Genomic DNA, 72089 nt, shown 5'->3' on the forward strand with positions numbered 1-72089 from the left:
GAATGCCCGTGGAGAAGGATGAAGGAGGCCACCTGTCTCCACGTTCAGGATTTCCTAGAACTGCAGGAGACAGAGAGCCCTTGGCGCCACAGCAGAAAGCAAACGAGACCCTTGGGCATTCGAACGCAGGAGGAAGGCACCGTTAGACTTGCTCGCTCCGTCAACCACCCAGAAGCTCAACCAGCAATTGCAAAACTGAATTTAATGAAACCAAGTGAAGGGTCCGTATTTCCAAGGCCTAACCCACCAAAACCAGTGTCCGTGCTTTCGGAAAATAACGGGTTTAAAATGCCAAGAGGACCCTTTCTCATGCAAGTGCATCTCCCGCAGGGGTGGGTGAGCAGCGAGACGGGGCCGCCCCTGCTGGGGACCGGAGCGACCATGAGAAGAAACAGACGCAAGGCGTGTCCAGCGTGGGCCGACTCGTAAGGCACAGTCGCCAAGTGGGGCAGCAGGGAGAGGAGACAGAAGGGCATCCCTAGCACCATGCCCATGTCCGCGGCGTTACAGTCATCCTCGTACAACACAAATACTCGGCAGGGATCCAACCGTGTGCGAAGACACACACTGCATCTGTCGTCTCGTGCTAATGAGGCTCAGAGCCAGAATGACGCTGGAGACAGAGAAGGACCAGGAAGCACGGGAACAACACAAGAAGGAAAATGCAATTATAACTATAAAAAGTGAACAACCTTCTCCTAACAACGGAACATGCCCAGTAAAATATTGCCCTAAAAATCGCTTTTGAAATGCCTCGCTGAGTGGGCAAGGACGACCCCTCAGAGCCCAATCAACACATGGAGCAGAATTGCTGGAGCCGCTCTAAGCCCAGCGACACCTGCGGCCACGAAGGCCACGACCTCCCAGTCTAACAGCTGCCCTGGCCGGTGCTCCAGGGACGACGCAAGGCCAGCCCACCAACGCCGGGGCGGGGTGTCGCATAAAAGAGCCCCGCAGGAAGCTGGACCTCCAAGGGCCACTCTTCCATATGACACTAACCTAGAAAGACCTCAGAAAAACATAATTTGAAAAAAAAAAAAAACCACCTTAGCTCAAATTTGGTGCTGAATGGGTAGAAAAATAAAAATCCGCTCTCATAATCTGGCACCCCAAGCAAGTTCCCATGTGGTTTTGCAGCCTGAATTCACACCAACTCTGTAAAAAAGGAAAAAACACAAAATATCTCTTATCCAAACTCCCAAAGAGAATTGAATGCAAATTCTCTGCAACTGAACATACCTTCAGCTCAGGCCTCAAATAATTCCCATGTAAAAAGTCATGAGAAAAACGAGCCATGGTCCAAAATCACAAAATAAAGGAGGAGGCAGGTGGCATGGGTGAGAGCTAGCAGAAACACAGGGTCGCGTCACTACAAGGGTGGCTCTCGTATTTACGTCAGCTGCCGTGAAAAAGTAGGCATTTGGGGACGCCTGGGTGGCTCAGTTGGTTAAGCAGCTGCCTTCGGCTCAGGTCATGATCCCAGCGTCCTGGGATCGAGTCCCACATTAGGCTTCTTGCTCTGCGGGGAGCCTGCTTCTCCTTCTGACTCTGCCTGCCACTCTGTCTGCTTGTCCTCGTGCTCGCTCTACCTCTCTCTCTGACAAATAAATAAAAAAAAAAAAAAAGTAGGCATTTGACATGTGCTTTAAGTAGTGACGTTTCTAAAGACGCACACAGTTCCAGAGACTAGGGCAAAGAATGCTACGGATCTGGAAAGAAGTAGAAGTCCTAGAAATAGAGAAACCACAGACATGATAATTGAGATCAAAACCTCCGTGGACAGGGTGTAGCACGTTCAACACAGATGCCGAAGCAGTTCCTGAGCTGGGAGATCGGGCATAGCAGAGGTGACGATGCAAAACACGGGTGAAGAAGGGAAAAGCGTGGAGGGGACCCAGCTGACCGGAATTCTGGAAGGAGCCAACACAGGGGCTGCTGGGTGAGAATCCCCAGAAACAGAAGACAGGCGCCAGTCCTCAGAGTCGGGCAACCTAATAGAACATAATAAGAATATCTATATCTATATTTATATATTTTTTTAAGAAATCCACATTCAAATACATCACCTTTGAACTACAAAAGCGGCAAGGTGAATACCAGACTGAGAGAAAACATTAAAAGCAGCAAGAAGGAAAACCAACACTGCCGACAACGTGGGAACAATCGGGCTGAGGGCTGGTTTCTCCATCAACAGAGGACACCCCCCCACAAAGAAAAGGGTAATAATATCTTCCAAGTGTTTCAGGGGAAAAAAAGAACTGAGTATTCAGAAAATCCTCGTTTAACCGTGAAGGCAGAAGGAGGCATTTTCAGGTATAAAATGCCTCAGATGATTTGCTGTCGTTGACCTTACAGCAGAACAGAAGTGGAAACCACGTCCAGGAAGGGCCGGGCGAGGGCGGGAGCCACGGCAGAAGCAGGCCGGTAAACACGCCAACAAACCCGGACAAACCCGGACGGCGTAACATCCAGATGACAGTAAAGACGCCAAGAGAACCCCACTTGGGGCTTTCGAAACACGCAGCGTTTAAAGATTGTTGAAATGGACCAAATAACCCTGAAGTAGAGCAGGGGATTCTGGGAGTTCCAGGATTCCAAGACCCCGTGTGGCAGGAGGGCAAGCGTGTGACCTCGGTTGTCCTTCGTCGGGTGCACCAGGAAAGGTTTCCAGGGCAACAGCCCAGACTGATCAACCAGACGGCAGGCAAGTCCGAAGCAGCGTCGGGAAGCGCGGAGTGAGCACGACCAGCGTCGTCGACCCACAGAAGAGAGGCCAGAGAAGCGGACGGGAACAAAGGGAGAAGAACCCGGGTCCGGGAGAAGTCACGGTACATAAGAGTCCAAGCTCATTATCTGGATAGCGAAGGTGGCCGAGCCGGGTTCTGAACCGGAGCACCTGACGTGCTGATTACAGGCAACATTGTAACCCTCGGGATTGATTACAGGCAACATTGTAACCCTCGGGATTGATTACAGGCAACATTGTAACCCTCGGGATGCAGAAGAGACCAGAGACAAGACCATGGCCCAAGGTGCATGGGCCGAATGTCAATCAAAAGGAAACCAGCATACACGATGCGTGTGAGTACACACGGGAGACCCACGCGCACACGCATCGCACGCACACACGCACCACACATGCGTGTGTCCCGCGCAGATAGAGGTAGCACACACGTGCTTCGGGCAGCACGTCTTACACGAGTACTAGCCACAAATGCAGAATCTGAGTCCAAACGCATACAGAGAAAGACGACTGTAAACGTAAAATGACAAACGTTAAATACAGCGGGATATGTAACAATTCGGATAGGGTCAGCCTAATGACGTGCGCCCCGCATTGACAGACGGTATTCTGTCACGAAGGAAGGAAATTCTACTGTATCTCACGCAGCTACTGACAGATGAAACAGATAAAAACCCATAAATATACTAAGCATTTGGATCACACGACTGACACCCTTGTTCTAATGTAAAAATAGAACCAACTGAAGAGTACACATTGTTTTCGAGCACACACGGACACTTCCAGAAACCAGCAGGGGCTCGGCCCTAAAGCAGCCGCAGCAGACTTCAGAGGTTTGGGATAAAGCAGACCCGTCTTCCAGACAAAAACTTAATTATATTAGAAATAACAAAAATATTAGAGAGATAGCATACATTTGGGGAAAGAAAACCTACTGAAAGCATACTTTTAAATTAACCACAGGTAAAAGAACAAGACTATAACGGACATTTTAAATTTTTAAAAATGCAATTTCAAGACTGGTAGGACACATCTGAACTGGTTCATAAAAGGGAACGTGCCTCCCCAGTCACTCTTGTTAGGAAAGAAGATAGGTTGGAAATTCAGGAGGCGACCATCCAACATCAAGAAGTTAGAAAAAGCAGCACAGAGTACATCAAAGAACAGAGAAGAAAGATAATAACTCTCGAGACGACAGTCCGTTAGTGGAGGGAAGGTAACAAACAAGGGATGAGGCGAGCTCCAAGAAAACTCACTAACCGACAGGACTTGAGCAAGAGGAGAGAGAACAGAACGGCGGCTGTGAGGACGTGACCCTGTGCGAGCGTGAGCCGACCAGGCAGGGGGACACCCGCGGTTGGGCAGCGGGGACAACCACACCTGGGCGGGGGGAGAACCCCCAGCTGGACAGGAGGACACCTGCAGCTGGGCAAGGGGGCCACCTGCGGCCGGGCAGAAGGGCCACCTGCTCCCATGCCTCATCTTCTCGCCAAGGCTTCCTGGACAGCAGTACCAGAAACCACCACCGGCCTGCGTCTGTCCCTCTGTTGTTCTCGATGACACTTGCAATATAATTAGGAGGCACGCACATAAGGAATTACAACACTTGTGATACAATTACAACACTTGGTTTCCTCCTTTCCAGGGTATTTGAACTGTTGTCTCCAACGTTCTGTCTCTCCAGCAGAACGTTAGCGCCGAAGGGGCTCCCCCGGTTACGGTCACCTGCGCTCACAGCCACATCTCCCAGACCTGGCGCAAGACTTGACGCCCCCCAGACGGCGCTCAGTACAGAGCTGGGGATAAACGGGTCGGTGCGTTCGCCCGCGAAGACCAGAACAGATAGGACCGCGGGCCACGGCCCAGTGGGCACCATGCAGAGGAGAAAGCACGTGTGGCCCGTGACCACGGCGAGAGTCTCGCCTATTGAGGAGCCACAGCTGTGAGCGGAAGCCTCTGTGGGCGCCACTTCACATCCAGTGGCTCACGAAGGCCACGCTTCGGATGGCACGACCACACCGAGGGACCGTCTGGCTCTGTCACCTCAAGGGGCCGACGTGTGTGCTGGAATTCCAGGGCCCATCTCTAGTCTTCGCTGCCCTGCTCTGTGGAGCTGAGGGTCACCGCCACGAGAGCCAGGGTGGGTCAGCCCAGCCCATGCCCTCAGGACTCCAGGTGGGCTCCGCCAGTGGGGGCCCCGGCCGGAGGTCAGAGAGCAGGAGAGAGACGCACTGTGCTCCCCCGCTTCCTCCCTGCCCTGGGTCCAGGTTTCGGAAACGGCTGCTGCTTTTACAACCCCACCTCCTTCGACGTCCAGTGGGAAAAACACAAGCCACTTAGGACGTCCCACAACGTACCTCCATCCTATCCCACCCCAAAGCAGGCACAACCAGAAAGTACATTATTTACACCGTAACGAACCAACAAAGGGATGACTCACACGAATTCAGAATGAGGGTCCTACCTGCCACGGAGAGAGGAAGAGGGAGCAGGTGCGACAGACCCCAGTGCCCCCCGTCAGCTACGCAAGCTGCGCGCCGCCCGCAGCTTCCCGTCCTTATTCAGTCCCCACGGGCTCCCTGGGTCTCTCGTACACACTTACTATTTGATAAAAACTAACCCTAAAACGATACGCAGTGTTTTCCCAGGACAAACATTCTATTCTATTATTTAAATGGCCATCGTCCTCAAGTGAAAAAAATACCCGAAGTTATGTTTGGGCAGCAATTACAAAGAGCAAACAGGGAAAAAAAAAAAAGCATCCAGGTTAAGACGTTTCTTAATGATATGTTCGGTGGAGTTTCATTTATTAAGAAAAACTAATCCTGTGTGCTACAAAATTCTAAATAATGTCTCATGAACGAGTGTCTATTTACCCGATAACAAGATTAAATCTTTTTATTGATTTTTTTTATGAAAAGAATCTTCCTATTTCATGTCAGGAAGTGGAAAATGTGATGAACTCACTCTGCACCTGACGTCAGAAAGGAAACAGGAAGAAAAGAATCAGGAAGGAGAAGAGGGAAAGGACGGGGCAGGGGGTGTCAAGGAGGAGCTGAGCCCTCCCCCGCCTGGTGGGCTTAACTGAGACGCGAAGGTGAGCAGGTGGGCAGCACCGACGGGGGACCCGGGGGCTGAGAGGCTCCAGGAAGACCTGGGGAAGCACTGCCCGCGGCAGGAAGGACAAAGGGTCGGTACTGGGAGACGTTAGGGTTGCCGAGGTCGACTTCTAAGGAGCGAGAGGGAAGAGGACGTGCGCCCGGGCTTGCATCTGGATTCTTTGAGTTCCAAGCCAGCTGTGTGTCCTGCACAAGTTTCACTTTCGTTGAGCACACGCTACGTAAAAGCTCATTAAACCCTCCGTGTGCATTTCCTCCTGCGGGTGGGCGCCAGCACGCACCTGCCGAGTTGGTTGCGAGGGTGAACAAGAGCAAGCGCGCAGTGCACGGCGCCTGGGGCTTGCTCCAGGGTCCGGCAGGCGGGTGCCGTCCTTACAAAACCAAGCGCTCGGTGGATCAGCCGGAAAACAGTCTGTGCAGAGCCCCTGCGTGTCATTGAAGGGGTCTGGGTATTCGGGATAAAGCTCCTTGGGAATTCTGAGTAGCTCAAATGTGCATTCTAGACAAGTGCTTCTGGGACAGCCCACGTGGAAGGTTCTGGCCGCCGTGCAGATAGGGCAAAGGAAGGAAGAGGAAGTGGAGGACCCCGGGGGATCCTGGCCGCACTGAGGGGCCGTGGGCGACCAGTGTAGTACGCATGGGCTGACTCCCCGGTTTCCCCCTACAAATGCTCAGAGACCTCTTGTTCCTCTGTCCTGGGTTCAACACTGTCCCTCTCAAAAGGTATGCTCCAGTCCTAGCCCCCGGGACCTCAGAGGGTGACCTGATCTGGAAATATGGTCTTTGCCGGGGGTTCAGCTAGGATGGGGCCCTACTGGAACAGGGTGTCCTCTTCGTCCTGCACAACGAGCGGGGAGGGAGACACAGGAAGCCGGAGACGGATGGCACTGCCCTGCAGACGTGGGAGCCGGCCGGCGGCAGAGGCACAGAGCGACCAGGGTGGACCCTGCTCCCCCCAACTCAGGTGCTGCCCCTTTTGAGAATTCGAGTGAGGCCTCCCCTGCAGCCTGTCCCAGGATGGATTCCCACCGCGCTCTCCACCTCCCGTACTCCTCGCTGGACAGCAGACCCCACGAGGAGAGGCATGAGGTCCTGAACGTCGCGGAAACCCCACCACACAGGACCCCATCTGGGCCCCACCAGGCAGCCCCTCGGCACAGATGGTGGCCCTCCGTGCCCCCCCCTCCTGTCCCTGCCCCATATCTGTCACCCGACCTGAAATGAACAGGGCCGTCAGCATCACTGTGCAATGTACCAGGAATTCGGGTGATTCAAAATGAGAAACAAGCTTGCAGGGCTCCCCCACGTGCCACAATGAATGATTTTCCAAGCTCTTCCGACAAATTGAGGACGGCCTTTCCCAGCCTCCTCAACGGGGGACACCCTGTGTGTGTCCTGTGTGCTCTGTCCGACCTTGCTCCGCTCCCTGCCGCCTGGAGGAGCTTCCGTCCTCGCCTGCCGCCGTCCCCGTCCTGAGCCGCAGCGTCCCCTTCGCTTTGGAAAGGCAAACGGCTCCCGTCAGCCGCTCCGGCTCCCCAACAGTGAGCCCGTCTCCCCTGCTCTTCATCAGCACAACCAGACGCTGCTGCAGTTCCCTGTTTCTGCTTAATTTTGAAATGCAGTCCGTGTCAGAGTCTGTGTGCATATAAATGAATCCGTGTTGCTGCAATCTGGTGCTGTGGGTTGTGGTGTAATATAGCAACATCTGGAAATAGCTCCCCGAGCTCCCAGTGCCCAGATCCTACAGATGCAGAATCTCCCACTCACCAGGAGGAGAGGAGGGCCAAGCAGCTGCTCCAACTTCCTTCTCTCGTCTCCCTGCTCCGTCCTCGGCCACGGCTGGGGACTCGGAGCTACCGAGAGTGCCTCCGACCCACTTTCCCTGCGTTCCCACCCCGGCGAGGATCTCCCCGCAGCCCTGGGCTGCACCTCCCTCACACTGTGGCAAGGAGCCCGCCGCCCCTCTGCAGAAGCCTCCTTTATGGTGGCACACATCGTGGGACTCCCCTGCTGGGTCCTCCTGGACCGTCTGGGGCAGAGCCCCTCAGCAGAGCGCCTTCGGGGGGGGGGGACGTCCTGCTTCTGCGCGCTCCAGCACGGTAGCCCCGTCACACGTGCGGCCATCGGGCACCTGGTGTGAGGCCAGGGCCGCCGAGACACTGGATTTCTCCTTGTTTTGTTCTAATTTAAATTTGAGCGCACGTGACCTCCTGCAGCTCCTGGCTTCCGTGTCGGACAGAGCAGCCCAGACGATTTCCGCTAGGAACCTGGGCCCAATAGAGATAAACTGAGCTAAAGGCTCTCTCCCTGCTCCAAACATATAAACAGAATAAATCCTCACAAGAAAAAAATATATTAGAAGGAAAACTCAAGACAAGAAAGAAAACTGTCGCATGCCACCCACGAAGGAATCGTGGCATAAACACAGTGCTGGGATTTCTGAGACAGCCACGCTCGAGGACATATGAGGGGCGGGGATTGTGGCAGAGCCCGTGTCCCCCGATGTCCCCAGATGTCCCCTGGTGTCCCCTCTGAGCTGCCTCCTGAGTCTCTGTGCTCACGGGAATATCCATTGACGGATTTTTTTCAAGGTTGGTACGTGGCTAGACTTCCCAATGCCACGATTCCCCTTTCTTCTATCTTTAGTGATGTCTTTTTGTTTTAATAATGCCCTTTGGTCTCAATATGAATTCCGCTTCTTTATCTCTTTAACCACTTTTGAACTGTGCTTACTGGAAAGCCCCAAGAGGACGTTTTAGCATCTGAGCTCCTCCGGGGTTCCCGGCGCTTGCCGCCGGCTGCCCCTCTCTGTGGAGGTTTCTCTGTGCTTTGTACCTGGATATGCCCGCGCGTCCCCCCGCGGTTCTCGTCCATCGTAGTTCTGCTTTCCGGAACCTGAAGACGCTTCCATGGATGATGGTGTTTTAGACTCGTGAGCTCATGGTGCCCGCGGTGTTTCAGTCGGGACCAAGAGTCCCCCTCGCAGGGATTTGTGCCGTGACGCTGTGTGGATTCAGACCCCTGGGGAGAAGGTCTCCCACGAAGGCCGCGGGGTCCAGGTCTGCTTCTCCAGGCCGCCTACAGGCCGCTCCGCTTCCCCTCCTAAATCAGGAGACACCCCTGCCCCAAGCAGTTTGCAAGGAGCCCAGCCTACACCCCTAAGTACCAGGTCCTCAGGTCGACACTCCAGACCCAGAGGAGGCGTGAAGCCCCAGGTCCTCGGGCACCTGCCGGATGGCACGTCAGGCCCAGGCCAGTGGGTGCCCTCCCTGCAAAGCCAGGAGTCCTCCTCTTTAACAGCTGGAGACTCCCCGGAGGGGCTGCTGTTGCATCCCTGTGCTTCTGAAATACACTAAGTGTTGAATTTATGACATACACAAATAGTAACTATTTACTTATGTTTTAACACATTTATATGTGTTTAGACAGGAAGGGAGTTTCCCACATGCCTCATTTCACTGTTTCCCCGATTTCCCTCTAGCTCTTACGAGAATCTACTTATCGTTCAACCACGAAATCCACCAGCACGCTGGCTCCTTGCTTACCCGAGGTTTGGGCAGAGCCCGCCACAAAGAGTTCCTCTCTCTGCTCCCTGTGGTCACTCGGGGCAGCTGGCGGGCCGGGGGTGCTGCTGGAGGCGCACTGCCCACGTGGCTCCGTGGCCCAGAGGCCGGGGCTCGGGACCTCCCACGTGGCTGGTTGGGCTTCCCCACAAGATGGTGGCCTGTGCTTCCAGAGAGGAAAGGACGTTAGCAGGCATTGAGGGACTGTGGGACACTGGCACGGGCTGCTCCCACCGTATTCGCCTGTCGCGAGTCACAGAGCCCGCCCAGGCTCGTGGGAGGGGCACAGGGCGCGTCTCCAGGGGACTGGCCCAGCAAAGATGCAGCCTTGACATCCCCGGGACGGCAATCGTAGACACGGCTAATCTTTCCTCTCGCACCTTAGATGTTTAACACCCTTGTCACTAGACATGCCTGGACCTCTTTCACCGTCCTCCAGACCTGAACGATCGCTTTCCTTTTTGAACTAAGAGGTCCAGCCTGTCTCGGCGGGAAAGCCACCACTCTCCCCAAAGTCACCCAGACTTAGAGAAATCTGTCAGGTGGTCAGCTGCGCCCTTCCCGGCCACGACACCCTTCGTAGCGTATTTGCATGTGTTTTTCTCTCTCTCTGGTGGGGCGGGCTTGTACTTAGAGTTATTTTAGGAACATTTTCTCATTTTTTCTTCCACAAGCACATCTGGAAGGAAAAAAAAACCCTACTTCTGATACATATGCATTAAATGAGAGGCATTTAAATGCAGTTGGGTCTGCTTTGTACCCTTCTAGGTGTCTTTTTTAATTAATCTTGAATTCTTAAAGACCTTCTTAGTCATTAATTACAATTAACTCCATCAATTGTCATGCCTCATGCATTCCTGATCTGCTCCCCGAAGCCCACTCAGCCTGCATGGTAGACCCCACCCTACAGGCGCCTGCCCGGGCCTCCGGCAAGCAAGACAGTGCACGCGTCCGGGGGCTCGGGGGATCCCCAGGAACCGATGTCAGCCTGATTCTTGGGCTAGGATCTGCCCTTGGGGATGCAGGCTTATCGCAGAATGCCAGCCGCACCAAAAGGAGGTGAGGAGAAGGGAGGGACACCGTGATTGACCCTAGCACATGCGAGGGCTCCCAGGTAGAGGCGGGCGAGGCGGTCAGAGAGCTCACGAAAGGAAATAGACGCTGAACCAATAACCGCCCTCATATAACGGTTTAACCAACATCATTGCTCAGGAGAGCGACCTTCACATCTTTAGGAAACTGACCCAGCGGGGGACAAGTGACACGGTCACGGTCGGAGCACAAGCTGCCTGGGCACAGACCCGGGCTTCGGCTCCGCACCCGCAGTCCGAGTGAGGGAACGCAGAGCCTCCTCCCTGGGCCGGGGCTTCTCTACCTGTAGCGCGGGGAACGGTGGCCTCCTCGGAAGGGCCGTTGGCAGAACTAAAGGGGCCGGCGTGAACTCTGCACACACCTGTGTCGTCTTTACTTTCCGAGACGTCTCCCCCTCGATAGATCCCAGACTCACAAGGGAGGCAACCGATGGGAGCTTTGTCACATCTTCCTTGCATATGTTTCCAAAGGCCAGAAACGCAAAACGTGCATATGCCTGGGACAATTGCCTTAGGAATCGAGGCGACCAACACTTCTTTCAATGACTGTATTTTACCTTTTAGGGTTTCCCTCTGTTTCGTTTTTTAAAACTACCTGTTCAGTTTCTTTGAAATGCTCTACGTTTGCCAATGTTTCCCAAAATGCTAACCTTGCTGAAATACCTAAACATGCTTATGTTTTAATCTTCAGATGATAGAACAATCTGGAATTCTCTGCTGTGTTGTGTGTCCTCCGTGTTTCTACTAAGTGCATCTCCCTCAAGCACTGTTTTCGGGGGGAGCGGTATCTCGAGGGTCCCGGGCATCGGAGGCACCCCTGTGCAGGGGTGCAGCCTTTGCATCCGATGGAGATGAACGGCTTCCAACCATCCCTGACATGTTCTTCCCAGTCACAACCCCAGACTTCCCACCTTGGGGCTTCTGCGCTGTGACTATGCATCACGGGGTTGTCCTTCCAAAATCAGGGGCCCACAGCGTAGGGCAGGTGCCCACTCGGTGGTTCAGAGCCTGACTCCATGATGGGAACTCGCGCCCGCTCTCCCGGGCCCACCTTCCAATATCGCATTTGGACGCACGCCCTCATTCCGATCCTGAGCCCATCTGACTCTGGTATCAAGGCGTCCCCTTGCTTTCAGTTTCCGCACAAATTTACAATTTTTTGTTATATTTTACCCATCATTTCTGCATGGTTGCAGCAACGGGAGGCATCCCATGCCGATTCATTTTCCGTATTGACTGTAAGTCATGGACGAGATATGCAGAGCACAGGGCAGTGTGACAGCGTGGCAGGTGTCTGACGTGCAGGGGAGATGGGCGGGGAGATGTGCACGGCGGTGGCGGGGAGGGGGGGCTCGATGCACACATCACACTCCCGGCTGCTCCTTTCCCGGGCTCCCCGAGCGTTGCCCTCACGAGCATTCCGTGGGGAGATACTCCTATCTGCTTTTATAGACAAGAAGCTGAGGCCCACTGAGTAAAACCAGAAGTCAGAGTTGACATTCTGCATTTTCAGACGGAAAAGCCGGAGTTGGCTCTGCACCACGGAGAACAGCAGAGATGCTTCTGGAACCTAGAGCAGAAGGACAGCATCAGGGAGACGCAGTCCACACGCCCCCAGGATGAAATTCAGGGAGGGGCCAAGAAGGGAGGCCGGGCGAGGCGTGGAGGAGAAAGGCGCCGTTGCTCGGTTCCGCAGGCTTGGGGGGAAGTCGCGGCCCAGGTTCGTACCACCAAGAACCACCTCAGGCCACTAGTGACCAAAGTTAGAGACGGTTACTGCTGGTCCTCACCCACATAAAGGGGTGGGGAAGGGAGGGGTGTTCTGGGTGTTTCTGTGCCCCCACTTCATAGGCTGAAACCCCACCCCCAATGGGACAGTGTTCGGATGTGGGGCCTTTGGGGTGGCTGGCTTAGATGAGGGCATGGGAGTGACCCCCACAATGGGATTAGTGTCCTAAACGGAGAGGAAGAGACTCTCGTGGCTCCTGAGGCCACAGCAGGAGGATGGGAGTCTACAGACCAGAGAGAGGACACTGCCCCAGGCCCGACCCCCACCCCGGCTCGCTGATCTCGGCTTCCTGCCTCTGGACCTGTGAGGGAGAATGATTGCTGCCCAGGCGCCCCGATCCACGGAGTGTGGCACCGCAGCCCGAGCTATGACACGGGAGCCGCGCAGATTGCCGCTCTGTGAGGGAAGACGCCCAGTGTCACTTAATAGAGACCCATAGGGAGGCCGGCGACCTCCCAGCGGGTCCCAGGGCTGCAAGGAGCAGGGACCAGCAAGGACACATCTCCACCCTGCACGAGCGTCTGGGCCACGATGGGGTCAGGGCCTTGGCGGGCGCGCTCGGCCCCAGCAACGGCTCAGTAAGCCACATCTCGGTAGTAACGTAGACGTCACGGCAGACACTAGCAAGGTGGGGACGGCCTCTGACGGAGAGAAAGAAGCAGGCTCCAATGGATGGCTTCTAACGACAGCAGTGTTAAAATCTGCTATTTGGGGGGGGGGAAATTAGGAAATGAGGAGCCCCACGAGCAGAGCAAGGCAGGTAGGGAAGCCCGAGTCACCGGACAGTGTCTGTCCCCAGCACCTCTGAAAGTCCCGACAGCAGGTCACCCACGCGATGGGGCCGAGCGGGAGCCAGGGTCACTCCGTGCCATAGGCTGTTTTCTCGGCCCCTCCAGAAACTTCGGGGAGTAGACAGACCTGGAAATGGTGCGCCGTGCACCACCATCCCCATGCCCTCCCAGTTCGGCTCCCTCCTTACCCTTCCCTGGTGCTCGAGATCAAAGCAGACAAATATTTCTATTAAAAACTCAAGGCAAGATGGAAAAGTGCGTTTTCACCTGACAACTTCTCTCTGGGGAATGTCAATCCCTCCTCTGTCCCCAGATCACAGCCGAGCGGAGCTCGCTGAGCCGGCCGGGGGCCGCCTGGAGCGAGGGCTGACCCTGCCAGGTGAAAGAGCCTTTTCTGGGACCCCCGCTCTGCGATGACCCTGTCCTTCGTGCATCATTCCAGGAAAGCTGGTGAGATGCCACTAAGCAAATGTTACTATCCACAGACCCACAGATCCAAAAACAAACCAGTCAGAAGGGCTCAGCGCCTGTCTAGCCACTCAGGTGGGGACACACTGACCCCACACGCCTACCATGACATGAGCCAGAGCTCATGGCCCGCCTGAGCCCACCGAGCAGTGAGCCCCGGGTCACTGTGTGGGGAAGGGTCAGGAAGACCCTCACCCAGGACAGAGCCCAGCTCTGGGCCTGCTTCGGGTCCCAGCAGTGAAGGCAGGAGGCTGAGAGCCAACCTGGGGAGCACGGTCTGGGCTGAACTAAGACCCATCCATGGACTGAGGACGCGTGAGGCCTGCAGAGACTTCACAAGGAGGGCGCCGATGGCAGACACAGCCAGAACTAGCAAAGAGCCTCTTCAAACCCACCCCTGAACTGAGTGGCCACACCCAGGTGGGAGGGAGACGACGCACCCCAGACCCCAAGTTCAGGTGCAGAACCCTCGCTGCTCCAGACCAGGAGCCACGGCAAGCAGCCCCAGCCGGGTGGGAGCCTCGTGTGGGCCAGCCCATGGAGGGCCGATGCGAGGCTACTGGGCTGTCCCTGGCACAGGCGGGGGCTTCTGGGAGCCCCTGACTCGAGAACATGAACTTCTGGTTCATCTCACACCCTCTGAGTCTAGAACTCTGTGGGGGCGGGGGAGACCCGAAGGGGCGTCCCCGAATGTTGGATGAATGAGCGGCCGGCTTCCCAGGAGTGCCCCTGAGGGACCGCAGCCAGGGCTCCAGGTCACGAACTCTGAGCCAAGGGATCAATCCCTCTACTCTTTCCCCCTCCCTGGGGGTGGCCAGGAACACGGTGATGTGGCTTCCGGACGGTGTGCTTCTCTGGTGGGAGCGGCCAGCCTTGCTCAGCGGGTGACGCGCGATCCTCACACCGGCCGGCCCGCCCGCCCCGCGTCCCGCACGCCTGGCCCCTGCAGCAGCGACGTCTCATGAAACACAGTAACTAGGAGCCCTGCGTACTCCGCTCTCAGAAGAGCCAGGCGAGGGCAGACGGCCTCCCTCCGCACCAGCATCACGACTCCCCGTGGGCCCGTGAGCTTCCTGCCGGCAGGCGCTGCCTCCCACCGTGGAGAACCTTCTAGCCCCTGAGAGCAGGCCGGGCCTGGAGCAGGTCCGCACCTGGTATGGGCTGGGCTGGCGGCGAGCAGACTGACAGGGTGTCGGTGGGATCGTCACAGGCAGAACGGGCTGTGGGAAAGTTGAGGGCAGGGAGCCACTCTGTTCCGAGGACGGACTGGGGGCTCTGCCCACCCCCGACGTAGAGGCTACAATTGTTCCCATTTTATGAGAGAGACTCGTGTCTCAGCCTTGGCCCGCAGCAAGTTGAGGGGGCAAAGGAGCTTCCCCTGCCTCTGTCGGCCTCCAAAACCCATGCCCTTGGCCGTGATGTCACAGCAGGGGGCCTCCCCGCTGCCCACGGAGGCCGGTCCCCCAAGCCACCCACCTACCAGCCCCAGAGTCCGAGCCTTCCTGGTTCCGGGCGTCTTCCCTTGGTTGTCCCCGGGGAACGGCCATGGAGGGAGCCCAGGGAGGAAGCACTGGGCGGCAGGTGCTTTTGCGGGGCACGTGGTCATGGAGACCCATCGGCAAAAGGCAGCGAAGAAAAGCGAGGGGCACACGGGACACAGGGTGTGGGTGGGGGAGCTTTGCAGGTGCGCCCCAGAAAGCTGGATGTCCCGGCCGCGGCGGCAGGAGCCCGTGCGTCACGGCCCCACTGGTGAGGAGGAGGCAGGACCGGGAGCGCAGAGCGAGCCGCTCGGCAGCTGCAGTTTTATCATCAAGGGACGGTCACAGGCTGGAGGGACCGGGCTGTCCTTCACGGAGCACACAGGGTCCCGCGGAGCTCCTCGGATATCTTAAGGGACATGAGCGCTGGAAAGGCTCGCAGCCTCAAGGGCTTTGCAGGTCAACTTGATTCTGACCCCTGGGCTGGACAGTCATTGACTCCACGAGAAACACCACGTTCTCAGTCAAGGTCACAAGAGGTGAAAGGCGGCCAAGGCTGACTAGGCTTATCTGTGTCCACAAAACTGACATTTGAGCCCCAGAACTGCTGGTGCAGGAGGGAGAGCCCACGCCGGGGGGGCTTCAAGCCCCACACAGGGCCGAGGGGCAACGACTCTGACGCCCCAGCTCCCAGCCATGGAGGTCAGCCTAGGAGGTCATACAGGGTCCTGAAAGCAGGCCACAGGAGGAAGGGGCCCACCCTAGACCGACCAGGCCAGACAGCCGGAGATCAACCCTCAGCCATGGTCCAGGAAGAAGCAGGCGTCGCTCAGCCCCGGACTCCGGAGCAGACTGGAGGGACCGTGGCCCGTGGGTCTCACGCAGACCGTGGGCTGCGCTTACATCGCCACTGAGCTAGGAATGGCTAAGAATGGCTGGCATGGTTGGCAGCAGAAGAGGGAGGAGGGGGAGGCGGAGGCGGGGAAGGGGGAGAGAAGGAAGAGAAGCCGTGACTTGGGCCATGGGCGGCACGGGAAGGCCAAATCTCACGGTCGGGCCCTTTAGCGAGTCAGCGAGCCCTGCTGCGGAGGGAGGAGGCTCCCGCCCGAGTCGGCCCTGCCGGCTGCAGACAGGGAGGCCTGCGCCAGCACTGAGGGCGCCACCTCCCGCGAGGGCCGGTCAGCCCCTCCGCGGTGTGGGGCTGTGACTGGGGTGAGGCACGCGGGAGCCGCGCAGCAGGTCAAGGTTGAGGAGCAAACCCTAGAGCTGCGTCTCCATGGAGACTTCCATGGCGCTGGACGTGGGCCAGATGGGAGCTGCCAGTGGCCATGAGCCTCACATGGCGGCAAGACATTGTAAGGCGGCAGGTGTACCTGAGAAATTATTTAAATTAAAATTGCATTTTAATCAACTTAGACTCAACTAGCTGCCCATGGCTGGAGATGCTGCACGGGAAAACACCGCCTGGAGCCCGGCCGCCTGCACCTCACATCCCACCTGTGCTTCTTAATGTGTACGACCTCAGCACCCTGACCCGCTCTGCTGTGCCTCAGTTTACCAGGTCTGACCTCAGATACTCTGCCTAGGCCTGCCTCAGTTTACCAGGTTTGACCTCAGATATCCTGGTTAACCAAAATGTTCCTCCTTCTGCTCTTCTGTGGAAAGGAGATCATAATGGCACCTGCCCAGGGGTTAGCTTTGCCCAGTTGATGAGGCAATTTATGTAAGGCCCTCAGAACTGGCATGGCACCCGGGGGTGCTCTGCAGATGCTACAGTCCTGATGGCTGCCCTTCCCCCAAGACACACAGCTTGAAACAACCAAGCAAGCCAGGTCCCTTTCTTGCGGAACTTCATAGGCTAGGAAGGGAACCAGATAACAGTCTGATCATCATGCAAACAGATATCCAGTTATAACAGAGACAGGGTTCTGGGAAAGACATTTGCGGGAGGATGGCCAAGTTGGAGGTAGAAAATATTCCTAAGGAACTCTTGAGTGGAGACCCAAGGAGCCAAGAGGAGTCCTGAGCAAGAGGAAAGGGAGTGGAAGCAAGATGTGCAAAGGTCCTGTGGTTGGAGGGACCACCACCTGCCAGGGAAAGCCAACTCTACTACAGAGCAGAGAGCACGGGCTAAGGTGGGGGATGATGGGTTGGGCCACACCCAGCAGGACCTCAGGGCCACACAAGGATGCTGTCGTTCATCCTAAGTGCCATGAGGAGACACTCAAGGTCTCCGGGACCAGGCCTCCCAAACCCATGCCCTTTCACTAATGTGCCAGGAATCCCTTCTGCAGGCAGAGGACCTTAGGACACCCACGTGCATCTGTCCTTCTTCAGATGTCACTTCTTCTCCTGGCGCTGAGGCCGAGAACTCAGGGAGGACGGAGGGTGGGCCCTGGCAGTTGCCACCAGCCCTCAGCCCCGTCTGTCCCCACTGCGACCCTCAGGCCCTGTGTGTCCTCCGTCACCAAGTGCTGCTCCTGCCCAACACCCAGATCTGGGCTTAAAGGTTCCGCTGTGTGTGGCCTGGAGGAGATGCAGAACCGATGAGTGGGGGGACCCCACCGGGCTTGCAGACCCCAAGCTGTGCCCACGTCCCCCTCAGGGAGTACAATCCTCCTCATTCACCCTCGTTCAGGGGATGACCCTTATCCCTAGGGAGCTCCCGGATTCCCTGGCACCCAGTGGCCTGTCCTTGCTGGCAGAGGGTTTCTGAAGCCTGGATGCTGGTCCTGCATGTCGGCTCCATGTGCCGCAGCTCCAGGAGCACTCCAGGCAGCGGATGCACCTTCCGCAGGGACCGGTTCACAGATCTGACCAAGAAAGTGCAGGCGAGTGTGCCTGTGTCCTGCACTGGCCAAAGCTTGCCTGGGAGTCCCGGCCCCTGAGGCTGCAGCCCACAGGCCATCGCAGCTCTCCTCGATTCTGGGGCCCGGACATCAACAACACGGTGTGGCTGTGCAGCCCCGGGCGCCCCTCCACTGGGTCATGGCCAGACCCTATAGTCAGGCTGCGTGTACACGTGTGTGTGTGTGTGTGCACTGTGTGTGAACATGTACATGTGAGTGTGGGGTGTCTTGTGTGTGTGCACGTGTGTAAGAGCATGTGTGTGGCACATTCATGTGTGTGAACACATGCGAGCATGACTTGCACACCCACGTGTGCACGAGCATGTGTGTAAGCACATGTCTGCACGTGTGTACATATGACTGCTGTGCGTGTCTGCACGTTTGTAAGTGTGACAGTGTATGCCCATGTGCGTGTGCTTGTGTGTGTCTTCACACGTGTAAGTGTGACTATGAGTGCCCGTGTCCACGTGTGTGTAAGCACAGGTCTGCACACGTGTATGTGTAACCGTGTGTGCCTGCGTATGCATGTATGTGCCTTGTGTGAGCAAATGTCTGCACACGTGTGAGTGTGAGCGTGTGCCCCTGTACACAAGCATGTGTTTGCACACGTGTGAGTGTGACAATGTGTTCCCGTGTGTGCACGTGTGTCTGCACATGTGTAGGTGTGACTGTGTGTCCAAAGACACATGGGTAAGCACATGTTTGAACATGTGTAAGTGTGCCCTGTGTGTCTGTGCACACGTGTGTCACGTGTGTGTGAGTGTGACTATGTGTGAGCAGGTGTGTGTGTGTGTGTGCACTGGCCTAGTTTGGATTGGAAAGGCAGTGCAAGGAAAACCCTTGGGAAAAGATTTTAAACATTTGTGGCATCTGGTGCCCCCACATTACAGACCTCGTCAAGTTCACTGTTAGCAAAAAGTTGATCTTCAACGTGAATAATTGTGGTTTAGTGTTATCGAATAAGAAGGGGCAGAAGCCCTTGATTTTCTGACTTTCTCTGCTTTGTGTGGATCTCAGGGCTGGAGGAAGCAGGCGGCGGGCGGTCTGGGCGTCTCACTCGGGGACACACCCCAGTTCTGCGTCTCACACTTCCTCCCCCTCGAGGTCCCTCTCCACTCCCCTGGGAGGCCTCTCCTGAAGGCTCCACGCTGACAGGGGCCCATCCCCCTGGGAACCCTCACAAAGCTTGCCGACCAGCGCACTGCCCTGCAGAAAGGGGACACTGTGGGGACAGAGCCACTAAGCTAGAGCTGGGGGCCGCAAGAGCCACCTGGCCGGCTCACTTCCGGCTGCCTCACCTGCACACTGGGGGCAGCCACGCCCACCCCTCGAGGTGGAGTGGATGCTGCCTGGCTCAGAGGCACACGTGGGGACCCCTCGGGGCAGGAGGCAACGGCGGAGGCTGAGCCTTTGTGCTTGCCGCCCTCTGTCAAGCCCAGAGGACACACACACCTGCCGCATGTCAGTGACCCTCCTGGGGCAGCATGGACTGTGCAAGGGCCCAGCCCCCCAGAAGGGTCAGTTCCTATTGCTATGGTAACACACACACGCACACACACATACACACACACACACACACACACACACACACACGTTACCTTGCAGTTCTGGAGGTCGGAAGTGAGAAAGGGGTCCCACGGAGCTCACATGTGGGCAAGGCTGCCTTTCCTCTCGGAGGTCTTGAGGAGGATGCTCTTCTTCGCCTTTTGCAGGTCCCGGAAGCACCCTCGCTCCTTGCTCCTGGCCCCTCCCACCGTCAAAACCACCAAGAGCAGGGGCAGTCTCTGTGCATCTCTCTCTGACCTTGACCCTACCTCTTATAAGGATCCTGACTACACCGGACCTAGCTGGGGAACCCCACCTGGGGTCAGCAATTCCATCCGTGACCATAATTCCCCTTTGTCCTGTGACAGCAGGGTCCCGGGGTCCAGGCACAAGGACACAGACACCTTCAGGGTCTACTGACCGCACCAGTATTCATCCCTTCCAAGCAGGGCGTTTTCCAGTGCATCCAGAGACGTTGGAAAGGCAGCAAAACTTTCAACTGCCCATGATTTTCCAGACCTCTTGGCACCAACCACATACCTTGCACTCAGGAGTTCCCTCAAACCTTCAATCCGTAGGCCAGACCTGAACAGGGCTCCACGGGCTACAGGATAAGGAAAAACAGCCCAGTCACCCACAGCATCCCGAACACCAGGCAGAGGCCACGCACACAGTTCAGCCTCCTCGGATCTGAGGAGGCTCAGAGAGGTTAACTCACGGTCCAAGGTCACACAGCCAACAGGTGGAGAACTGGATTCAAAAGTCGACACCTGCAGGACCCCCCGCTGGGTGAAGAGGTGGCCCCACGTGGAGGTGCTGGGTCCCCAGAACTGGAAGGCTATTTGCACGTTTCACTGGGATGCAGACACTCCACAGATGGAATCGACGCTCTTAGCTTTTGGCGTCTCCCCACACTCCCTCGTCCCCCCGTCAGCTGCACTGTTGGGGCCTTTGTCCACAAAACAGAATCACACTGTAGTTATTTTCAGCAGATGAAAGTCACGGTTAGACCATGATGTGATTAATGCTCTAATGCACCCACGACAGGCAGTTAAGCTGCAGAATAGCAGCCAGGGGCCGAGAGCCTTTGCCCAGCCAGGCTGCTGGGGTGCACGTCACTCTACCAAGGGCGCCCCAAGCCCTCATCAAGGCTGGGGTCAGCGGAAGTCTGTGGCTCAGAGCTCCAGGCCCTGGCATGGTTTCGTGGAAGATATTTTGGACACTTAAATCCCAGCTACATCCCAATGTCCCCAAAATAACTGCCAGCAGCCGTTCTGAAACCCCTCGCTGCTCAGTTTCCAATCAAGCTGCCACACCTGACAGCTGAGAGGGAGGAGGTGCGCGGGCTCTGGGGCAGTCTGGGGCCTGCGTGGACCTGGGTTCACTTGCCAGAAAATCCTGGGATGCCTCTGAGCCCCTCTTTTCCTCTCCAGCCGTGTAAGGGCCCAGCACTGTTTGATGGTTAAGTAAAATATTCAAGACCACATCCAAGGCTTCCCCACTTAAAGCTTCTGATGAGAGCCATTCTGTGATGGGGAGGGAAAGTGGGGCCCCCGGAACACCAATTCCCCTTTGAGGACCAGGGCTGCCCGGCTTCCGAAAGGATGCTTCCAGCCCTGGGCACAGATGTCCCTTGTCTCCCACCTGCCCTGTCCTCCCCCTGTGCCAACTCTAAGACTAGCTTCAGGCTTCACTGGCCAGGCTCAGCTCTGCGGGCTCAGTGTTCCTCGAATGCCCCTGCCCACACCCCAGCCACATGGGTGACATGTCCCACTCACCCTGTAAGATCAGCCAGAGAATCCAGTCCTGCTGAGGGAGATGAGGTCTGTCCCCCACCTGGGCCTGCTCTGCCCAGGCATCGGTCCCCAGCTCGGTCTCACCTGCTGCACCCCTGAGACCCACCAAAACCTCCCTCTGGGGCTCAGCAAAAAGTAGGGCTGTCCTTCTCTTACTCCCCACAATTACTGGCGGTGAGCCCAGGAACCTCATTCTTCCCAGCCCTGTCTCAGCCCATGTGTGAGCTCACCCAAGCCCTTTTCCTTCCTGGGCTTCAGTTCACCTCATTTTTCAAAGGAAAATGTAGGCTAAGGCAGTGGCTCTCACCCTAGCTGTACATTAACAACAACTCAGGAGCTTTGAGAATTAAGAAACCAAACAGGGCCATGTTGTCCAGACCAGAAGGAGATGAAAATCTCCTGCACCTTGAGGTCCACTCCTTGCACTCTGAGTGGACCTTGGAGTCCCACCTGGTTCTAGAACATCGTGCACTCACCATTTGGAAGTTGTCACTTGGCTGAGTCCTGCAGTTCTTCTGAATGTTGGTATGTTTCCTCACTCAGTACAAGGATGTCCCGTTTGTTAGTAGGACCCCTGATCGCGTCGGAGAAGTCTCTGAGCATCGGGGGCCCAGCAAGCTCACGGCAGCAGAGGCGAGTGTGATGAAATCCTAATTCTCATTTGAAAATTCAAAGCTTATCAATATTATTACAATTAACATTGTCAGTTGTTTTCCTTGAAGTGACAAGCGCCACTTCTTTCATTTTTGAGAAAATGTCTGCTGAGCACACAAGCTGGAATGATCGTAATTTGTCTGTCAGTTGTTCTTTCAAGAAAAGACGGTGTTCCGTGACCACGGGAGGCAGTTTAGCTCACAGCTCCAGTGCCACCGCATTCAGCGAGCAGCAACAATGTTCTGCGTGCACTTGCTGGTCAGTCACAGGGAACAGTCACACCACGTGGACCCAAGGATCAAGACGACATAAAACCAGAAGATTCTCCTGCTTCATTAAGGACATTCTTGAATGAAACCGACAGTTTCATTTTACTGTGAATGTTTGGAGCCACAGATACAACAACCACTCAGCAGAACTGAGAGTCATTACCAGGATTCATTCAAGGGCATTAGCAGTTTTATCCACAATCATTTCTGTATTTTTTTTCCTTTTTTTAAATTTTTTTTTATTTTATTTCTTTTCAGCGTAACAGTATTCATTGTTTTTGCACCACACCCAGTGCTCCATGCAATCCGTGCCCTCCCTAATACCCACCACCTGGTTCATTTCTGTATTTTAAATTCAAACACAGTTCAGTGAGGAATACAAATAGCATCTCAACAGGCAGATCCTATGGAAATGTTTTGGGGGCCCTCAGGGATCTGCCAACCAGCCTTAGAGGCTTACTACTGGAATCCAACAATAGTTCAACATATGAAAATTAATTAGTGTAATAAACATTAACAGAATGAAGGGGGGGCGACATGATCATCTCATGATGAAGAAAAAGCTTTTGACAAAATTCAACACTCTTTTGTGGTAAAAAATCAAAAATTAGAAATAGAGAAAAATTACCTCCACTCAACATAACAAGAGCCATATGTGAAAAACCAACAGCAAATTTTATACCTACTGATGAAAGACTAAGATCAGGAACAAGCGAGGATGCCCACTTTCATCGGAGTACATTCAACAGAGCAATCAGGCAAGAAAACATAAATAAACAGTATTCCAACTGGAAAGGAAGAAGTAAATTTATCTATGTAATTTTAAATAAAATTAAATTAAAATATGGTAAAATCATCTGCAGATGATACAATCTCATAAGTAGAAAACCCTAAAGATTCTGCATAAAAAAACTCTTGGAACAAATAAGTGAATTCAACAAAGTAGCAGGATAGTACGTCAACTCACAGAAATCTGTTGCATATCTATACACTAACAATGAATAATCCAAAAAGGTAATTACAAAAACAATTCAATTTATAGGATTGTTTGTTGTATTTCAACAGCATCAAAAGGATAAAACGCTCAGGAATTAATTTAATCAGGGAGGTGAAAGACTTGTACAAAGAAAAACTATAAAACATTGCTGAAAAAATTAAAGGTGATATTTAAAAATGCCACATTCACAGATAGGAAGAGCTAATATTTTTAAGTTATCAATGTTCTTCAAAGCAATCACAGACTCAATGCAATCCCTAACAAAATTCCAATAATTTTTGGTAGAATTAAAAAAACTCATCCTAAAATTCACATGGAATCTCAAGGGACTCCAAACAACCAAAAAAAAAAAAATTCTTGCAAGAGAAGAACAAAGCTGGAGGCCTCACCCTTCATGATTTCAAAACTTATCACAATGCCACAGTAATCAAAACAATGTAGCACCAACATAAAGGTAAATGTGTGGACCAATGCAATAGACTCAAGAGCACAAAAATAAGCCCTCACACACATGGTCAGGTGATTTTTGACAAGGGAGCCAACACCATTCAATAGGGGAAAAGACAGGCTTGTCAATAAGAGGTACTGGGAAAACTAGATATCCATAAGAAATAAAATGAATTGGACCCTTACCTCACACCACATACAAAAATGAGCTCAAAGTGGACCAAGGACATAAAAGTAAGCCCTAAGACAATAAAACTATTAGGCGAGAGTGTAGGACAAAATCTTCATGACATTGGATCTGACAATGATTTTGTAGATATGACACCAAAGTTCCACAAAATTCCATAAAAGTTCTAAAATGTTGTGCATCAAAAGACACTCTCAACAGAGTAAAAAGGGCAATTCACAAAATGGGAGAAAATATTTGCAAATCATCAACCTGATAAGGGACTATTATCCAGAATATATAGATAACTCCTAAAAGTCAACAACAGAAAACTCAATTAAAAAATGGGCAAAGGACTTAAATAGACATTTCTCCAAAGACATACAAATGGTCACAAGCACGTAAAAAGATGTTCATCATCACTGATCATTAAGGAAATGCAAATCATAACTACAGTGGGATATGAACTCACACCCATTAGGATGGCTCCAATCAAGAAAACAGAAAATAGGGCACCTGGGTGGCTCAGTTGGTCCAGCGACTGCCTTCAGCTCAGGTCATGACCCCAGAGTCCTAGGATCAAGTCCCACATTGGGCTCCCAGCTCCATAGGGAGTCTGCTTCTCCCTCTGACCTTCTCCCCTCTCATGCTCTCTCTCACTCTCTCTCTGTCTCTCAAATAAATAAATAAAATCTTAAAAAAAAAAAGAAAGAAAGAAAGAAAGAAAAGAAAACGGAAAAAAGCAAGTACTGAAGAGGATGTAGAGAAACCAGAACCCTCGTGCATCATTGGTGGGAATGTAAAATGTACAGCTAATGCAGCAAAATGGCAGTCCCTCCTAAAAGTAAAAATAGAGTTAATATGATCTAGCAATTCCACTTCTGGGTTTATCTCCAAAATAATTGAAAGCAGGATCTTAAAGAGGTATTTGTACATTAAGGGCACCTGGGTGGCTCAGCCAGTTAAGCATCCAACTAGATCTCAGCTCAGGTCTTGATCTCAGGGTCATGAGTTCAAAGCTTACATTGGATTCCATGCTGGGCATGGAGCCTACTTGAGAGAGAGAGAGAGAGATTGATTTGTACACCCACGTTTGTAGCAGCTTGATTCACAGGGGCTAAAATATGTAAGCAACCAAGTTCATGGATGGATGAACACGTAAGCAAAATATGGCATATGCATACAATGCAGTGTTATTCATTTCTGAAAGGGAGGAAAGTCAGACAAGTGCCCCTACCATGGGCGAACCTTGAGAACATGATGCTAAATGAAATAACAAAATCACAAAGAGACAAATCATATGATTCCACTTAGGTGAGATACTTAGAATCATCAAAACCAGGGAGACAGAAAGTAGAAAGGTGGTTTTTCAGGAGCTGGGTGATGGGGGAATTGGGTGTGATCATTTAATGGGTATGAAGTTTCAGTTCTTCAAGATGAAAGGAGTTCTGGAGAAGGGTAGTGGTGATGCTTGCATGACATTAGGAGTAATTTAATACCACTGAACTGTACATTTAAAAATAGTTAAGATTGTAAATTTCATATTACAGGGGTTTTATAATTTTATCTAAAAAAACCCCAAAACATAAACAAACAAAAAATCATTAGAGAACTAGTAAGATAGTAAAAACTAGCAAGCCAGGATCTGTAAGATAATGGAGCCAAGCCTATGTTTGTACCTTCTTTATCCCCAGGGTACTTTGTTGATACCAGAGGGATTCACAGACAAGCTGACTCGGCTTATGGGTTTGGGACAACAGGAATGCATCCCAGCGAATCCCTCTGGCTTCAGTTGGGATACCAAAGGGCTGAATGAGGAGTCACAGTGAAGTGGAAGTAGGCAGACTTTCCGGCGAAATATATGTTCTGTGTTATCACCTCAGGGCCCAGAAGTGAAATGAAGTGATCCCAGATCTTTTGTGCTGAAAAGCACCAACAGAAATGTAAAAATGTCCCTGAAAAAGATAACATCCAAGCCTCACCTGATTTCTTCAAACGTTAAAAACACAACATCTGACACACAAGAACCGGTGTGCACAGGAGTCAAGACAACATGAACAGAAACAAAGGAAATAACAGAAAATAGAAACAATCGCAGGTGCCCTGACACTGGCATTATCAGACATATACTTCTAAGTAACTGGGTTCATCAGGATCAAGGAGACAAAGGACAGAACTGAAAACTTCAGTATGGAAGTAGAAATGCCCTTTTTAAAACATGGAAATTCTAAAACTGAAAAGTCCAACTGTGAAAATGAAATTGAGTGGGTGGATTTATGAGAAAATTAGATATAGCTGAAGAGAGGTTTAGTAAAGTAGAAGAAAGATGTCAAAATAAAAAGTCCAGAAAAAACAATAGAAGTACAAAATCATGGGAAATAGAGAACAGGCACAAAATAGAAAGAACCCAAGGGAAATGTTCACATGCACAGAGCCAGAGTCCCAAAAGAAGGTAAGAGATTGAACTAGTCAGAAAGAAAAATTGAAAAGATACTGGCTCAGGATTTTCCAAAGTTGAAGAAAGACATCAAGCCACAGAAGCAAGAAGCCTTACAAATTCCAAATGAGGAAAAAAATAAAACAACATCACCATCAGAACATATCATAGCAAAATTGTTGACAACCATAAACAAAGGGGATTTTTTTTATGAGAGGAAAAAACATTTTCTTCCAAAAGCACCTATTAAAATGACTATCAACTTTTCAACAAAAAACAGTGAAAACTAAGATATAATGAATAGTAGCTTTAAAGTGTCAAAAAGAAAATAAAGGTCAACCAAGAATACTACATTCAGTGAAAATTCTCTTCGGAAATTAAAGTTAAATATTTAAGTGCACAGCCCAGTATTGCTGACTAAAGACCTGGGCTATGCAGGGGGACCTCCAGAACTAATTCATCCCTCACAGCTAAAACCTCACACCCAACTGAGCAATGCCTCCCCGTGTCCCTGCTCCCACCAGCCTTTGCTCCTGGGAACCTGACTAGTTTAGGGACAGGATGTAAACAGGATCATGTAGTATTTGTCCTTCTGGATTTCCCTTATTTCATTTTGCCTAATGTCCTTAAGGCTCATCCGTGTCACAGCAAAAAATGCAATTGCACTAAACTGTCCATTTAAAGATAAAGATGGCAAGCTGGGTAAAAAAATTAAAAAGACCCACCCCATACCTGTATACTGTTGCAAGAGACAGATCTATAGCATATTTACTTATTCAAGGATGGAGATATATATTTTTTTTCTCCAAATCTTACCAAAGCTGTGAAACTGTATTACTATTAAAGTAGTAATACACTTTTTTAAGTGAAAAAACTTTAAAGATAAAGAGGAACATCTCATAATAAAATTGTCAGTGTACTAAGAAGTTTAAAAAGAAAATTCTGCATTTATGTGCAACCAGGGGTGGGACTTCGAGAAACAGAAGCAGACAGATCTACAAGGACAAACAGACAGAGTCACATCCACATGGGATGTTTTAATACATGACTCAGTAACCAAGAGAAGGAGCAGGAAACATCAGCAAAGACAGAGAAAATGTGAACAAACCCATAACGAAATTGAAACCTTGCAGAATGTGGTGCCCAGCAAAAGGCAGAGGGAGCCATTCTCCAGCACACCTATTGAGCAGGTTCAAGCAGGGTGGGCCGCTGAAGCCTCAGCCTGGTCTCCACAAGCCTCCAGGAGGAGAGGCATCTGGTCTATTTCACCATGGCAGCTCCTCGAGGGACACGGGCTTCCCGACCTCTGGCAGAGCAGGGGGCGGGGGGAGGAGAGACAGCCTCGCAGGAGGAGCAGGCAGAGGTCAGCACAAGGCTGCTATGTGGGAAGCCAGGGTAACAGCATCAACACAAAGTGCTCTGGGGCAGCGGAGGGGGTCTGCGCTCACTTATGAGCTCAGCTCCACGGGGCACACAGAAGGGGGGCGGCGAGAATGTCCCGCGACAGAGGAGCACCCCGGGGGATCGGCAGCCCCACGGAACCAGCTCAGAGCGTGAGATAGCCACCTCCTTCCCACCATCAAGGACAAGAGGCGTGCCCGCTGCCCCAGAAGGGGGCACAGACCATGTGCCGCTGGAGGAGAGGCAAGCACTCCGGGAAGAGACACCGTGCATCGGCACAAAGCCCAGTCTCCATCCCCCCAAGGGGAAGGAGACTGTCCTTCCGAAGATGCGTCCAGATGCCCAGCAGAGCTCGGCTGCCATGTTGGGGGTGGGGGGGGCGAGACGCTGGGATGGCCCTCGTTCGGGCCAGCTGGGACTACCCAGGCAGACGGCCATGGGGAGAGGCGCCCACTGGACCCTCTGGGTCTCGGTTCAGAGTACTTTCTCCTCTGCGGTCCCTTTGAAACAGCCGTCAGTCCTCCTCCCCAGACCGCTAGCATCCCTGCATGTCCTGACATGATGCAGGCCATTCACCTGTTGCCCCCGGACTGGCGTGGCCTCTAGGGAGCGTCAAATGCACAGGGCAGTAAGCAACAGCCAGCGCCCGGGACGAACTCGGAGCTCGCCTGCTGGATGAAAGGGCGGGGATGCAGCCCTACTAATAATAACAAAAGGACTGTTTTATGAAGCGCCTGCTGCGTGGGTGCATCGGGCACGGCCTGTGACCCTCGTGACGGCTGTGGAGAGAGACGTCCTTACCTGACTCGACAGACAAAGAGCGGCCTCTCGGTGCAGAGCTGAGACCGGCCCTCAGACCTTCTCGCTCGGGAGAGCTCGCCGTCACTGCCTCCAGCAAGGAACTGGGGCACGATCATCCCCTGGGGCTTCTCGGACTTTCACGGGGACGTGACCCATGCCCTGGGCATGGGAGGTGGCCCGGGCAGCTGTGGAGGAGGCCCTGCCCCACCAGGCCCCAGGCCTCCCCATCCTCGGTCCGGGCTTCCCTGGCCTCAGCCACACCAAGGGGCCAGCGGACCCTCGAAGCCCACATCTGGGGCAGCCCGGTGGCCGGCCTCGGTGACCGGAGCGTGACCCCCCGCGCTCGCCCCTTCCATTAGTGCTCACAAACAACCTGCTCACTGTGGCGTCTCGGGCACAATTAGCGGCCCCGCATTTACAACCCGAATAAACTCCTCTTTAATGAGAACACTTTTCCTTCCATTATTTTATGGGCAACTGGCTAGAGACACTTCGTAAAAACCTTTTTAAATAGCAATAAGGCCACAGTAGCTGGTCAGGGACACAGAGGTGCGAACCCAGGCGAACCCAGTGGAAAAGTCAGGGCCTCGAGGGGCAGCGTCTGAGGAACTCACACCAGCCCTCTGCACCCAGCCCGGCCACCAGCAGCCCTCATGGCCCACAGCTGCCCTTTGAGAGTCAAGGTGCAAAGACCTCCATCACACAGAGGGGGATGTAAGACCCCACCCAAGAGAAGCATGAAGATGAAGCTTTCATCCTCCCCAAAGGCATGTTCAAGGGTAAAGACGATCATGAACCTCTAAGTCCTGAGAACCAAGACACCGGTGAGCCCTGCTTCATAAAAATCACAGACACGCCGCATCCAAACAGGAGAGGAAGGGAAAAAAACACAAAAACCTAGGAACGGAGAAGCCAGAGCGGGCGAGCAAACGAGGCAGGCACACATCCCCACACACGAACGTGCACGCGTGAAACCACCGGGCTCTGCATCCACGTTAACAAGAAACTAAGGCTTTTGGGGGAGTCTTGGTGTCCGACGAGCGTCAGCGCCACTGACCCCCCAGGGGCACGCGGACCAGCAGCCGAGCCCGCGGTGAGCAGAGCGCACGGGAGCCGCGCTCCGCAGCTCCCTCACGCAGAGTGCGTCCTCACGGCCTCAAACTGAGGAAGGGGTGCGTGTGTTTTAGAAAACAAGGACTGCGTGCTTCCAGAGGTCTGTCATCCGTAGCCTCATTCTTCGGTCATTTAGGAATGAATAACCCTTGCACTTAAAAAAAAAAAAATGTAGTGAAAACTCTTTCCCTTTTACATCCGTTTCTTTTTCTTCTGTTCCACCCACTAGGGTTAGATTTCTTAGTTCGATGTTGTCAATCCCGTTCTTACAAAGGCGTTTCCGTCTGGGAATCTGTGGGTTCTACATCGGCCGGGGATGCCGCTGGCCATCCCTCACTCATCCGTGTACCTGCCTGAAGGTCTGTCCAGAAAGACGGTTGCTTGGGGCACAGCGCATCTTTGATGACCACAAGGACGTCCCCATCCCAAATGCCCTTCAGCGCTGTGACCTTGCTCCTCCCCAGCAAGAGGCAGGATCTGATTCTCCTCGCCTTGAACTCAGGCCGGCATCCGTGACGGGCGTGTAATGGACATGATGCCGGGTGGCCAGCCTCTGCGACATTCTGTTGGACCGTTTGCTCTCCGGACCCTCCCCTTGGGGTGCTCCCTTCCCGAACTTAGCGGCCATGCTTGCAGAGCCTCCGCCACGTGGAAGGTGCTCAGCTAGAAGTCTCTGCAGAGTCCTTGCTGCCCAGATGCCACACAGCCGGATGACGTCACCCACGTAGGTTCCAGCACCCGGCCCGTCAAGCCACCCGCTGTCCCCTGGGTCTTCCCAACCGAGGCCCCAGGCTTCATGGAGTGGAGACACATAACCCCTGCCCCCGCTCCATCCCCCTGACTCCTAGAACCCAGAAGCACAACCTGATGGTGGTTGACTTATGCCGCTGTATGTGGGGAGGTCGCCAACAGCGTGATGATTTCTGGGTGGCAGCGTTTTAGGTCATTTGTAGCTTGTTTCTTCATGCGTGACTTGAATTTTTTTTAATGCACAGCTATCAATCTTACAAAAACGACGACATCATTGCTTATTGAAAATGCCATTTCTGCTACATTCTGCCATCCATGAGACCGCGGATTCTGCCCGAAGGTGCGTCACTGCAAATCTGGGTTTCCGTAGCCCGAGTTTATTTAAAACCACGTTCGGCCGCCTGAGACTGTCGTCTCCCTGGGGGACGTCTGTGTGGGGCTGAGGAGAGTAACCCGGGGACTCAGACCCCTCGAAGATTCTGCTGCCTCTGCTGAGGACAGATCACCCGCTTTGGCAATGCACGTGACCCGATTCTCCAGATAATTGTTTGTGTTCCAAACCACTTTGTACTGTGCTCACTTGCACAAATGCTTCATGCCTCTGCCAGTCCGGGTGAAGGGCTTAATTCCCTGAAAAATCAGCTTGGCGCGCTCGTGTGCGTCAGTGCCCTTCCAAGGGAAAACGATCCTGGCTTCTGTTACTCAGGAACGGCTCTGTCGCTCAGCTCTGGAATATCACCCTAATTAAAAAGCTCTCTGCTCCAAATAGCTCCCTCTACTTAGGGCTGTTTCTTTCCCTAATCACAGAAAAGCTGTTAGAAAGTCACTTTTTTACGTAAGACCCATATGTCTGCACTCTAGCCTGTTAATGGGATGAACCCAAAAACAAAGCAGAGAGAAAACATAAATAGCAAAGATCCGCAGAAAAACACCATCCGAGTGTGTTTACAAATACGTTTGCTAATGGGCTAGCGGCACAACAATCATCAGGAAATCTGACAAATGAATTCAAAATAAAGAACCAAATGGAAAAGGATTCGCTTCATGTCTCGAGGCTCTTGTCTGCAGGCTGGGAAAGCTCCCGGGAACGGAGAGCACAAAGGTTGAAACCTGGGGAAGCAGATGGCCGGCGAGCCTGGGCCGGGGCGTCAGACCTCCCGAGCTCCTCCAGCCTGCGTCTCGCCTCCCCCCGCCACACGACCTCAGGCAGGTCCCACGGCCGTCCGCGCCGAGGAGCTGAAGCCTCAGAGCCAAGGGCGATGGCGGAGACGGTGCAGGTAAAGCAGCGGGCACAGAGCCTGGCTCCTGAGAAGCACGCGGTGACGAGGGGCGCGTGTTCTGGGATCCGAGATCCAGTGAGCCCGGGCCCCTCCACGGGAGACACCCCTCCAGCGCCGGGCTGGGCCTGTCCTCCTCCTCCGCGTCCCGTGGCATCATGGGGGAGGCTGGACGTGAGCCACGGCGGGAGTGTTCACACCACGGAAGTTGGCACACCCCATAGATCAAATCTTTCCTTCATTTTGTTTTGCTTTTTCTTAATAGAGTGGCTCGTAAAACACTGATCAGGACACCTCTGGACCCCCCAGAAGCGAGGTGAGCGGGAAAGATTTAGAGAACACGCAAGAACTGGCAGGTGGGCATTTTGCGGTTCAGACCCCGTGACCTTCAAAAGTCATTCACTCTTTCTTCAGACATGGCGGGTGCCGCATAGTGGAGGGGACAGAGCTGCGGGCTGTGGGGTCTCCTGTTCTAGAGACCAGAGAACGGAGGCTCCCGTTGGGCTGGGACCTGCTCCGGATGGGAGCATCACTACCAGCAGGGCAAGGACTGGAGCTCCGCCCTCCAACGTCCACGTCAGCCTCTTGTCGGCTCGGCCTGGACCCAGCATTCAACCCAGAGTCCCCAACAATGTCTGCGCGGTGACCCGGCGGGGGGTGTGCCTGGGGCACAGAACGACTCAGCTGAGAGTCTGGCCTTGAGAGCTGTGATTTTGCACAAGACCTACAAGAACCAAACCAAGTAAATAAACCCTTGAAAGCCCACACGAACCCACATTTCTAAACCCTACTGGAAAACAGTTAAAAAAGGGAGAAGGTGGGGGGGAAGGTCTCCATTGATTTCCCCGTTCATCTGCACAAGCTACAGAACTGGACGCTGTTTTTACTGGGGAACTGGCTGAAACAGCCCTCCAAATTAAGGAAATAACTTTACAAAGTTTTATGTTTTCCTATTTTAGAAATATTCATTGCCTCTATATGTCTCTTGTATGGGCTTATATAAAAGCATTTTTCTCCCATTTGCCAATTTTTAATGATTTTTCTCTCCTTCTACTTACAACAAAGCAATCATTTCAAATTAATTAAGTTTTCATTAAAATGTATTATTGTAATGTCCCAGGTACTGAAGAGTGATTTTGTTCTGGAAGAACAAGCCTGAAGGAAAACACCATAAATTTTGCAAGGAGACAGTTCCAACCCCATTCTCTCCTCCAGCTTCTAGAGCAGGAAGTTTGCACACAGTAGGTTCCAAATAAATGGTTGCAGGAACAATGAACAGCAACAATAATTATTAGGGTCATTAATAACGAGAGGACACTTATGGAAGATTTCCCAAAGTGCCCGCTATCTCGCCTACCTTTCACTCCATCCCAGGCAGACTCTGATGTGGACCTGAGTATATTCCTTTTTTATTGTGTAATGAGAAAACCAAGACCCCAGAATGTGAAGTTGTTCCAAAAAAAAAAAAAGCCACAAAGAACGAAGCAGAGCTGCCTCCGGAACCTGGTCTTTCCGACTTGGAACGCGCTGGAGGGTGAGGCGCGGAAGGGAGGTGGGATTGTGGCACCAGGCGCAGCTGTGGTGTGTCCTTGAGCAAGATGTCCCCAGGCCCCATCCCAGGCCACGTCAGTCCTCTGGGCAGTACACGGGTCTTTTCAAGACCCACGAGCTGGATTCAAAATCAGAGTCAATGTAATACTTCAAGAATTTGGAGGAGCTTAGAAAATGTGAACCCTGGAGGCAAAAAAAAAAAAAAAAAAGCCAGGTTATTTTAAAAAGAGAAAATTGACCTTGAATTTTGAGGGCCATTAAACCTTGTGCGATTTGCTCCTTTTTAGTAACGCTGCTTTGCAAGGCTGAAGGGAGGCCAGGCGCCGCGAGGAAGCGGGGGCTGAGCAGAACCTCCCGGGTCTCCCCGTGCCGTGGCGGGAAAAGGGAAACACTGACCCGGCTGATTGCAGGAATGCCAGCGCTCCTGGCTCGGCTTCCTGCAGAATTGGTCTCGAATGACTCGGGCTGAGAAGTCGGCGTCCTGGGGCCACTGACCCGGCAAGCGACCCGGCAGCTCCGTCAGCAGGACGGACAGAGGAAACCAGCGGGGCTCTTTAGTAAGAACATTAAATAACTGCATATTTGTTTGTTGTTTACTTGTATGATCTTCATTTCCCACCTCCTTCTCTCTTCTCTGGGCAGAGAGGGCAGTCACATTCCCCTACCCCATCTCTTTCCCTGTGCTGACCTTCTCTGCTAAAAGCTGTCTTGTGGACTCTCGTGGTCCCTCCAGTAGAACACGGGCCCATCCCTACCTAACTGACCCGGAGGTAAAGCCCTGCAGAGAGACACCCTAGAGATGTCAGCCTGGCCGCCTGCCCCGGCCCTTTGCACATGCCATGTCCTCCAGTTAGAACACAGAGCAGTCCTTGGAACCAGGAACTGTGGGTTCAAATCCTGCTGGGCATTGCTTGTCTCACCTTGGGAATGGCAATTAGTTCTCCAGCCCTCACTGCTAACACCTTGAAAACGTGCGTCAGCTCACAAGGACCCCCTCAGATGACAGCTGGCCACAGCAGTGGGACACAGGCGGTCATTCTGTAAATGTAACATTGTCCTGCGTGAATGGGGGTGGACTCCTGAGCCATTCCTGGGAATATGGGATTGAGCTGAAGAATAATTCATGTCTTCCACTGGGGACTTGTGCCGTCAGGATCGGGAGCCACGGGAGGCCACAGGGGACGGGTGCACAACTCTAGACGGGAGGGCGAAACCCTTTGCATAAGAAGATCAGGGAGAAAACAGCAAGAGACTCCAGACATTTATTCCGATCCGAGCCAGGCCAATTCCCAAGGTCCTGTCCACATTCCAGCCCCGGGTCGCATGAGAGGCTCAAGGATCCCATCCCCGGCGCCTGCTTTCTGTTTCCACCAACATGAGTTTCTGACACCCACAGGCAAAGGGTTTGCATCAACGCCATAAAAGAGGCAGCCTTGGAGGAGCCCATTCTTCCTCCCGCACTGCTGGAGGCACCTGTCCTCCACGCCTGGGCCTGCACAGACACCCACCTCCTCCCCCATCGCCCGATAGAATCAGACGCACTCAGCAAGTGAGCCCTCCACCCACCAGGGGCTCCGGCACCCACGGGGCGCCCTGCTGAGCTTTTGGAGGGACTGGGTTCTTATTAGAGCAGGCTCCTCTCTCCTTGAAACCCGTGTAGACTCCACCGGGAGAACCCACGGCCTGCGCAGAACTGAGCAGGGAGACGCCAGCGAGGAGTCCAGGCATCAGGCAGGAGGCTCTGGGGGCTTCTGAGCCGTCCTGAGCCACAGGTCACCTAGAGGAGCTCCCTCCTCGCTCACCTGCCATCTCCCAGGGTGAGGCACCGCCCACAGTACGCGCCTGCGTCCTCTGTGCCCTTGACGCACTCTGTGCTCAGGCTCGGGCCGGGGCTCATCCACTGCTCCTAGAGCAGCCAGGCCAAGATGACCGCGGGCCGAGGGCCAAGCCCAGGGAGGACGGCGCGGGTGTCAAGATGCTGAGTATCCCTTGAAGCAACGGCTCCTCGGCCCGGATGAAACCCGAAGAATTTATGCTCCTCCATCCTGGACGACATTATTTAAATGGCCTCTGATTTATCATGAACTCAATATGCATTGTCATTTTTAAGTAATTACAGAAAATATTGTGATCTAAGTGTTATTACATCAGGAGCACAACTCCAGATAAATACTGCTTCTGCCTTCAGTCAGCTCGGTAATGGGGATCAATGCCTACTGATTTTTTGAATGGGAACGTGTGAGAGGGCCTCACAGCCCCATTACTCGGGCTGGGGCATCAGTCTTCCTTCATTGGCGTGTGAGGACTTGGCAGTGGCCCGTTCTTCCTCCCACGCTTCTATAGGCACCTGTCCTCCTACAGATCCTGTGGGTCTTTCTTTCGACCAATGCCCCTTGGGGTCAGCAGGGGTGCAGGGTCCCGCAGGATGGGTCCAGCCACAGCCTGTGCCCAAGACGCCCAAAGGCAGCTTTCTCTCAGGTCTCTCCATGAGACATGCCACTTAGGTAAATACATCACATGCCAAGTGAGTGCATCTGTCCAACGAGGGACATCAGGAAAGAAGAGGGGACCCGTGTCCAGGCAACATTCTAAGTCCCATCTCAAGAGCCTGATGCAGGGGTTTGAATCATGAGACAGCTGAGGCATGGTCTGCTCCGCTTCCTACTGGCTGGTGGCCCTGGGACACCATGACCTTGCAGGCTCAGGTTACCCTCCGTAAAACAGACCAATGATATCTGCCACATCGGCTTCACATAGTGGCCGGTTGGGGTGGTACCCGAGGGGATTCGTAAGAAAGCATTTTTAGGTTGTGAAATGCTGTCCAAGAATGGGGCAGAGTTGTTGGGGAAGGACAGCAACTTACAGAAAACATGGTGCTCCATCAAAGGCTTGAGGAGCGAGAAGCGTTCTGCATAGGAACATACACTACTCCACTCATGTTCTTGTAAGTAAGGACAGAACCCACGCAACTATTTAACTTAAACAACAAATAACAAGATATGATCCATTTCCTTAAAACACATTATTAAAATTATTAAAAACAGATTGCTCAAAATTATTTGTTGCATAAATAAATGATAAAAACAAGCCACAGACAGGGGAGACTCTGTGTGCCCACTGGGGACCCACAGCTGGGGAATGGGAGGAAGCTGAGAAAGGTGCCCCATGGCGGGCAGAGATCCACAGGGGACCCGGCATGACATGGGCAACCTTGGGCATCACTGAGGGCAACCCTCAGCTGCTCCAAAGGGAGAGAAAACACAGAAGAAGAAAAACAGGGTGGAGAAGAGAAGCCAAAACCTTTGCCCACAGCACCGGGATGTTCTAATACTCAGAAGATAGAAAACAAAACCAATAACCAACAACTGATTCTGGCTGAGATTCATTGTGTGGGACAATTTGTCTAAGACTGAAATCACTATGTTCAGGATGTTTAAAGAAACAACAGAAGTGAATAAGGGAGAATGAACTTCTTTTGAAGATTTTATGTATTTATTTATTTGAGGGAGATGGAGGGAGAGGGAGAGAGAGAGAACAAACAGGGGGAGGAGCAGAGGGAGAGGGAGAAGCAGACTCCCCAGATGGGGCTCGATCCTGGAACTCTGGGATCATGACCTGAGCCAAAGGCAGATACTGAACTGACTGAGCCACCCAGGTGCTCCAAGAATGTACATTTAAAAGCACAAGAAACTATAGAAAAATAAACCATATAAGCAATAATTATAGGTGTTTGGGTTTTTTTTAATTAGAAAGTAGGATAATTTTTTCTAAAGTTCTTGAAATAAAATATGTGATAAAAGGAACACACTTGAAGCAGAACAGAGTTAAAGAGAGAATTAGTGAATTGGAGAGCATCCTGAGGAACTCAGCTGGAGCACGGGCCAGAAAAAGTCTTCATGGAGACGCACGGACGTGGCTGCTGGTGCACACACGGTGTTCTGTAGATGTACCCTTTCACACATAAACATGCCTGAAATCACAATACGTGTCATAGCCAGAGGCCACTTCCTACCTCACTCTGTCTAGACTGGGGATGCTTCCCAGACAGAACTTGACTTGTCTCCACCAGTCTCCTGAAATATTACCGATGTACGGGGTGCCTGGGTGGCTGAGTCAGTTAAAGCCTCTGCCTTCGGCTCAGGTCGTGATCCCAGCATCCTGGGATGGAGCCCCACATCGGGCTCCCTGCTCGGCAGGGACCCTGCTTCCCCCCACTCTCTCTGCCTGCCTCTCTGCCTACTTGTGATCTCTGTCTGTCAAATAAATACATAAAATCTTTAAAAAAGAAAATATTACTGATGTACGATCCCCTGGAGTTAAGATTTGTGGTAAAGACTTGGATTCAACCTGTAGACCCAAGTGTGTGTGACCTTGGGGTTTAAAATCTCAGGGGAATGTTTTCTACCCAACGGGTTCATTTGTCTTACAGCCCTTTGGGGTCCCAGGTATAGGTGGGGGTCCCCAATCAGACCTTCTCACATGTCTTCCGCCCATGACAAAGAACGGGCCCTCCTTCCATCGGCAGCATCTTGGGTCGGTGGAGGTGTTTACATGCACACCTACACACACTCACACACAGACAGGTGATGTCTTATCTACCTAATAACCATGTCAGAAGAAGAAAAGAGATATGCTTTCTGAAAAAAGACTAGTTTAATTTTTCCAGATTTGGAGAAAAACAGGAGTCCTCCATTCAGAATTACAGTGTAAATACAAAGCAGAATAAACCAAGAGAAGTCCACATGAGGACACCCCACGGTGAGACTGCAGCACGGTGGAAAGAGTCTTCAATGCCAGCCGTGACCCAGGATGGTGCCAACCAGGATCACAAAGTAGACCAACAGTAGGTTCACCAACCACAACAGAGGCCAGAAGAAAATGGACGAGTGTCTTCAAAAGGCAAAAATGATAGCCAACCTATGCCCTGGACCAAGAGAAAACATTATTGAGGGAAACATGGAAATAAAAACTTGCAAGGACTAAAAGGATGGACCACCAAAGACTCCCAGGACCAGACCCTCGAGGGAGCCCTGCAAGGGGGAAGGGCCCCGAGACGGTGCTCACCGCACAGCAGCAGGAAAGCAAGCTTTCGGTGTTAATGATGCACAGATAACTCCACCTAAATTTTGGCTAGTGACACAGACACAGCAGGTTTGGGGGTTTAAAGGCAAAATGACATTGCAGGGAACAGTACAGAAGGGGTGACAACAGGTGTCCCACAGGCAGGCGGGGTGTGCAGGGGTCCACGTGAGCCCACGCTGCCCACCCCGCAGCCAGCCTTCCCCGCAGTGCTCTCCCGGGGACACACCACGCCTGGGCTTAAGACACTAAATTCATGGAACTTAGAGAGGCCTCGGGGCAATATTTTCAGCTATTATTGATATGAAAAATGTATATTTAGGTCCATGAAGCTCAAGTCAACATTTTAAACACAAGTGCCTGCAGGAGGTTTCCAGTTATGATCCAGACACAAACGGCAGATGGTCGGAACCCCAAGTAGGAAGGTTTTGAAAGTGCCCCAAGCACCAAGGGCAGGGGGATCCACGTGGGATGAGGCTGCCCAAGAAAGGCTTCACTCCCGGAGAGCCGTGCTGAAGGATATTAATATTAACTTCAAGTTTCACTGCAGTGTGATGCGAAACTCTAAAAGGAGGAAAAAAGCAGCCTGAAGTCTCCTGAAGCCTCATATAAACAAATTTATGAAAGTCAACATCAGCGCCGGGAGCAAGATGGTATTTTGCAACCGTTTCATCTGACAGCACTAACCAGCTCCTCTGAAGACTTGTCAAGCTCCCTGCGCGGGGGGGTCTCTGAGCAGCCCTCGGGGTGACAGTCCTCATGGTTGTCCCGAGTCTGACCGCCCGCCCTGGAGGGCCCTCCTCCCCCAGCCCCTCCGCCCACCCCTTCCCCAACCAGCTTCCAGGAACGGCCCCCGCACGCCTTAGTCTCCGCTGACTTGGAGCTTCAGAGAATCTGCCTTGACTTTTATTAAAAACTGGAGTCTGCATTTTTCCAACAAGCGTATTTATTTCTGTGTGCTATTTGCCATGCTCTGTGGCAAACATAGTGTTTGCCGAACAGCATATAAACTAGACACTCCACAGCCTGATGCCGCAGTCGGGAAGGGATGCCTGAGCATTTCCCGCCCCAGGATGCGGCGTTCTCCATTTTACGTGGACACTTCTTTGGGTTTTAGATACACCGTAGGAAACTGGTTGAGAATTTGGGGTCGGTGTGTAGGCCTGATAAGTCTTTCCCTCTCAAAGGACTAATGAGAACTGATCTCCAGCTCAGCAGAGTTGCATAGAACCAGGTTTGGGGAGTTCATTGTTGACCAACGGGAAGAGAGACCCTGGACTCAGGATGTGCATTTTGCTGGGAAAATGCAAACTTAAGTATTTATGTTTAAAATCGCACAGAAAAACCACTAATGTCATGTAATTGCTATGCACAACCTCCAAACCAACAAAGGAAAAAAGAAGGAGAAATTTAGAAAGTACTATTCATCAATAGAAAGACAAAAATGATGGAGTCATCGGACGTAAGTCTAAACATGTAAGTGATCAAATAAATGTGGAAGGAGTAAAATTATGGAGTAAAAGTCCCAAAATACTACATTTTTAAATGCAGCTAATTCCTGATTACAGGAAATGTACCTCAAAACAAGTCACACAGAGCAGGTGAAAATCAAGGAATGGGAAAATATTTACAAATGAAATACTGAATAGGAGGGAGGTAGCAGGACAGAGGGAGTACGATTTAAGGCAGAAAGCTTTAATAGGAATTAAAAAGGAACATCACATAGAGAAAAAGAAGAAACCAAGAACAGTGAATACCGTGAACTTACAGAATTTTCCAAATCCACAATTATTATGAGTCTTTTTAATTTATAGGAAATTAATGTATCAAACAAATAAAAGCTAAAAAGAACTTGAAGTTCATTTGAAAGGGCATAGGAACTAGAACAACCAAATCAACGGGGGTGGAGGGAGCTCAGGGATTCTCACTGATTCTAAGGTTCCCTGGCGGGAGCACAGCGTTGGCAAGAGAACACACGGCTGCAGATCAGTAGGTCAGAATGGAGCCCAGGAACGTACCGCATCAATATGGCGGCTTGGCCTTCAGCAGGGGTGCACTGGTGACTCCATGGACAAAGGATAACCTTTCCAACTCTTGTACATGCCTACCCCAGGGGACACAGACAGGCCACAGGAGAGACAGGCCAGAGAAGAGACAGACAGACATGCCAGAGAGGAGATGGACAGACAGCCCAGAGGGAGACAGACAGTCCAGAGGGGATACAGACAGACCAAAGGAGAGACAGACAGACAGCCCAGAGGGGAGATAGGTCAGGGAGAGACAGAGAGCCCAGAGGGGAGACAGACATGCCAAAGTGGAGACAGACAGACAAACAGCCCAGAGAGGAAACAGGCCAGAGGGGATACAGACAGACCTTCAAAGGAGAGACAGACAGACAGCCCAGAGGGGAGACAGGCCACAAGAGAGACAGGCCAGAGAAGAGACAGACAGACATGCCAGAAAGAAGATGGACAGACAGCCCAGAGGGAGACAGAGAGCTCAGAGGGGAGACAGATATGCCAAAGGGGAGACAGACAGACAGACAGACAGCCCAGAGAGGAAACAGGTCAGAGGGAATACGGACAGACAGATCAGTGGAGAGACAGACAGAGGGACAGGCCAGAGGGGAGACAGACAGACAGATGGAGAGGGGAAATGCTTTGCACCTTTTGCAAAATTTAACTAAAAATGGATGATGGAGTTAAATGTCAAACATGAACTGTAAAACTTTCCGAGGAAAGCAAAGGAGAAAATCTTTGCGACCTTGGGCCGGGCAAAGAATTTTTAGATCCCCTGAAAGCATGATCCATAACAGAAAAAATACACAAATCAGACTTTGCCAAGATGAAAACCTTGTGCTCTGGGCAAGACACGGTTAGAGAAGGAAAAGGCAAGCCCCGGACTCGGGGCAAACATCTGCAAACCCCAGGTCCCACCAAAGACTTGCATCTGCCGTGTGTGAGGAAGAGTCAGGAAAGCTCGGCGGTGAGAGACCCACCCCCAGTGAACCGAAAAAAACCCGAGATGACGTTTCACCAAGAAGACAGCTGCGTGGCCACGCGCACAGGGGCGGCACTCGGCATCGCCGTCCTCGGGGACGCCAACGAGAGCCACACGCGCTAGAACCTCGAACGCTCCCAGAGCAGCAGGACCGCAGGCCCCGAGGCCGCTGGGACGCGGAGCCGGCAACTGGAGCTCTCACTCGTCCCTGGCGGGAATGCCAAGGGGTGAAGCCGCTACGGAAAAGAGGTGGTTTCTTGTACAAAAGTTACTTTCTTAGGAAGTTCATTTCAATACAGTTACCAAAAGACTCAGCACTCTCCTTCCTTAATGAGAAATTACAACACGTACTCACCCAGAAATCTGGATAGAACCATCTGTCCCCGAAACGGAAATAGCCCAACGTCCTTCCACGGGTGAGCGGATTAAGACACAGACAAGGCGGCTTCTCGAACTCTCGCCGACTCTCGGAAACCTACGGTAAATTTGGGGAGCTGCTTCCCTGAGAGTCAGTGACCATCCACACAATAGAATACGACTTGGAAATAAAAATAAGGAGTTCCCGATTGGCAGCAACAGATGGGTGACTCTCAGATGCACTCTGTTCCCTAAGCATACATCAGCCCCTTCTAGGGCATTCTCGGGAAGCAGACATCTGGGGGCACAGAGCAGCCAGCTGTGGTCAGGGCGTGCAGGGACAGAGAGGGGCTCTTCCCAACAGAGCAGCGCAGGAGCCTGGGCATGTCACAAGTCTTCTACATCTTCACGGCAAAGTCGAAACGACTGTGCCTTTGTCAGAACTCACCCTTACGTGCAGTAGGAGGTTCATTATATCCTGGGTAACTTTCTGTATTTGAAAGAGAGAAAGAAATACATCCAACTCAGACACCCAAGCTTGGACAAGATAGTACAAAAGGAGAAAATTATAAAGCATTCTGACACAAAAATGTGGACAGAAACACTCACAGAAACGTGCCAACATTTCCTATGTAGCGCTGTATCATAAACACATCATTACGGCATTGGGTTCTTCACGGGAATTCTAAAACCTTTTGACAGAAGGAAACTCATTACTGTGCTGCACAAAAGTAACAGAATGAGAAACAACGTACGTAATCGCCTCAGTAAATCCAACAACGGCATTTGCTAAAATCCAGTACTGATGCAGGACGGAAGTGCTCAGCCAGGAATGGAAGGTCGCAACCTCTTCACGGGAATCCAGACCTGCAGGGCCTGAGAGCCGACCTCAGAGCCGACCTCAGAAGCCGTTTCCTTACAGTCGGCACCAGACACGATGTGGCGCGCTCTCCACCGCTTCCTTCTGATCTTGTCTAGACGCGTGAAAAAGCAAGAAAAACAAAAACAAGCAGAAAAATAAAAATAAAAGCAAGGAAAGCTGCAATGTAAACATTAGATCGGGAGGGAAGGGACAAAAGTCCTCATAATTTGGAAACCATATGATTTCTTTTTTATCAGACGTCTGTGCGGAGACCCAAGCACGCGGCACACACTCACTTGGCCAAGCGAAGGACTCCATGACTGCGGCATATTTTTGCAGCTGGACAAGCGTCACCACGGTCACTTGGAGGATATTTTCCGTCACGACGAAAAAAGCCAGTACCCGCTAGCAGTCCCCCCAACCCATCCCCCACCCCACCCCCGTCCCCGGCAAACACGAACCAACCCGCCGTGCCCCTCGACACAGCCTGTTCCGGACGCCTCGCCGCGTCCGAATCCCGTCCCACGGGCTTTCTGTGCCTGGCGTCTCCCTCGTCACGCCGAAGCGCGTGCCGGTTCTTGACTCCTTTTTTTCTCTTTTAATTGAAGACCCATCGACACACAAGGCTCCATTTGTTTCAGGTGTACAACACAGCGAGTGAATATTTACATACGTTGTGAACAGTCGGCACAATTAGTGTGCTTCTACCATCTGTCCCCGCGCACGCTGCCACCGCAGTGCTCCCCGCTGAGTTCCCGCGCCGTGTACCACACGCCAGGTCCTCACTTGTTTTCTAACTGGAAGACGGCAGCTCTCCGTCCCCTTCCCCTGCTCCGCCCATCCCCAGCCCTCCCTCTGGCCACCTTTGTGCTCTGTGTCTAGGAGTCTGGTTCGGTTTTCTTTGTTCACTTGTTTTGTTTTTTAGACTTGACATGTAAGTGAAGTCATATGGTGCTTGTCTTTCTCTGACCGGCTTACTCACTCAGCACAATGCCCTCAAGCTCCCACGCACGTCCTAGCGAATGACAAGATGTCGCTGTTTTTTATGGCTGAGTAATATTCCGCTGGGTATGTGTGCCACATCTTCTTTATCCGTTCATGTGCTGATGGACGTTTAGGTGGGTCCGTGTCCTGGTGATAGTCAATAATGCTGCAAGGACTATATAGGGGTGACTTGTCTTTTTGAATTAGTGTTTTCATTTTCTGCAGATAAATACTGAGAAGCAAAATTCCGCTTGATTTGCATTTCCCTGATGATGAGTGATATGGAGCGTCTTTTCATGTGCCTCTTGGCCATCTGGATGTCTTCTTTGGGGGAAAAAAAAAACCACGCAAGCAAAAAGAGAGCAGGGCGAAGTATTTAAAGTGTAGAAAGAAAAAACATTAGCCTAGAATCCTGGGCAGGGAGATTGCCCTTCAGCCATGAGGGAGAATAAAGACTTCCGGACAAAGAGACAATTGAGGGAACTTGCTGAAAGTAGAAGGACCTTGCATGAAACACTGGGGAAGAAGTTCTTTGCAGAGGAGGAAAGTGATTAAGACCATATGACTAGATTGAAATCACGAAAGAGAGCTTTGGAGAAGGAACAAATGAAGGTAAAATAACATTTTTTTTTACTTTCCTTAATCCTACCTGATTTAAAAAATAATGATTTGTTCAAAGAAATGATAGCTCCAATACGCTGTGTCATCACTCCGTCTGGGTGAGTGAGACGACAATGATTTGATGAGGGATGGGAGGGAAGAGACGGGAATATTCCATTAGAAGTTACCTGAACTGACTGTGAAGTGGTTTAGTGTTACTGAAAATAGACCGGGACTCGTCGTAAATGTCTATTGCAAACTTGAGGGCAACCACTCAAAGCTTAAAAAAGCAGCATAACTACCATACTGAGAAAGGAGAGGAAAGAGAATCATATAAAATGCTTGGTTGAAAGTGTAGACAGCGGAGGGGGGGGCAGCAAGCAACAGTGTCAAGTGCAGCTGATTAAAGCAGTTACCAGCATGGTAGACACTGACCCAGCCACGTCACTAATCACGTCAGCCAAAACGGTACATATACACCAGTGAAAAGAGAGACTTTCAGAGTCAAAAAGACCCCATCAACCATCGGCTTGTCTGTAAGAAACTGACTCTAAATATAAAGACACAGGTTTATATTTTTAAATATAAAAACGACAAGTAAACGATGGAAAAAGATCTCCCATGCATACACTACTCAGAATAAACCTGAAGAATCCATTAATTTAAAAACAAAGCAGGGGACGCCTGGGTGGCTCAGTTGGTTGGACGACTGCCTTCGGCTCAGGTCGTGATCCTGGAGTCCCGGGATCGAGTCCCGCATCAGGCTCCCAGCTCCATGGGGAGTCTGCTTCTCCCTCTGACCTTCTCCTCGCCCATGCTCTTTCTCACTCTCTCTCTCTCAAATAAATAAATAAAATCTTTAAAAAAAAAAAAAAAAAAAGCAGGCTTCCGAACAAGGAGAATATCAGGGATTCAAAAGGGGCGTTACCTAATGATGAAGGATCAGCCCCAAAAGACATAACCATGTGTGCCTCTAACCACAAAGTTTCAAACTATGTGAAGCAAAAACTGATGGAGTTGATACAAGAAACAGACACATCCACTGTTACATTGGGAGATGTCAACAGCCCTCCGCCAAGGAACGGACAGATCTGTCAGTCAGACCCTCGGTAGGGTAGGTAAGGGTAGGGCTGAACGGAGCAGTTCGGTCCACCAAGTGGTCTCCCCGACATTTACAGAACAGGTCACCCGACAACAAGAGAAAGCACGTTCTGTTCAATCTCACACAAAGCATTCACCAAGTTCGAGTCCCACACTGAGCCATGAAACACACTGTAAGAAATTTAAAAGAATGAAATCATACAAAATATGCTCACAGACCATCATGGAATCAAATTAGAAGCCAATAACAGAAAGGAAGCTGAAAAAGACCTCAAAATATTTGGAGATTAAATAACGTTTTTTGGAACACTTGAGTTATCTTCTTCATTGAAGAAGTCTCCAGAGAAACTTTAAAATATCTTGAGCTAAATGAAAATAACAACTTATCAAACTGTGTGGGATATAATGAAAGCAGTGCATAGAAGGGAATGTATAGCATTGACTGCATGCATTAAAAAAGAAAAAAATCTAAAATCAATAAACTTCCACCAAAAAAAGCTGAAGAGTGGAGAACAATATAGACCTAAAGCTGGGGAAAAAATAAGTAATAATATGTGGAGCAGATATTGACGACATTGTAAATTGAAAATCAATAGAAAAAGTCAATGAAATTTAAAAAAAACTGCTTCTTTGAAAAGATCATTAAAACTCATAAAATATTAGGCTAAAAAAGTGAAAAAGGGAAGACACAACTTACTAATACCAATAATGAAAGATGAGTCATCCCTCCTGATTCCACAGACATAAAAGGATAGTAAAGACATATGATGAATAACTCTATGCCCACAAATTTGATAACATGGAAGAAATGGACCAGTTCCTTGAAAGAAAACAGCCACCAAAACTCGCACAAGGGAAAACACACAATCCGAGTCTAAATCTAGGAAAGAAGTTGAGTCAATAATTTAAAACATTCCCAAAAGAAAGCACCGGGCCCACAGGGTTTCACTGGTGAATCCAATCAAACATATTACCAAGAAATAATACCATTCGTCTCCAACTTCCTCCAGGAAATAGAAGCAGAAGGACAATTTCCTATCTCATTCTATGCATCTACCTTTGCATAAATGCTAAACCCAGATAAAGGCATCACAAGAGAGGAAAACTACAGACCAATAATCATCATGAACAAAGATGCAAAAATTCTCACCAAGATATTAGTAAATTGTATCCAATAAGGTATAAAAAGAAATAAAGGCTTCCATGGGGCGCCTGGGTGGCTCAGTGGGTTAAGCCTCTGCCTTCAGCTCAGGTCATGATCCCAGGGTTCTGGGATGGAGCCCCGCATCAGGCTCTCTGCTCAGCATGGAGCCTGCTTCCCCCCACCCCCACCCCAGCCTTCCTCTCTGCCCACTTGTGATCTCTCTCTGTGTCGAATAAATAAATAAAATCTTTTAAAAATAAAAGGAATGTATGCTTCCATCAAGTAGGACTGTTCCCAGCTATATGTTCAGTTAATGGACGCCTTCACATCAGTGGGTTAGAGAGGAAAGATCACACGGACATACCATAGACACAGAAAATGCTTTTGACAAAATTCATATTCCAAAATATCATTGATGAGGACAAAACCTCTCAGCAGACTAAGAATAGGAGGGAATTTTCTCAACTTGATAAAGAACATCTATAAAACACTTACATCTGGTACCATACTTAATGTTGAAAACCTAGATGTTCAACCCCTAAGGTCAGGAACTAGTCAAATATGTTCCCTCGCAGCACTCCTATTAACATTGTACTAGAAGTAGGGACTAACGCAGTAAGACAAGAAAGAAACCCATCGGAGAAGGCCACATGCTGCATAATTCTGACTATAGGTTATTCTGTAAACGGCAAAACTACATAGACAGTTAAAAAAAATCAGTGGTTGCCAGGAGTTGGGAATAGGGGAAGCACGGGATTTTTAGGGCCGGGGAAGGCATCCATAGGAGTCTGTACCAGCAGACATGCAACGCCATACATTGGTCCAAACCCATGGAATGTACACTACAGAGCGAGCCTTTGCACAAACCATGGGCTTTGGCTGCCGTGCAGTGTTGATACTAGTCCGCCAGTTGTGACGATCTATCACCCTAATGCTGGATGATGAACCAGGAACTCTCTGTGCTATTGGCTCCATTTTTCTGTAAGGGTAAAGCTGTTCTAAAAACTAAAGTCTAATGATTTTTTTAAAAAGAGAAACATGTAGGACACGTAAGACAATGCAGTTATTTCGGGAGTGCACTGTCCAAGGGAAGGGCTGACATCAAGATGGCCCCGTTGCTACAAAGTCAGCACACACTTTGATCACAATTCCAATCAAACCTCAACGGCATGGTTTGTGGAAGCTGAGACGCTCACCCTGGAATTCATCTGGACAAGCAAAGGCTCAGAACTCACTAAGGAAACACGGAAGTACAAAACAGAGGATCGGAGGTGTCCCACCGAAGGGCAGAGCACTTAAAGGGGGCGGAGATCAGCACAGGAACAGAAAAATGAGGCTGTGAAACAGGACCCGCGGAAACATTCCCACGTACCCGGGGAAAGCTGATTTTAACAGAGTGACATTAAAATCCACAGGCAGAGGCCCCTCTCCGACCCTCCCGGGGATGAGTGCCCACTCGGAACCTCAGTCTCCGAGTGCAGAGCGAGAGGACCTGTCTCCGAATGTCCTGCTTCTAGCCCGAGACTCAGAAATCTCCAGAGGAAGACAGCGACACCCGAGGCTTGAAACTATTTCTGCCCTTTTCCATATACGACGCCCAACAACCATCCCGTCAATATCGGCCAAGCACACAGCAAGGCAAAGCACAGATCGGTAGGGAACAAATGAATTATTCTGTAAATGTCGCTGGAGGGAGTGCTCATGTACAGAAAATAAAATTTGAACCCTGATGTAGGCTGCAGAGTTCGAGGTTGGGGGCTTGGCTAGGACGTCGTACAGCCCTAATTCGCTGTTTCTGTAAGTTCAGATTACACGTTCTCAGCCGATCCAGCTGGCGGCTACGGCTGGAACGTGTGTGCTCGGTGTGAGTCTCGGGACGCCTGGCCAAGGGCTGCGGACCCGCCGGGCCAGCGGTGATGGTGGCTCCGCAGTGCTCCAAACTGAGAGCCGCGTGGCATCAACGTCCCCGTAAAGGCCACAAGATCTCCAGCCATGGTGCATGGAACCTGCGGCACACGTACTTTACGTGGTGGGAGACAACCTACTCGAAGAGGCCACATTCCAGACCCTCGTGTCCTCCTCTGGGTAGGGTTTGCTTGTATCAGCAGCCCTCTAGGCTGCGTTCTGCAGAGACCGTGGCGCACAGACCAGAAATCCGCGGCCTGCCGTCTCCACCCCGTGAGGCTCTGGCACGGGCAGTGAGCGGTCAATGGCACTAAGGGAAGGGCCCCGCCTAGCCCCGCCTCAGCCGACACACACAAACGTACCTCGGTCAGACACCCAGCCTCCTTCTCTGTGGCAGAAAGAAAGCTCCAAAGCTTCTAAAAGAAAATAGGGGAGCTAATGAGATTTCTTTTTTTTTTTTATGAGATTTCTTGACACTCATGCGTATGTATGTGCTCTCTCTCTCTCTCTCTCTCTCTCACACACACACACACACACACTGACCCACAAACTAGAAAGGAAGAGAATTGTGCTCATCAGAAAAACAGCACAAAGGTAAGCCACAGCGCAGACGGGAGGCAATTTCAGCTAACATAACGGAGCAGGTACCAGGACTTGGAGTACACGAGGATACACACAGGCACGGCACAGAACAGAAAGCGCGAATTCGAGGGCCCTGGGGAAACGGAACCAAGGGGAGGTACAAATAGCATTTGTCTTAAGGAATCAGCTCACACAGTGACGGCGGGTCTGAAGCCCACGGGGCACATCCGGCATCCGGCAGGCTGGGAACCGAGGCCGGGGTTGACGGCCTTTCTTCTCTGGGAAACCTCAGCATTTCTTCACGTGTCCTTCACTGATTGGGTGTGGCTCACCCAAGCTGTCCAGGGTAATCGCCTTTACTTAAAGTCTGCTGATTGTAGGTGTCCACCGCGTGTACCAGGTACCACCGCAGCAACGGCCAGGCGGGGGGCTAACTAAGTAAGCACCTGGTTACCGTGGCCTAGCCGGCGACACACGGACACCAGCCATCACAGCCCTCAAACGTGTTAGGATGCCCACAGCGGCTAACTATCAGGGAAGGGCACGTCATACCCAGCACCACACCCCATCAGCGTGGCCCTCTAGCCACGTCACGTGCTGTTGAGGGTGTGCAGGGATCAGAGCCGGCGTTCACCACGGCTGCACAGAAGAGGGGCCTCGGGCAGCTCCCGAGTGACCAGACGCTGTGGTTTATCCCTTCGGCCCTCGAGCAGGATGGCTATGTTGGCATCTGGCCGCTGGCACCTCTCGGCCACGTGAGCTCATGGGTCCCGACCGCCCCGTCTGAACCACGGGGACAATACAGCCCCATATTGGCATCCTAGGTTGCCGTGGAGACGGACGTGCCGGTGTGTGGAGTACGTGTAAAGGGACCCTGGCACCCGGGAGTGAGGACGCGGGGCAGGTCGGCAGACGGGCGCACACCTCACAACGCAGCCGCTGTGTTTCTAGATGCTTCCACCCCTGCATTCGGCCCGCAAACTCACAGCAAAGAGGTCAGCGCTGCCCAGGGCAACGGCGTGGGCAACAGCCCAGAACCCACCAGAGCAGAACCAGAGGAAGAAGGTAAGGTCCGTGCTACGGCCTGAAGGTCAGTGGGCTCCCCGGTAGATTCTGAAAAAAAATCATAGAATATGGAGATTCCATTCCCGTGGAATTTGAAGCACACGATTTGATATTATTTATGTACAAATACGTACATAGTAAAGCGACGAATGGGCCGTCTGGGAACTCGGCAGGGGCCACTTGGGGTGGGGGGGGCGCTGGCTTCCCGAGGGAACGGCTAAGGGGCTTCCCGTGTAACTGTGATTTTACTGTTCCAAAAACAAAGTACCTGAAGCCAATATTGAAAAATGTTAACTGCTGAATACAGAGGCATTGAGTGAATTTCTCCCTACTTCTCTGGGTTAGGGGTTGGCCAGCTTTTCCTGTAAATGCCTAAGCTCTTGGCTGTGGCTGTGTTCTCATAAAATAAATAAATAAAAATAAAATTCTTTATTTACAAAATCGCCAACCAGCCAGATCGGCAGACCCCTAGTGCAGATTATTCAAATTTTGCAATGTTTTGCTTTGTTTTTTTAACTCCCTTCAGCCTGTTCTTTGCTCCGAGGCAAACTGCAATGACAAAGGGGCCTGGGAGAAGGAGGCCACCGCCCAGCCCTGGACACCAGGCAGAGGGACACACAGCAGAGAACAGTCACCGACCCACCCACTCGCCCTCCCGAGCCCTTCTCCCCACCAGGGGCCAGACCCACCGCCTCCAGGACTCCCCACGTGCCCTTGGGCGCTCTCTGCCTTGACCTGCAAAGTTTCCACGTTCTTCGCTTGGAGCCTGATAGAGCTTTCCTTTTTTTCCCTACAAAGTCCTCAAAACAGAAGCTGCAAATTCGAGCTCCAGATCTTGGAAACAGAGGACCACGTGTATCTGGGCAGTCCGCGGGCCCGTTTCATCCCCAGGCTGCAGACCCAGCACTGTGTTGCTCCTCACCAGAGGGACTCCCCGTGGTGCTACTCACCCCCAGATCCTGCTCAGCCAGCATTCGGAAGGTCCCGAGCGGTCCCCAAGGGCCCCCCAGCAAAGCCATCGGCTCCGGGAGAACAGAAGTTCTGCTGGGCCTGGCTGCGGCACGCACCTCTCCCGTTCCCACGGCAGGAGACGGTGAACATTTGCTGCGGGGATAGGTCAGCTGCGCTCCTGGAAGCCCACGCGTCACGGGCCTAGAACCCCACGGCTCCCAGGAAACTCCCAGAGCAAACACGAGCCTGCGGCCGGAGACCGAGAGACCCGGAGAAGGAAGAAGGTGCAAAGAGTTACGTGCGACCCTTGCGTCCTGAATCCCAGACCGTGAGCCGCAGCCCTGACCACCTGTCCCTTCCATGCGACCCCCCGTGCGGCTGGCCACTGAGGGGCTGGGAACCCTAAGAGACAGGAAGGCGGGAGCCTCTCCCAGAGGACGGGGAAGCAAACTTCAGTTTGGTTCCAGGTCAGGCGGGCAGTGGGCTCAGAACCGCACCCCCCCCCAACATCCTATTCAGAGCAGCCTCTCTGCTGAGTTGGAAGGGCAGGAGGGAAGGCGGTCCTTGCCGAGGCAGGAGCGGACAGGCGGGGCGGGGGGCTTCGGCAGCTCCTAGGCCTGAGGATTCCTGTCGGGTCGGAGCTGAGATGGGGAAGGAGGCAGTGTGTCGACGACAGAGACACCCAAACGCAGTGACAAGCAGTGCAGGGTGAGGCCTCAGAGCACAGAGAATCTTAACCCGGGGAAGGCCGTGGGCCCGTCACGCGACAGACGTACGGACAGTGAAACCCGACATCACGCGTCTCTGGAACAAATATTTACTTGTTTGGGCTCTGGCTTTGGGTCCAGTCCATCGCTAAGTGACGCCACACGAGTGGACCAACAGCAGCCCAGAGGCTGGCGCATGGGGAGCAGGAGGGCCCGTCCCCTCGGGCCCAGGGTCTTGAGCGCCTCTGACCCAGCCCTGGCTCGTGGGGCAGCCGCACCTCCAATGCGCAGAAGGACGCGGACAGGTAAGGAACGTCCCCGAGCTTTGGGGCTCCCTGCGGACTGGCAGGGACCCTCCCTGCGTGCGTGGAGGGGTGTCAGAGGGTCCCAAGGAGAACGTGAGCGTGTGCCAAGAGGCTTCCAACCAGGCCGGACACGGTGGGCGGTGCAGGAAACCCCCAGGCCAACCCGTGCTCGTGTCTGCCCTGAAGACGGGCAGGACCCAGCGGAGACCCACCCTCACCGTTCACGGGAAGGAGATGGAGGAGGCGGCAGGAAGGGCCCTTCTGAGCACGTACAGCGTCTGAGGAGCCCAGAAGCTTGGGGCTTCAACACATCACTCCTTGTAATCCTGGCCACGGCTCTCAGAGCTGTCCACACCCTTCCCTGGTCGATAGGATCACGATGACCCAGAGTCCCCCGGACCTATTGGGAGCACAGCCTAGTTATTTCCAGTATGAAATTGGCCCAGGTCAAACATGACTGAATGTTTTGTTTTTTTCAAAGTAAAAACAAACAAAAATACCAAGTTTGGAGGAATCTTCTCGGGGTTTAGAAATTGGTTTGAGAGTCTGTTAAAATACTTAGCAAGGCCTGTTTGCAGGTGGAGAACAGCCCACGCAGCCCCCACTGTGAGCAAGGCAGGTGGCCAGCAGCGTGGAGAGCGGCGTGTGGAATGGAGCGGTGGCCATTCCTGAGCAAGCCGTACCTGCAGCCGTATGGCTCCCAAGGAGGCTTCACCATGGACAGGCACTCCAGAGAGCCAGGCAGTGTCCTCGCAGGCTCCCAGCGTGGGCTCTCAAGGGTAGGGATGGCTTCGGATCCACTGGCTTCTCCACTATGAGCACATGAGCCTCATGCGACAGAGACTCAATGAATGTCAGCCAACAGGGGAACATGCACACCTGCCCTTTTCTTCCCCTGGATATTTTCTAACAAGTCTTTTCCCAGGCCTCCTGCCTCCTTTCCAGCATCACATTCAACGTGAAGGACAAAGCTCTTGTCTGGAGAAGACCACGTGAGGAGCTCTCCTGGCGTGGACAGGGAGAGAATGGCTCTTCGAGATAAAGCTGTTAATTACCGCAGTGCTTCTGGGCGTCCGCCGGGCTGGCCGCGGAGCCGGAGGAGCCCCTCAGCTCCGCAGGCTTGGCAGGAGGCCCCGGGCACCAGCAGAGACAGGCAGCTTCTCAAATGGAAGCATTCGTCAGCATTCCCCGGACAGCGGGAACAGACCCCAGGCCCATCCTCCGAGCTCCAGGTTCAGCAGTCCAGGGTGGCCCCAGAGTCTGCATTTCTAGCAAGTTCCTGGGTGCTATTCGGAAGCATGATCTGGAAAAGGGGAAGACACCTGCACAGTGGAGCTCCTGGTCACTGTCACCTTACAGGCAGGGGTGGGCAGGTCCCTGCGTGACGGCGGACTGTCCACATGCCCCTGGGCGGGTTGCCGCCCAAGCCCCTTCTCCTCCACAGCCCAAGGATCACATCCGTGCCTACCCCGCAAAACCGTGAGGACAGAATCAGGAAAACAGGGTTTCTGGGGTCAGTTCTGTGTGGATCAGGGGTCACCTGATGCCCCAGTCCCACTCACCACCCCACAGCTCCCACTGACCCTCCCAGATGCCCTCTGGAAGTTTCTCTCCGGACTGTCTCCCAAAAAGCCGGGTGCCCCACCTGCACTCACATTCTCCAACGACAGGCTCCCCTGTCAAGCTCGTGGAGGCTCGGGAGACGAAATGGGTGCAGAGTGGGCACAGAGACGGTGGGGCCAGACCACAAGACCAGGTGTGTGTACCACCCGAGCCCTGCCCCCTCCTGTGCCCTGTCCTGCAGATGTGATTCTCTGAAATCCTTGGTCTGCATCCCCACCCTTGCTCCCAGACAAAGCCTCATCCCAGAATCCTGACTCCCTGCTCCTAGGTCCGAGGACTCGGGTCCAACAGACTCAGAGGGGACCTGCCCCCTCCTCTGAGAGCCGTGAGTCTCAGCGTCCAGAGCCCCAAGAGCACCCCCCGCCTCACCAAACACCTACTTCCCTGAGACCCCATCTGGAATGGGTTGAACAGTGGCCCCTAAAAAGATGTCCAGACCCTCATTCCCAGAACCTGTGAATATGACCTTATTTGGGAAACGGGGATTTGCAAATGGAATAAGTCGGAGACCGTCCAGGTGGGGGGCCCTGAATCCAACGGCAAGCGTTCTCCTAAGAAACAGAAAAGAAGACACAGACTCGGAGAGGCACATGACCACAGAGGCAGAGCCTGGGGCCACCGGCAGCCGGCAGAGGCAGGGACGTCGCGCCCCGGACCTCAGAGGAAGCACAGCCTTGCTGATACCAGGACTTCAGACTTCAGGCCCCCGCAGCTGGGAGGGACTCGAGGTCTGTCATTTTCAGCACCTTCCATCTGTGGCAGCCACAGGACACGAATACACCTTCTGGCCGTGACCCAGACTCACCTTCCAGTCCACGACTCAGCCTGGGCACCCCTGGGAAAATGCAGGCCCTTCACCGGCTCAACAGGTAACTGTCGCAAAGCAGCAGCCCAGGGGCTGCAGGGCCCCCAGAGAAGGGTCATCTTGGTCTGCCAGGGTGGAAGGGATGGGTGGCGGGTCTTTAGAGACAGGGTGACGTGCGTCAGGCTGCCCAGCGGGGACCCACTGGTGCTCCGCGGGGAATCTCCCAGCACAGGCTGTTCCGGCCAATGCCCCAGACCCGGCGGGGCTCAGACAGCCTAGCACAGGACAGTGCTCTCTGGCTCTGGAGGCCTCTTGAGGGTCTCACGTCGCCGTGGTACCCACTCCTCAGGGCCTCTGTGAAAAACGAGACACGGATCGTCACGGACACTCTGAACATTCCGCCCCACGACAACAGAAGTGCGGCCGTGCCTCCGTGGGACCAAACCGGTTTAGCGCCTGGCGACGGGCGCCTCCTGCCGTCCAAGTACGCCGCCGGCCCACCCGGGGCACGCGTCCCTCTGCCCCCCGCCCCCGTCCACCGGATCTGCTCGCCTCCCCCGGGGCCCCACCCGCACACCGCCGCTGTGAGTCAGGGGACGGGCAGACGGATGGCCCCTCCACCGCAAGGGCTCCGGAGGACATACTTAAATGAAACAAATCCTTCTATCCGAAGTAAAACCTCAGAAACATTTTTAATAAATGGGCATTAACGTCTCTCCTGGCAATGGAAATCGTGAATCTCTTAGCAAAGTTTCAGCAATAATTCAAGCACATTTTCCTACCTCGTGTGGCAACGATCCTTGGTGGATTCCCCTGGAATAATCGGCCCATTCCAGTTGTTAGGACGTGGTCTTTAAACCTGAGTTATTCCTGAACATCTTGGAAAATAGGGGCTCTTCATCTCAGCAATTATGAAATACTGCAGACATTGTTTGCTGCCGGGGAGAAAGATTTATCGTCAGAGATAATGGCAAGACTGCGGCCCGTGCTCTCCGAGACCCTTCTCTCGAGTTTTTCATCATTTCGTAAGTAACATGTGGGGAGGATTTTAACTACTGTGCGGCGGGGGAGAGCACAGTGCCCGGCGCCCCTGTCAGGAAAGGGAGTGATTGAGGGGGCACGGCCGGGCTCCGCGGGAGGAGAGGGCACGGGATTTATGGTCCAAGTGGGGCCTGGGGCTCCCCCCGGGTCGCTCGCTCATTCTCACCTCTGTGCCGGGGTCCACTGCAGGGGCTGCAGATGGGAGACAGGAGGACCTCTCCGGGCGTCCAGCCAGGAGGCCGCCTCCCCCCCGGGGAGATAGGGTGCTCGGTGGGCGTGGGTGGAGGGCACAGGGCTGGGGGCCGGGAGCTCAGTGAGCAGCCTGTGGTTGTGCGGACGGGGTCAGGGGCCCTAGGCGTGCACAGACCGGGGCAGCGGGAACATTCCCTTTGTTCACACCAGGGGCCTGGCCAGGGCTGCAGATGTCTGAGGTAGGAGGGTCACGAGGTGGGTTGAATACTGTGCCCAAAGTTCGCATCTACCCAGAAGCTCAGGATGTGATTTTATTTGGGTACAGTGTTTCTCCGATGTTAATTCAGGTACGGATCTATAGATGAGAACACCCTGGATGAAGATGGGCCCAAATTCCAGTGACTGGTGTCCTTATAAAAGTCAGAGGAGGGACACACACCAAGGGAGAAGCCGGGTGAAGACGGGGGCAGAGAGCACAGGGATGTGGCCACAAGCCCAGGGCCGGCCGGGAGCTGGAAGCGGCAGGAAGGACACCCTCCCCTCCACCCGGAGCCTCAGATGAGCACGGCCCTGCCCACACCTTGACTTGAGACCTCTGGCTCCAGACTGGGACAGGGCAGATTCTGCTATTTTCAGCCTTCTGGTTTGTGGCGCTGTTAGGGCCACGACAGAAAACCAACACTCCCACCTCCCAGCGGGCAGCCCTCGGTGGGGAGGGTGTCTCGACCGTTCCCTGGTCCGGTATCGCACAGATGCCTGGCGTGGGAGCGAGCCACCCCTGGGCGTCTCCCGTGGCTCCGGCTCAGCCCCGACAACCACCTGCTCCACGTCCCCATCGCTGCCCTGCAGCCCCTGACATGACCAGCTGACCCAGGGGTCCCCCATCAGCTCTGAGCTCCCCAGGCCCCTGCTGGCACGGATGGCCAGGTCCCAACCCCCACATTCACTCGGGGCTCAGTGCCCAGTACAAACACTTTTGGGAAGATCTGCTGATTGGTTGGGGGCCAGGCGAGCATCTCTTCTTCCCTCCAGCAAAGCCCCTCCGAGTTTCCATGTGGGCCCCAGAGGCCGGGGGGACCACCAGCCCGTGCCACACCAGCGTCCACCGGCAAGCTGGGACAGTGGGAGCAGCAGGGAGCCGGGTGCCGGGAACGGGCTGTTCACACCTGCTCTGCCACATCTCCCTGGAGGGCACCGGGCACACCCCTTTCCTCCTTGTGACTCCGTCTCCCCGTGAGCTGGTGATCACAGATAGTCTGGCCTCCTACCATCTGCAGTGAGGAGTGAGTCTCTAGCTATCCATCGATTTCATGAATTTCTCACCGAAGGAGCACTCAGGCTCCTAGGGCAGGCGGTGGTGGGCAGGTATTTTATGTTCACAACATCACTGTGCCCCGTGTGGACACGGGGACACGTCACTGTCAGGCATCTCGCTATATGACATGCACCCCTGGAGGCCAGTCCCGCCCCTGCAGAGAGCCCCTGGGGCCTGGCCTGCCTCCCCTCCTCCTCTCCCGAGCACAGCCCCCACCGGGACCTTCACGGAGCCCCTCCAGGCAGTTCTCCCGCAGCAAGCAAATCCCATCCCCGGGCCTTCCTCCGAGAGTCCTCCGAAGCCGCGGGGGCTCTTGGGGCAAACACAGAAACGTGTCCCTGGCAGCACAGACATCGGGCGAATACACAAGGGGGGGGACATGTGGCCGAGGGGAGGTGTCTACCGACGAGGACCCCCAGGCCCCGAGGAGGCAAGGAGGGGAGCTTCGCCTCTAGTTGTAATAAACGAGCCCTAAAGCTCTGCGGTGAGGGAGGAAGGACGCCCTCCCCTGCAGGAGCGCGGCCGCCGTGGTCCGGGGCCCCCCGTGCTGTAACAGCGGTTCTGGGTGACCTCTCTCGAATGTCTCCTGCGCCCCGCTGTTCTGGATGAGGGGTCAGCACAGAGACCTTCACCCCCCATCCCGCCTGCGGCCCGCTAGAGACCCGGCGGGAGAAGCTTCAGGCGTTCCCGCCGACGGAGCTCCAGGCGCCCCGGGCCCGGCCGGGTGATGTGAGCGGGCTTCCTCCGTGCACCCCGTGGTCACGGGCTAGCTTGAGAGCCTCCGGAGGATGCCGAGTGCCCCACGCTGCCCTCCTTGTCTCCCCGCCCAAAGCCGGATGTTGGGAGGAAAGGGAAGGGCAGCGCTGCCCGTCCCCCTCCCGCGGCCGACGCCCACCTCCCTGCCCTCCGCCTCCCTCCTGCGCCACCTGAAACAGGTGTCCCTCATGCACCCCTGCCGCCCACCCGTTCTCCAGCGGGCCTGTGCTACCCCGTGCGAGCCTCTGGCTAAAACACTCAGAGCCCTGGCAAGACCACACGTGACCGGTGTGTGTCACGGTGCCAGGGGACCCGTCTGTCTGCGGGATGTCGGTCTCCCCCAGGAGGGACCCCCAGCAGACGGCGCTGTGCCGCTCAGCCCTGCCTCCCAGCATCTGACATGACCACCTCCCGGAGTCCGCTCCAGGCGCAGGAGGGCTCCCGAGTCCCGAAGCAACCTACAAAACAATGTCTACACCCCGCTCTGGGGCTTCTAAGGAAGGGGGTTCTAAGCCTCCTGCGAGGCCCCCACGTGCTCCAAACAGGTGCCCACAAGAACAGGCCGCCTTGCAGACATCCACGGGGCAGGCAGGGGAAAGGCGTGAGCCCTTGGCACTGGGTTGGTAAAGCGTGGGAGGCGGCTGAAGAGTCTGGGTCCGGGTGTGAACTTGCGACCCTGCAGAGGAGCCACGAACTCTCCCCGTTATCATCGAGACTCGGGGCAGCCACTGGAAGGCCGGATGCCGCGGGGCCGCCGTGGTGTCCTGCAGAGCCAGCCGCCCGGGAAGACCAGCACACAATTCAGAGTCAAGACAGGGAAAGGGATGCGGGACCGAGACATGGACACGTTCTTGGAACCTCATCTCCTCCTTGGGGAGGACGGATCGCGACAGCGCTTTGAACACCACTGAGCTCATCAGGCTCATAATGTCAAGTTGCCGCTAGACAACCGTATTTAACTTGCTCAAGTGTGGCTTGGTCACTGTGACAAACCCTTTCGTGGTTGTCTTAATACAGGCTGGAGCAAATGAGCCCTACTTGTCGTTGGTGACGGCAGGGGGAGACGGTGGGTCCCCCTCCTCGTCCTCCTCGTAGACATTAACCAGAAGCACAAAGGAAAAGAAGAAGGACCACATCTGCCGCCGGAGGCTCTCATAGGAGGAAGGCTGCGGTTGCTCGTAAGGTCAAGGACATACGGAAAGGGGCCAAGAAGGTCTGTCCGAGAGGGCAGGTGTCGGGGAAAGCCAAAAACCACGGGGTTGACTCAGCGGCCGTGAGACAGAAGCCTCTGTGGGCAGACAGACAGTGAGGCAGATGCAATGACCGAGGGAACCCGGGGCCATGAGGAGCCAGCAGGGGGACTGGATGCCCACGGGGGCCCGGAGCCGGAGGGGGATATCGCAGCCACGACAAAGAGGCCAAGGACACCCAGCCTGCACTGTCGGCGTCTCTGCAGAGGACAACAGGAGTCACAGAACAGAAAAAACCTGTAAAATCACCCGCGAGCCGTTTTCCCAAGTTGAAGGGACTCATGTCTGCAAATTGAAAGGTGCATGTCTTGGGGGGGGGAAAGCTGGCAAAGGTGGTCGTTAAATTGCTGGGTTTTAAAGGAAACAGAGAACTCTTTTGGCATCCGAAGTGGGGGATGGACTCAAGTCCTGGGAGAAGGGAAACCGCCAGACCGGCCTCCACGTTACCATGACGACCCTCCAAGCCGTGCTCCAGGGATTCACGTCTACAAGGGCCTCACCGAGGAGAAGGGAACCCCAGAGTTTCACAGCCAATCTGCCTTTCAAAGACGAAGATGAAAGACAAATACGCTTTGAACATTCAAAATCTAGAGGAATATCTCTAAAACGAGCCCATCCGGGAGAAACCGTCAGATGCAGCCTCGGCGGGGCGAGAGCCAGCGCCCAAGTCCAGCAGGAGAGCAGGCCGGCGCGCTGGCACGGCTCAGCACACAAGCAGGCTGATGCCGAGGACGCGGCTCCGTGAGAAACATCGCCAGTAACTGCCAGAGCCCTGGAAGGGTTTGACCCATCAGAGGCCGGGAGGAAAAGGACAAGGACGTTTGGTAAGTGGTGTCAGGACAGATCTCTTTTGTCTTAACCTGAGACATAATGTATTTACGTCTGGTTAATCGATTACTATAGGCGCATGTTAAAGGAGGAAGAGAAACACTGGGACAGAAAGGAAGGAAGGAAGGAAGGAAGGAAGGAAGGAAAAGAAAGAAAACACGAAACAAAATCAGGAGCCGCGGAAGTGGAGAGGTACCGCAGTGGTTCACCGTGCGGGGTCGACGAAGGGCTGAGTAGAACTTATAAAGTCAGACGAACAGGATAACCACAAAACAAACTTCCGGTCCTTCCAAATGGTAAAAATATACAGAGAAAACGGAGGAAAGGACAGAGAGAGCCCAGAGAGAGAGAAGTCCTGAGGCACAGTCAGAAGTGGAAACCACGACGATAACGAGCGTCTGACACACACGCACGTCCCCGAGGGGCGACACCGGAGGGTCCCAGCTACGGGCTGACTCCCAAGACTATTCAACAGCAAAGCGACGCAGACGGCTTCAAAATAGGAAGGCATGAGACAAATGCATTTAGAAAGAAACTGCGGGGACAGCGATCAATACCAGACATCGTTTATTTGGGGACACAAGGTGTCACAGCCAACAAAACAGTGCTCTGTGGTGAGGAAGAGCGCCAGCGTGTGTGTCAGCTGCGGGGGTCAGCACGTCCCCCCGTGCGCCAGGAGCTCGGAGGAGACCACGAGAAGCCCGGGACACGACGGTAGGAAACCGTCACGCATCTCCCCCAGCCCACGACGGCTCAAGGCGGAAACGTGAGTCAGAACTCGGACGCAGAAGGATAGAAGGAACACGGCCTGCAGGGCTCCAAGGAGCCGTGAAAACATAGGGCAGTCCGCAGGTGGAGGTCCCACGGCCTCGCCACCGTAACTAATTCAAAACCCAGAGTCCATCCGAGGAAACAGGTTCGATTACGTAGAACACTCTCAGAGTCGACAAGAGCAATTCAGATAAACAAAATCAAAAGACCAACTGCACACGGACTGTGGGTTCGTGACCCGCGGCATAGACACGGTGCTCCTTCTTTGCCAAGGGAGAATTCCTGGGGCACCTGGGGGCCTCCGGCGACTGGGTGTCTGCCTTCGGCTTGGGCCATGACCTCGGGGTCCTGGGATCGAGTCCTGCTTGCATCGGGCTCCCTGTTCAGAGGTGGGTCTGCTTCTCACACCACAGCAGACTCCTGCTGGACCCTGCAGTCCACGTCGCCGTTGCTGGCAGAATAGGATCCTTGCTGGAACAAGACTGGGGGACCCTTTCCAGGCTCCACCCCCTGCAAGGCAGGGATGGAAGAGAAGCAGCAGATAATCCCAAGAAGGGTGCTAATCGGGGCAGAACCTCCCCGAGGGAGAACGCCTGTGGGATTGACCCTCTGACCGGCGATTTCACTCTCAGGAATTTACGCTGCAGGAATCTGGGGCCATGCATTAAATGACACCCCTACTCCTAACATCACTGTGATGTCAGGATTGGAAATCCCAGTAGAGCCCATTGACAATGGGCTGGCGTCTGTTCCTCCCATTCACCGGATGGAGGTCCTGGCATCTGCTAGGAACAATGAGGCGGCTCCCCTTCCAAGACCCCTGGCAAGTGCACAAAGCAAAGCAGGGCGCGCCGTATGCTACCGTCAGTGTGAGAAGCACACGGGTGTGTGGAAATTTAGAAGAACCACGTACGGATGAGCTTGCTTGTGCACCATTAACTTTCTAAGACACATAAGCAGCAGCAAGTATGGTTCTCTGGAGAGCTCTGGGGACAGGAGTGGTCCGGAGGGTCGCCCCACTCTGCATGCACCGTCTGCGTCTCCGTGAATGGCCTCATCACCAACAGTACGTTGTAGCAGTCCAGGGTCACTCAGAGAAGGAGAACTGATAGATATGGAGGGGCAGGGATGGGGGCAGGGACGTGTCCATGGCAGCGAGGGTGGACTCGTCCCTGGGATCTGAGCTCACACAGCTGTGGGAGCTCATGCCTCGGGGCGGGCCAGTGGATGGAGGACGGCTGGGGAGGGGGAGAGTCATCTCGAATTCTGGAGGAGGGACGGAAACCACGTGCATCTTGTTGCCTTTGACCTTGGCCGCACGGCTGTCCTCAGAAGCCGGGCCCTTCGTCACGGACATGGACACACACCGGCCCAGGAGAGGGAGGAAGGGAGGAAGGGAGGAGGAGGCCCCGGGAACAGGCGCCATCTGAGGCCTGAGTCAGGCCAGCTGCTCGGTACAGCCTCGTGGGAGCCGGTCTCCTCGTGCGGCTCACGTGAGACCCGTCCTGGGGCCGCTCTGGCCGGAAACCGCAGGGAGGGACTTCTTGGAAGTGTAGTTCACCTCGCCAAGGTGACACATCCTGAACCACCGCACTCTGAGAAAGAATACTTGGAGCGCAGCGGTTCCAGATGTGTCACTGTGGTGGTGTTTTATATCCACTTCAAAACTCCTGAGAAATGAGTCTTACTCCTGGCAAGAGTTCAAGAACATCGATGCCGTCATAGGTTACTGGCAAACTGGCTCAGGCATAGAACAGAGTCGGGACACGAAGTCGAGAGTCACGGGACCCTCGTCCCACTTCTGGGGATTGGACGAGAAGCCGTCATAATCTGAAACTGGCCAGGGGCCGGCGGAGGCTTCTAACAACTTTCTAACCGCAAACAATGAAAAGCAAACTCAGTAACCAAAAAGTCACCTGACGTGTGTGGTCGTGTTGTTCTTAAGGACGCATGTTTAAGTCTCGCTCGCCCTAGCAACTGGAAAAGGCTTGCCAGCGTAAGGGAAATGAAGGGAAATGAAGCAGGATACAAGGTACACGAGACCGGGGAGGGGGGCACCCCTGCCCTCTGGGAAAACTGGCCAATGGCCCTGGCAGCTCCCCGAATATCCAAACATCAGGCCTTTTCCAGAAAGCAGGTGCCTGCGGCTGCCTCCCCCAGTCCCTTCTCTCCGCGATCAGCTTCCCGCACGTGGCGGAGAGAGACAACACCCAGCACCCCGGCAAGGCGACTGTGCCCGTCGTCAGCCCCGAAGAAACCAAGGTTCAGCTGGTTGCAGCCACCGGCCAGAGCGCGAGGGCCTTACGTGGCCAGCCACGCCGAGCTGCAGCCCCGCACGGAGCACCACAGCACGCACCGTCTGCACGGTCCTCCCGCATGTCCGAAACAGGGCAAGCGGGCGCCTGCTGACCGCTCCTCTCCGATTAATCTAGTTTTCATCCGACTCCAGGTTGGGGGTTGGGGGGTTTCTGTTCCCCTCCTGTGTCCGTTTGTATTACACAGAAGCGATTTCCAAACTGATTTAAGAGCCTTGCACCCGGGGGCTGGGTCCCAGCAGGTTGGCTGTGCCTCCAGCTTGGCTCCTAAGTGATTCCGATTTATTTTAGAACAGAACTGAAGACGGGGAAGAAGCTTCTGGTGGAGCATGTGGAGACGGGGCGTGCCAGCACGGGAGGACTGGCCGTCTAGCGGGGAGGAGCGCGGCAGCACGGCCTTCTGTCCCCCACGGGAACCACGGCCAGAGCATGACGGGAGCAAGCGGCAGACACAGTGCCACTGTCTTGCAGCCACAGCCCGCCCTGTCCCCCTCCTTCCTTCCACAGGGAGAGTGAGGGGCTCGTCTGGTTGGTTAGACTCCGTGGCACAGACTAGGCGGCGCGGCAGCTGGCGTACAACACCGGGTCACAGGTCCCTCCTGACCTCCATGCCCCTCGGCACAGCGCATGGCTGCGCTCCTGTCTCTGCACCCCCAGATCTGGGCTGGGCTTCGGCGAGCCTGGACCGGGGCTTCGGGGAGGAGGGGTGAGACAGCATCCCTGCCGATGGGAGGTGTGTGCTCCTGGGTCCCCGGCGGCAATGCCACCCAACCCTGGAGAGTCCCCCTTGATCCCACAGAAAACGTTCCGTCCCATTCACTTGTGTCCGGGATTCTACTTTAAGGAAATAATGGACAAATGCATCAAGAGTAATATTTGGGTGTCCCCTGCAGCCTTACGACCATGGAAAACCCAAATGGGCAGGTTGGTCACTAGACCAGGCACGTCCGAGGCTACAGGACCAGGAGGTGTAGCGGCCGGTCCTGACCCGCACGCGCCCTGGGGCCCCATCTGTGGGAAGGGCTTCAGAGCCAGGGAGCCGGGCGGTCACTCATCCTGCTACAACCGGGCCCGGCCCCCATCCTGCGGCAGGCCCTGCCGGGGAGCTGAGAGCGGGGGCCGCCGGGACAAGAGAGAGTGTCTTTCTCTCTCAGAACGCTGCGGGGAGGCAGAGTCCGGGAGTCCCCCAGGAGGGAGGGGGTGCAGGCTGGCCCCAAGGAGGTGGGGTCCCCTCTCCTGTCCCTCCACCTCCCACACGTTCCCCGAGTCCATGGACCCCTGCAGCCGGCCCCTCCCCCACCACCGGGTCCCCGTCACACTCTCCCCTGCTTCTTCTCCGACTCCGGTCCTGGGGGCAGCTGTCAGGGCCCCCCACCACAGCCCTCTCCGTGGCCTCAGCGGGCCAGTCCCGCTTGTGTCTCCTCCACCAGAGCCCCCACTCCTCAGCTCTGTCCTCGGCTCTGTCCCCTCTACCCACAGATGTGCCCACACAGCCCTTCCCCTCCCCGCTGGCCTCCTGCCCACCGTTGTGATTGTGATGTTTCACAGGCCATCGTGGCCAGACTCAGGCGCCCAGAGGTCGGTCAAAGCCCGGTCCAGGCGGATCTGCGAAGGGATTCTGCAGGTGTCATCAGCACTTGACTTTGCGGAAAGCAGGTGGAGGTCCCCCGAGGAGGAGGGGGCTCTGTCTGCCTGCCCACGGCCTGCAGGACCACATCAGCTGGGTCTGCAGGCTGGTCTGCGGGTTCCAGACGTGCCAGCCCCCACGGTCACGCGGCCCCGTTCTGTAAAATCATTTCAGTGTGTGTGTGCGTGTGTGTGTGCGTGTCTGTGTGTGTTCCTGTAGGCATGCACAGGCATCTCCCATGGGTCCCAGCTCCCTAGGGAACCCCGACAGATGCACCACCCACTCCTTGCCATCAGCCCCTTCCCCAGGACTCACCCTGAGGTCACTGCACCCGCAGCCACTCTCTGGCCTCATTTTGCAGGATCTCAGCCTGCTGCCCACTGGGTCCTCCCGGGGCGGTCCTCCCTCAGGCTCATCCTTCTACCCCTCAGAAAGGGTCCTCTCCGCCTGTCTGACCTTGAATGGCTTCCTTTGACCTTCCCCTCAGTGCTGTGGTTCAAGCATGAGGCTTCTCCCTCCGTGTGCTTCCTCCAGGGAGACTCGTGAGGAACCAATGGACACGAGCCCTCGCGACTCTCGGGGGCTCACTCGTGGGCTCAGGACAGCTGCACGGACAAGGAACAACGCTGTCTCAGACACAAGGAGACCAACCACAGGTGACTTGACCCGCCCGGGCCCACAGTTTCTCAGCAGGCCCCCGGGCCTCAGAGTCCTCTGGAGCCTCGCGTGGTCACAGACGCCTAGACACCAAGCTCCCCAGCCCCCTCCCCAGGCCTGAGCTGCCCCCGAGTGCTATGCCCTTGGTTCTCCCGCCCAGCTCACACATGGGCCCCCAAAGCATCATCCCCTCCCGGGACCCAGGCCAGCACTCCGCACTGTCCACCGCAGCCCCCACGGTCACCACCCCCGGCCCCATCCCACCAAGCTGCTGCGTGGCCTGCCCCAGTCCCTGGTCCTGAGCCGGGCCCTGCAGGCCTGTGGCACCAAGGCCGGGAGATGCAAGGAACCGTGCCAGGCACACGGCTGTCCCTGCCGGAGACTGTGGTCGTCCGATGGTTTTACTCTTCAAACACAGGATGGTACAAAGCACTTTCACCTTAGTTTGAAATTCCTACTTTCAAGTCCTACCTTGAAAAAGTTTTCATTATCAGACTGAATTCGAGATTTGCTGGGGAAAAAAGTGATTGTATCTTCCTTCTGGGATTTTGCTTTTAAACCAATCAATAAATCGTTTCTGATGGCTTTAACACGGATTAACCAGCTAAATAAGTCAGGTCAGGCTTTATTTAGCTTCTTGGAGGGGAGAGATTTTCAACACTGAAGTTTGGGAAAGTAACGGACGTCGGCCGCCATGCGGGGCCAGGGTCTCCACAAGGCCCAGGGTGGCCGGTGGCTCGGCTGCTGCCATCCCCACAGACCCCGTCCCCACGCAGCCGTGAAGCCCGAGCCAGGGGTCACTACCCACCCACGTCGGGACGGCCGTGCTCCTGGGAGTCTGTCCTTACAGGCCTCTGCCCAGCCCCCCAGCGGAGAGCAAGGCAGGGGAGGGAGGGGAAGCCAAGGCAAACCTGTCAGAGCTGGACGGCGGGAGACTGGGCCGGGCAAGCTCCCTGGGCCATGTCCGCTCCTCAGCTGGGCTGCCGACCCCGTCCTCCAGCTCCGTCCGTGCTCCCTGGTGGGCTCACGCCTCACCTCTCTCTCTCTCTCTCTCCCACACACACACATACACACACACACATCAGATATTCACATAAACGCCACACACACCACGGATACACGTGCACACACGCACACACACGCACACGCACAGACACACACAGACTCGTCTGGGAGCACCCCAGCGGCCCCCGCATGCCCTCCCCACTTGAGAACCGGGGGGTTGACGCACAGAGTCCGTCTACAAATGACACACTCGGTGCCCTTCCCGGAGCCGGGCTCTGGTGTGGGCCGGCGAGGTCTCAGGCACAGTGACCCCTGCAGGTGGCCGGGCGCTGGGCCGACCCAAGCCAGGCGACGCTCACCCAGCCGGCAGACGGAAACGTCCTCAAGGACGCCTTTGCCCCAACCACAGGAAAAACCCGGCGAGAGCCTGCGAAGACTGAGCACGTCCCCCCAGCACCCCCGCAAGCAAACCAGGGCAGGCTTTCCCCCAAAGGCTGCAAACCTCACAAACTGGAGACCACAAAAGAACGTGGAAGGCTCCGGAATGAACATTAGCACACAGCGGGGGATCCTCACCTGGGAGACGCCCGCGGAGTCTCAACGTCCCACCACGTCCCCGCGGGTTTCCTCCCTTAGGTGGAGAGCCGGGGAGGCCAGCAGCCGGCCGTCCACACCACCAGTGCAGGCGTCCGGTCGTCAGCCTCGGGACGGCGGAGCCAGTGTGAGCCGCTCCAGGAGGGCAGCCCACGGAAGTCCAACACTCAGCAGCTGCTTGTCCGCGGGTCACCAGACAGCTGCCCCGACCCCTGCGTCATGCCTGCTTTGGGGAGGGAACGGGGGGAACACAAAGGGTAAACGCAATCTACAGCTCGCGAGTCTGCCTGCCCTCAGAAATGCCTCCTGAAGGCCCCAACCGGTGCCGTCTCCTTGCCTCCCATTAGAGAGAACGTGGTCCCACGGCCTGAGCCACAGAACGTGGTGGACCACGGAGGGGTCGCTGTTTTCCAGATGGACACATTCCCGCCACAACAGGCTGGGGACTCTGTGGAGAAGAAAGTGGGTGACGGGGGTCCTTTGAAGGCATGTGGCAGCGGTACCGGCAAGGGGCGGGGGTGAGGTCCTGATCCCGAATCGTGCCCTCGGGCTGGAACCCGGCTGCTTCCTGGGGGACACAAATCATTTCTCAAAAAAAAGGCTGTAGAATATGCACGATGTTTACTGTGTGCTGGACACTGTCCTAAGAGCTCCACCTGTACAACTCATTTAACCCCCACGGCACATCTGAGGCTCCTCTCCTGTCCCATCGTACAGATGAGGAAGGGGAGGCAAGTGAGGCTGAGAAACTCGCCCAGCGTCATGTAACTGGAGTGGGAAGGGGCTAGAGCTTGAGCCGAGCCCCCATCATCTCTCCACAGTGCTTAGCCCGCTCTGCCGACATCATAACTGCTCCGAAGGAAGAGGGATTTAATTAGCTGGAGCACAGAGGAAGAAAAGGAAATGCAAAAAATGACCTTTTGAGTCACTGGTGAAACACGCCCATAGCTGAATGGGTCTGCTTTGCCCCTCAGCGAGCTGGGAGCCGCGCGGATCGGGACCCCCTCCTGTGAGAAGAGCTCCCGCGGCTGGTGCTGCTGAGCGCCGCGTGGTGCAGGCGGGATACACCAGCCTCTGGAAAGGACAGAAATTGATATCGATGTTATCATCAGGAATAGCTTCTAGGAGGCTCTTTGAAGCCACAAATCAGAAGCAAGCTCTTCCTGGGGCACCTGGGTGGCTCAGTCGGTTGGGCATCTGCCTTCAGCGCAGGTCATGATCCCGGGGTCCTGGGATGGAGCCCTGCATCAGCCTCCCTGTTCTGCACAGAGTCTGCTTCTCCCTCTGCCTGCCCCCCCCAATGCACACACTCTCTCTCTCTCTCAAGTAAATAAATAAAACCTTAAAAAGGAAAAAAAGGAAGAAGAAGAAGTCAGAGCTTCCCCAGATTGACTAAATCCTTGTCTATTGTCCCATTCACAAGAGCTCAGCACCAAAACCATGGGAACTCAGACTGGACAATCTGCATTTCTAAGCCTCTTGCCCACCCACCAGGCATTGTCACAAATCTGTGACTCCCATTCTCCGTGGAGCCTCTAGCTCTGTTCTGGTTCCCCGCGTGGATGTCACCGGCTGAACCCTTCATCGAGGAGGCATTTTAAATCATTATTGTTATTTTTGAATGAAATTTTCCATACCAGATTTGTCTCTGCCTCTCCTCTATGGCAATGAAGCCAAAGAAATCTGCACTTTGACTTGACATCAAAGAAAATAGCTCCGCTTTTCTACAGAGGTCATCAATTTTCTGGCCCATCTCTGGCCTCTGTGATCCATTCAGTCCCATCTTATGATAGGGACTCACGGCTTCCCCCTGAGCTGCTCCTGCCTGGTTCCCCGCTGGTCCGCTGCTTTGGGGACTTTTTCCTCCTTTTGCCCAGTCTCCCAGTAAATCTTTTGCTTATTTATTCAACAAATAATTACAGAACGCCTACTGTTCGGGCAGTAGGGAGAGCAGGGAAACCAAGTCCCAGCCTTCTAGGAGCAAATACTCAAAGGAGAGAGGTGGACAACAAAACTGGAACAGATGAATGAATAACATAATTTTAGTCTACGTGGGGCTAATAAAATAGATAAGACAGAGGAAAGGCCTCCATTACTGGATGTGGCGGCCGGTCTGATATGAGCTCTTGCCCACCTTTGTCCAGCCGACCTGCCCTTAAAATTTAAAAAAACCTTCCATAAACGTCTGTAGTGAAGCGATGACACCAGCTGGAGACGTGAACCCACACAAAGGAATGCAGAACAGTGGAAATGGTAAATACGTGGTCCAATTAAAAACATTTTTCCCAATATAAAAAAAGTTATTAAAATGGACTGTTTAAAGGAAAAACACCTATTTGGAGACTGAAAGCAAATAGAAGTAAAATATACAGGATAACTGTTGTTAAAAGGACAGAAGGAGGATGTGGAAGAACATCACTGTAAGGTCCTTACCCTGCATCTGACACGGAATCACAAAACAAAATTGATCCAAAAGAAGGCAGGAAGAGAGTAGAAAAGAAGAAAGGGTCAGTGGGATGAGTGAAAACAAATAAGAAGGTGGTGGGTTGAAGCCAGCTACGTACACAATATATTTTGAGTAAGTGTTGCTCTTCTTGGATAAGTAAAAACCTACAATATTCTGTCTGCAACAATGTACTTAAATATAAAGACACAGAAAAAGGTTAAAACTCAAGAGATGGGAAACATGACTTATACAACACTAAGCATAAGAAAGATGGATGTGACCTGTGACAAAGGGAGAATTTTCATAATGAACCAACCGATTCCTCAAGAGGGCACAATGACCCAAAATATGAATGTACCTAATAACAGAACTTCAAAAGACATAAAGCAAAACCCGACAAGACTGAAAGGGGAAATGGACAAATCACATTATAACTGGAACTTTAGAAACTCCTCTCCTGTAACTAATAGAACATGAAGACGGAGTATCAGCAAGGATGTCCAAGACCTAAACAATTTTATCAACTAACTGGACCCAGTTAGAATTTACATAACACTCCAGCCAGTGGCAACAGAACATCCATTCTAGTCAAATACACACAACACAGTCAGCACATATACCATAGTCTGGACTAAAAATTAAATATCATTATGTTTAAAAGAATCAAAATTACACCAAAATGGAAATTTTACAGGAACCATTAAATTAGAAACCAATAATAGAAAAGGATATTTTTGTATCTTAAAATCCCCAAACATTTGAAAATTAAATGACATACATCCAAAAAATCCATGGGTCAAAGAAGAAATCCCAAGGGAAATGAGAAAATGATTTATGATGAATAAAAATAAAAAGGACTTTATCTAAATTTTTGGAATACAGCTAATAAAGTATATAGAGGGAAATTAAGAACTTCAAAACATTTACATTAGAATTTAAGAAAGGTTTAAAATTAATTATGCTAATTTTCACTTTAGGAAGCTAGAGAAAGAGTATAAGATGCAAAGTTACCAGAAGGAAGGAAAAATATACAATTAATAGTAGAAACAACGTGGAGAAAAAAGGGAAATGGAGAAAATCAATGTAGCCAAAATCTGTTTCTCAGCAACAATCAGCTAAGTTGATAAATGTCTATAATGGCAGATGAAGACTAATAGGTAGAGATAGATTTGCCCTCAGGAATGAAAGATATGACATCACTACAGATTCTTCAATCATTAAGAGGATAGTATGAAAATACTATGAAATTTTTATGCCAACAAATTCAACTACTTGGATAAAACAGATTTCTTAAAAGACTCAAGTTACCAAAACTGACTCAAAAAGAAATGGAAAACTTGAATAGCCCTGTAACTACTGAACAAATTAAATTCACAAAAATCTACCCACAAAAATAACTCCAGGCCCAAGTGTCTTCCCTTGTGAATGGTATTACACATTAGGAAATGGTAAAACAAATTCCACACAACTACTTTCAGAAAATGGAGGGAGAGGGAATGCTTCTCAGTTCATTTCCTAAAGCCACCCTTACCAATTACAAGAAAAAAAAGTGCTGACCAATATTAGATGCAAAAAAAGAAGAAAAAAAGCCTGAAAAAAATCTTATCAAATCAAATCCACCAACAAATAAAAGTTCTTTTAGTGTTCAGAAAAATCAAAATGATTCACAACAGAATGTAGGAGAAAAACTATATACTGTTCTCAGTAGTCATAGGAAAAGCATGTAACAATTTAATACCCATTTGTGTTAACAATCCTCCACAAACTAGGGACAAAAAGGAACTTTCTCAAAATAATAAAAAGTCCCTACCAAAGCTTACAGTTAACATAATATTTAATAATGAAAGACCAAATCCTTTCATGTTCAGACTGAGAAGGAGGCAAAGATGACTTCTTTTATCACTTCTGCCCAGCATTGCCCTGAAGGTCCTAGCCAGTGCCCCAGTGCCATGAGGCAAGAAATAGAAATAAGAAGCACCCAGATTAGAAAAGAAGGAGCAAGACACTTTTACTAATGGGTAACAGGTTCATATCTGAGATCATTAAGTAAAATGAGTCATAGAGTTTATGTTCATTCTAAGCTATAAAAGTTCAAGAAAAATATCTTTGCAACCTTGAGACAGCAAAGATTTCTTGGAGATGACATAAAACACACAAACATCAAAGGAGATGTTGATAAATTGGACTTCGTAAATTCAAAGCCTCTATTCTTCAAAAACATCAAGTGAAAAATGAAAAAGCAAGCCACAGACTATAAGATGATATTTGTAACCATATATCTTAACAAAGAACTGACATCTAGAAACTGTGAGGAACTCCTACAACTCAATTGTAGGAAGACAAGTAAAAATGGGAGAAAGGTTTGAAAAGACCCTTCCTAAAGGAAGGTAGAGAAAAGTTGATAAGAAGATGAACAGATGCTTAACATTACTAGTCATCAGATAAATGCAACTTAAAACCACAATGAAATATCACTATATATCCACAGCAACCCCCAAAATATAATGCCAAATGAAGTAACTGGGATTCTCACACAACACGGGTAGTAGCATCAAATGCCATAATCACACCAAAATATCTTTGTTTTTAAGATTTTATTTGTTTATTTGACAGAAAGATAGAGAGAGTCAGAAAGCACAAGCAAGGGGAGCAGCAGTGGGAGAGGGAGAAGCAGGCTCCCCAATGAGCAGGAAGCCCAACGTGGGGCTCGATCCCAGGACCCTGGGATCATGACCTGAACTGAAGGCAGACACTTAACCCACTGAGCCACCCAGGCGGCCCTGAAATATCTTAGTTTTATACCCACCCTAATACAAATTTTGCTCCTATTAGTTACCTAAGATAAATGAAAATATTTGCTAAGACTTGTAGATTACTACTCATAAGCTACCGAAGAGCCAGATGCTGACAACAACCAAAGTGACCATCAGCAGGTGAATGGGCAGACCAGAGTGACACAACACGCAGTGTGGTACTACACAAACAAACCCACAAAGCTACGAAAAACCCACCAAAAAATGAATGAATGTACAACACACATGCAACAACGTGGTAAATCTGAAATTCTCGCGCTGGATGGAAGAACCCAGAGAAGAGCGTCCACAGGACAATGTCGCTTGTGTGACGT

The sequence above is a fragment of the Neovison vison genome, chromosome 12 (assembly GCF_020171115.1).
Source record: "Neovison vison isolate M4711 chromosome 12, ASM_NN_V1, whole genome shotgun sequence".
Lineage (NCBI taxonomy): Eukaryota > Metazoa > Chordata > Mammalia > Carnivora > Mustelidae > Neogale > Neogale vison.